At 40.6% G+C, this 58588-nt stretch overlaps 2 protein-coding genes and 1 long non-coding RNA gene across 3 annotated transcripts; 1 reads left to right on the top strand and 2 right to left on the bottom strand.

Moving 5' to 3' along the window:
• The first annotated feature begins 5238 nt into the window (after positions 1–5238).
• On the top strand, positions 5239–18292 carry LOC128477271 (uncharacterized). Its single transcript, XR_008348257.1, has 2 exons — positions 5239–5286; positions 18220–18292. It is a non-coding gene; the product is annotated as an uncharacterized LOC128477271 (long non-coding RNA).
• Positions 18293–28506: 10214 nt separating this feature from the next.
• Positions 28507–40162, bottom strand: LOC128467949 (vomeronasal type-2 receptor 26-like). Its single transcript, XM_053449704.1, has 6 exons — positions 39999–40162; positions 38675–38966; positions 35531–36349; positions 33697–33918; positions 31182–31305; positions 28507–29411 (listed from the first exon to the last, which is right to left on the bottom strand). Exons 1-6 carry the CDS (start codon positions 40160–40162, stop codon positions 28507–28509), a joined length of 2526 nt encoding a protein of 841 aa, XP_053305679.1.
• Positions 40163–44041: 3879 nt separating this feature from the next.
• Positions 44042–53397, bottom strand: LOC128467941 (vomeronasal type-2 receptor 26-like). The gene is made up of 6 exons (XM_053449692.1): positions 53132–53397; positions 51803–52094; positions 50413–51198; positions 48819–48923; positions 46957–47080; positions 44042–45733 (listed from the first exon to the last, which is right to left on the bottom strand). Exons 1-6 carry the CDS (start codon positions 53395–53397, stop codon positions 44808–44810), a joined length of 2499 nt encoding a protein of 832 aa, XP_053305667.1. The 3' UTR covers positions 44042–44807.
• Between the last annotated feature and the right edge of the window lie 5191 nt (positions 53398–58588).

Genomic DNA, 58588 nt, shown 5'->3' with positions numbered 1-58588 from the left:
TGCCTGATCGCTCCATAATTCCCATTTGTAGGGGGCTCTGCTGCTGGTGGACCAGCAACAGCAAAAACGACCCCCAGAAGTCCTCTGATCAGTCCTGTAGGACTGATCAAAGAGACTCCTCCCTCTACAAGTCTATTGAAGATTGTGTCCCAGCTGCCAGAGGCAGCTTCTGGGACAGGGAGACAGGGTTCTTTGGTCTCCACATGAGTGTGGAGAACAACCCCCCCACCCCCTCCCTTCCTCAGTTAACCCCTAACCCCCTCTTCCTCAATTAACCCCTTCAATGCTGCGATTGTGTATGACCCCCATCGCAGCATTGCAGGGGTTAATATTAGTCCCCACAAGCTTGTGGGGACTAAATATCAGTCAATGCTGTGCTTCAATGGAGCATCAGCATTGAAAGAGTTAAAAAAAGTAAAAAAATAATAAAAAAATTAAAAAATGAATAAATTAATTTTTTTTTTATAAAATAATAATAATAAAAAAAATAACAGCACTGACCTGAAAGTCCAGGGTGCTTCCAGGTCAAATGCTGGGCTGATCAGATCGCTCCTGGCCAATAGGAGTGATTGGATCATTATGGCAGCCCACGGATGACCCTGCTCTACAAAGAGAGAGGGGTCATCTAGGGTAATTATGAAAAAACACAAATTATTAATAAATGAAAAAATCATAATTATTACCTGATCACTTGTCGGTGACATTTTAAGTCGCTGATTATTGATCGGTCTCCCTGATTGATGTCAGCGGCCTAAACCAGTCACTTACAAGCAATCTGATAAAAAAAATATTTTAAAAAATGTAAATGCACATGTTCCAGTTTTGCCCTCATAGCTTCCTCAAAAAAATGCATGAACCATGCATGTGAGTCCTTGTTGGAACCGGGGGATGTTGGTGAACAAAATGTGGTGTTTTCTTCCAGTGTTACACATATGCTGTGCAAGAAATAAATTGCAACATTAAAATTTATGCGTTAAAAACGCAATAAAATAATTTCCCTGTGAAGTTTGGCAGACTTCAGTGAAGAAATGGCTGGCTGAAAACTGTCAAAACTACCCTAGTTGAACACCTTGACTCGTCTACTGTTCATAAATATGTACTTTTATGGGGTAATTTACAGTGGGGGGCTTCCAAAATGTCCCAAATGGGATATGGGCCCAGGAAACCAATTTCTGAAAATTCCAAATTTGAAAAGTAAAATGCGCATGTTCCAGTTTTACCCTCATAGCTTCCTCAAAAAATGCATGAACCATGCAAGTGAGGCCTTGTTGGAACCGGGGGATGTTCGTGAACACAATTTGGTGTTTTTTTCTGCAGTTGCACATATTCTATACAAAATATAATATAAAATCTAAAGCAACATTGCAACATATGCAAAAAAAAAAACAAAATATATAAAAATACCTCAAAATTTGGCAGCAATTGGCGATAAAATCCCTGTTTGATAAGTGTCAAAATGACCCTAGTTGTACACCTTGACTTATCTACTGTTCATAAACATATAATTTTGGGGGGATAATCAGTATCTGTGACAACTATTGCAGTTATTAGACTACCATGCCAAATTTGAAAAAAATTACATTTCAATAACGTGATGCATGCCTTGCAATATTTGCCCTATACTGGTCAAAAATAGATGAAAATCCTGGCCATGTTGGGTGGTTTCCAAATCAGGACAACTTAATGAATATATTTGGGATATTTTTTTCCCATTGGTTCAATGTGTGTACAATTTATATGTACACAAAACTGTAAAAAAAATTTGTTTTTTTCATTTTCCCCCCACAATGTACTACCCAGCTTAATATGGTTTCAAATGAAAGCCCTACTTGTGCTGAAAAAAACAATATATGATTTGTGTGGGGGGTGCACCACTTGATAAGAGAGAAATTACAGTTGAAGAAAGACATGGCAGAAACATAAAAACGGCTCCGGTCCTTTAGCGACACCCTAGTTTAAAAATCCCGGTCCTGAAGGGGTTAACAGAGATTATAAAAAGGTGGAACAGATAATAAAGAGACACTGGTATTTATTAAAACAGGACAAAGTGGTAGGAGGATCTGTACCATCTCGCCCAAGAATAATTTACACTAAAGCACCAAATCTAGGCATTATGGTGGCTCCATCTATTAAAAGGCCCCCACCGAACGAAGTAAGCCAGTCATGGCTCTCCACAAAGGGTTTTTTCGATGTGGGTCTTGTTCAAATTGCCTGTCTATTCAGGGTGAGAAAAAACAGTTATGGTTAAGACTACAGTCAATCATTTTAAGTGGGAAATTGGAGAATTTATCACTTGTAACACTAAAGGAGTATATATACTACAATGTAGTTGTCATAAACAATATGTAGGGGGTACAAAGAGATCGTTGAAGACAAGAGTGGCAGAACATGTCTATAATATCAAATTTAAAACATCCATTATCTGTTCATTTTGCTCACATCCACAATAAAAATCCGTTAAAACTGAGTTTTATAGGTCTAGAAAAAAAAAAAATCGAAAGAAACTGGCAAGGGGGCAGATACCTTATTCAGATGTCGAGGGCAAAAACCAAAAAGATATATGAATTCCAAAGTTTGGAACCATATGGCTTGAATTCAAGTATAGAACTTTTTGGTTTTATGTAGAAAGATGGGCTCCCTACCCGTGACCCACTCTGGAACAATTGGTAGAGTGGCCCCCGGGAGGGATCCTATCATCTACTGATATTTTCATGAAAGGTTTCTTGTATCTTATTTTCATTTTTTATTTTGTATTTTTTATTTTCTATTTTATTTATCATTTATATTTTTATTATTTATTTATTTATTATTTATTTATTTATTTTACTCTTTAGTTTCATGTAGATAAAGAGAACGAATGACCAAATAGCAATTAAATATGGAATCTCGAGTACTCTTTCCATGTTTTTTCTTTTTGTCTTTTAAGCATTTCCACCTTTTTTATATTGTTGTCATGTGACTTTTATGGTCAGTATAAAAGAGAGGTCAGATACCTCTAAACTTACAGCTACTGAGGAAGGGGACTGCTCTAATAGCTACTATACCCAAAACGCGTTTAGCTTGTGTTTAAACACACTACTACTATATTGGACACTGTTCAGACACTGTTCGCTAAGCCGGCGGCAATTGTGGAAGTTTGGGAGGCAGTATTTGCACTTTTTGCCTATATGCTGATTGACTGCGGAATCCATGCGAACACCCAGCGAATACCATTACTAAGTTGGTCTGTGTTTGCGATTTCGGCCGGAACGTCCTGCACACAGTTAACAACTGACTGATTATCTGACTGTTACGTCAGACGCCGGTGATTGCCAGTGCGCTCGCCTGTGTGAGAGGCTACTTTCCATCCAGAGCCATATCTCCCAGTTGGAGCATTGCACTGGGAAAAGATCTGCTAGCGACAAAAATCCAGTCTAACATCAGATGGTGAGCGGTACAGTGTACCATCTTTTTATGATCTGTTAAGAAAAAGAGCATCTGTTTTACCAAATAAGGCACCGGCCAGTGATTCTATAAAGACATAGTGCTTACTGCCTACCCCAAGGGATCCGCACCATACTGAATGTTTGAGGACATCTTTCTACAGATATTTTGTTATCATCACGAGTTTTTAAAGCATTCAGTGCTGAAACATTGTTGATACAAATTCATGTTGCAGGACAATTACTACAAATTCTTTTTTGTTAGATACATTTTTTTATAGGTTTTTCATTAAGCCTGAACCGTGTACCAATATTGATCAGGAGTGTTATATTATTATATGTTTTACTATATATTTTTTTGGTATTTTTTTCTGTCTATTATTTTTGTGGTAATCAAGCAACTGAGTCTAGCCACAAGGGCCCTGTGGTTTTTCAGACTGACAGTTGTGATTTTATTAAAAGTGGTTTTTATACGGTCACATATATTTTCCATATATTTCCCTAAACTGCTATTTCCAAATGTCATTGTGGTTTACTGAGGACTGATACAATTGTTTTAGTATTTTTCCATATGTTGATTCCACTTGACGTATAGGTGGCGTTTCAGTTAACCTCGTTATCTTGATGGTGAGCTGCACTGTGTTGTGTGTTTTTATTGGTTAATAAAAGAATACCACAGGACTTGGATGAATGATGAATCATGCTTCACTATCTGGAAGTCTGATGAATGAATCTGGGTTTATCGGATGTCAGGAGAACGTTACCTACTGGAATGCATAGTGCCTACTCGTTTGGTGGAGAAGGCATAATGATCTGAAGATATTTATTTCAGGATTTAGGGCCCTTAGTTCCAATAAAGAGTGACAGAAACCAATTTCCACAGACACACTTTAAAATCTTGTGGAAAGGCTTCTTAAAAGAGGATGGACAGGTGCCCACATACCTTTGGTCATATAATGTGTGTGAGTATATAATATATATATCTATATATACACACACAGTATCTCACAAAAGTGAGTACATCCCTAACATTTTTGTAAATATTTTATTATATTTTTTATGTGACAACACTGAGGAAAAGACTCTCTGTTACAATGTAAAGTAGTGAGTGGATTTTAAACTGTCTCTTTAACAGGAGCTTTACAGTATTAATGTCAGATACAGGGGACGGGGCATCAGATACCCACGAGTATTAATATCAGCAGCAGTAATAGGAATATCATATCTGACTACCCGACTATCCCAATACCCCTTCTAAACAACCCCCTCACCACACAGTTCCTGGAGAGCGGAGCTACACGTGGGCCCTTTTAGATAGCGCTGTCCCTTTAAATATCAGTCAAGTAGCACACAGGTACCTCACAGGCCCCTGCCTGTAGCACAAGTGGTGTATGGGTAATGGCCGCCTACTGGACCCTCTCTGTCAGACTCACCGGCAGCTTCATTCTCAGCAGACATGAGGAGCCTTCCCTCCAGCAGAGCTCAGCATGCGCAGGACACAGCACTCACTCTGCAGACACAGGGTACTCTGGGGTTTAAGGGACTGTGAAGCTGCAGTGGCCTCACCAGCTCCTCTGTGCTAAGGAGGACGCTCCAGCTTCCTCAATACAGTCTCTCACAGGGAAAGCACAAAAATCTAATCAGTCACTTTGGGCCTAGTCCTGAGCTCTGTCACCTTGGAGCTTCTTCCTTCCTGCTTCCCTCTCATACTCTGCCCTCCAGCCTCCCACATCCATCCATAAACACCCAGCAAATGCCTCACTGTCACCTGATTGGTGCAGCTGATCACAGGACCTGCATGTAGCTCCTCCATTTTGAGTTCTGGCAGTGGCTGAGGGGCCCATCAGCAGAAGCAGCAGTAAAAGTGAGTGAGAAAATGGCGGGAGCTGCATACATTGTACACAGCTGTGAGGGGTCTGAGATTTTACTTCAGGAAAAATAAATGCTGTTTAGGGCCCCAGATGTTTAAAACTCTCCCTAAGTTACCTGTATTCAGGGCACCAGCAATTGAAGTGCTGTGAGTACTTTATTAGTATATAACTCTATGTATCAGTATATAATTCTCTAATGTATATAACTCTATGTATCAGTATATAATTCTCTAATCTAGATATCAGTATATAATTATCTAATGTATATAACTCTAAATATTAGGAATATAACGATATAATGTATAGAACTATATATATAGTATAGTATATATATATCAGTAAGCTTTAGCAGTATTTAACTCTATATGTAAGTATATGAATCTCTTATGTATATAACTCTATATAACAGTGATATAATTCTATATCAGTATATAAATCAATATCTGAATATTACTATCTCAGGTATATAAAACTCTGATGTATATAACTCTATACCTGTATATTACTGTGGGAAGCACTATAATGTATATAAATCTATATCTGTATGTAAAGTAAATTTAGTATAGGTGATACCTTTATTGGCCGATAGCTTGTGAGGCTATCAGGGCCTCATATTATAGCTGATAAGATATAAATGCTATAATATTCCTGAATGCATTTATAGGGTAATATGTGAAGTGGGGATGTGACCCGTTTGAACGTATAAATAAATACTGTATTTGTTTGATTATCAGAGCAAATGCTCTGAAAAAAAAGTATCCAGAGGATGCTATTTCACTGGGTTCTGCCGCCGGCGGTGCGGTGCTCCCCACCTACTTCACCTCCAACATTGGTGTCATCCTGCGATGTCAGCGGGACCTCCTGCCCCCATGCCTCAAGAGAGGCACCAGGTAGCCGGAACTAGGAAGTTCCCAGAAATTGACAGGAAGTGGTACACCTTGGGAAAACATTTAAGTTTTTTTGTTATTGTGTCATAGTTATATATATATATATATATATATATCTATATATATATATATATATGTTACATACATGTAGTTAGGCTGAAAAAAGACATGCGTCCATCAAGTTCAGCCTTTCCTATATCTGAAATTTTTTTGCTGTTGATCCAAAAGAACCCAGTTTGGCTCCTTTCGATTTTGCACTAACCAGGGAAAAAATTCCTTCTTGACCCCAAAATGGCAGTCAGATTTCTCCTTGGATCAATACGCGGTTTCTCCATAATTAAAGATTTTATCCCCAAGTATTATGTTTTTCCAAGTATTCGTCCAGTTGCTGTTTAAACGTCTGTACAGACTCTGATAAAACTACCTCTGCAGGCAGAGAATTCCACATCCTTACTGTCCTTACTGTAAAAAACCCTTTCCTCTGCTTTAGACTAAATCTCCTTTCTTCCAGTCTAAACACGTGACCCAGCGTCTTAAGCATAGTCCTGTTTATGAACAGATTTCCACACAATGGTTTGTATTGGCCCTGAATATATTATCATATATATTATATATTATCATAATGCTATCATATCCCTTTCTTCATAACTATAGTGCTCCATTCCTTTTATTAATTTTGCAGCCCGCCTCTGAACCCTTTCTAGTGCTATGATATCCTGCTTTAGAAAAGGTGCCCAAAATTGCACAGCATATTTAAGGTGTGGCCTTACCATTGATTTATAAAGGGGCAAAATTATATTTTTATCCCGCAAATTGATGCCCCTTTTTATACACGACAATACCTTACAGGCCTTAGCAGCTGCTGACTGACATCGCACATTGTTGCCTAGTTTGTTGTCTATAACAATTCCCAAATCTTTCTCATTTGTCTTTATCCCTAATTCACTACCGTTTAGGATGTAGGTTGCTTGTGCATTCCCTACCCCGAAGTGCATAACTTTACATTTATCTACATTAAATTTCATCTGCCATTTGTGTGCCCAGTCCCCCAGTCTGTCTAAATCTCTCTGCAGCACAGTAATATTACTTTACCTAGTTCAGTGTCATCTGCAAACACAGAAACATGATTTTCAACGCCTATTGCCAGGTCATTTATCATGACTGTCTGGAATAAGGAAAGTGTTTCTGCAGTGTGAGAGCAGCACTACCTTTACCTTACCGAGGCTTTTTAGTAGCGCACGTTCCATACAACTTGTGACATTTCTACTATTTGTTAGTTTTATCAAGATTCACATGTTAGATATTCCCACACAAACTATGCATCACTTTTGTTCCGAAAAAATAGGGCTTTTGTTTGAAACCAACGAAACATGCAAAAAATAATAATTTTGAGAACTTCGTCACAGTAGGTGCCTCAATGCCTCAGCTAAACAATGACCGGATTAATGTTCAGGAACATTCCATTATTACACCCCACATAGATATTTTTTCATATTCTAGTGGGCTACATCCACCCTCAAATAGTACCCTATAGGGTAGCATTTTAAAATATCTGAATTGAGGGGTTTGAGAGTAATGAAAACTCAAGTCTTACAGGTATTTCCTAATCTTGCTTCACCTATTGTGTCTATACCTGTACATCTATAGGGTAACAAAACGGTCAATGTAGGAAAGAATGTGTGTACAAAATGGTTACAGAAAGGAAAAAAGTAACCATACCTACTGCAAGAAGTTACAAAGCAGGGTTTCAAGTCATTCTCAGTAGGATATATAGGTGAGAGCTTCGCCTATCCAGGTAGGACAAGAAATTACAAGCGTCCCAGAACCTCCCATTTATCTTAAGTGTTTTTTTCTGCCCTAACCTGGGTAGGTGAAGCTTCATCCCTTGTTTGTTTGTCTGAGGACTGTGTCTTATCTCAGTAGCTTCATCTCGTTAGCCTGCCATTGTTTGTTTCTTGGGGACCATTCCTTTCTTCCACATCAGAGTAGGATAGGATTCATGGGCAGATCCGTATTTACCTAACTCTAACAGTCAGAGGAAGGATCCATTACTTTGTTTCCGTGTAGCTCACTCGGCTGCCCTTGGACTGTGTTTTCTGTATATTGGAGATTCTGTAACACTATATGGCCATATTTTTCTTAGCGGAGCTTCACCCGGCAAACTTCCAGGCATGCCGGGCAGGTATGATTATACAGTAGGGTTGCCAATGTGGAAAAAGTACACTTTCCCCAGCAAGCTTTTCTTCTAATTGAGGTAGAAGCTAAGTATCAAATGATGTGACCCTTGACCTTGAATCTAAAAAAAAAAGTGTGTTTTTAATATTCTGGGTAAAAAATATGTTATACAGTTAAATGCATTGTTTCTTTGGTATTAGTTTGGGCTTTGGGAACAGGAGTAAAAAATCTCACACTCAATGAAATACCTTGCCACTTGTTAATGTAAATGATGGTATAATAAAATATGTGATGTCATATAACTTTGAGGACAAGTTAGTGTCTTCCCCTGTAGCTTTTCTTCTGAGATTTACTCCTCCGCAGAAGTTAATGTGTAATTTTTGTCCAGTAGTAATGAGTGGATGAACCTTAGTGAGAACTTGTTCAATATGTCTGGCTGGTGAGGGTACACATAGGATAGGGATGGGCCATTGGGAGGTAGGAAAGTGATTAAAACCTTCTGTGACCCTACATTCATGACACAACCTACCCACCGGTAATTTTCACAGATGCAAGTCACACAACCTTTTATTTCTTCCAAAGACAATATGTCAGGATCTGGGTCCATAAAGACGACTGTAATGACCCAGAGCGCCCAAAGATGGTTTTCAGGAGTTATTGCGCAGCAGCTGAGATGCAGCGCTTTAGGCTCGTCAGCCGTTTCTGTCTGGACTTTGTTTTTCCGTTATTCTGGTTACGGTGTTTTGTCAGCTCTTCCTGCCTGTTATGGAGCATGCCTGTTTCTGGACCTGAGTCTGTAGAAGCACAGCGAGACTGGGGGAACTCTAGCGAGACTGGAGGAACTCTAGCGAGACTGGGGGAACTCTAGCGAGACAGGGGGAACTAAAAGGAAGCAGCTCCACAGCCTGGTTGGAGCCTGACACAATGAATTAGTGTCAGGCTCCATCATAGAGGCCCCGGCGGAAGTGGAGTTCAGTAGCGGAGGTTGTCTGTGTGCATTGAACAGCCGTTCACCGGCTGCCAGAGAGGAGGATTCAGGTCCCCTGCAGTGAAGGGTTTTTCATTGCAGGTGGGGTACTTCACTACTGGTAGGTAGTTGGGATAAAGTTAAAATGTATATGCCAAGTGCATTATTCTTCTAATGTACTTTACTACCAGTGGTAGAGGCTGATACAGAGTAAACGAAGCATGCATACAAGGGACACAAAGCTATTGTTAAGCTAAGACAAGATCAAGAACTGATCAAGACCTAAATGATGCATCAGGAAAAAACAGACCAAATAGGTTTTATCTGCTGTCAGATTCTATGTTTCTATGAATAGACCCAAGAGTGGCAGAGTTAAGACGTACAGTAAGCATACCTACCAACATTTCAAAATGTGAAAGAGGGACACTTTTTATGTTTTTAAATCTCGCGGAACTCACTGATGCAAGCAATTGCACTTTACAATGTTGCGCTTGCATTGTCACATACACTTCCTTTACACACACATACTCGTACACTGCCCTTACACATATACATGTACACTGCCCTTACACACACACATACACACATACATACATACATGTACACTGCCCTTACACACACACATATACATGTACACTGCCTTTACACACATACACTCCCCTTACACACACACATAGGCACTGCCCTTACACACACATATATACACATACACTGGCTTTACACACCAGCTAACAAATACCAACACTGCTCTTACACACACTGGCCCATACACACACATACACAAACACATACATACACATACACTGCCATTACACCCCTTTCTCCCCATCTCTTACCTTTTCTTCCATCCGTCTTCCTTCATCCTTCTGCCTCCATCCTGTATCCTGCGGTGGGAGCGCGAGGTCTGCTCCCTCATCACTACGTGACGTCATATCCCCGCGCTCGGCATTGTTTGCCGGCACGTGGTGATTAGGGAGCAGTAAAGCGAGGTCTGAAGTGTCCCTAATGTTGAACCGACTAGAGGGAGATTGCGATCTCCCAGCTAGTCTGCAGGCTGCAGTCGCTGATCAGGTGGCTGTGCGCCCCCCGCAGCTGCACCTGAGGTGAGTACTGATCTTGCCTCACCCTTCTTCTGCTCCTGCAAAGCGGGACAGAGGAAGGGATAGGCGGTACAGCGGGACAGGGACCCAAAATCGGGACTGTCCCGCGTAAATTGGGAGAGTTGGGGGCATGTTGTAAGTAATTTTGCCTATCCTAGTGCTTTATCAGTGAAGTTACCATAAGAATCTGGCGGTTGACTCAGCATTAATTTGAATGGAGTTCTAGGTCATCAATGTGAGTAGGCACGAATGTCATCCCAAGTTGGCTTGAGCTCTGGTCATACTAGCAAATAACTTCATATTAGTATAGATGAGTTTATCAGGCGACTATGTTTGGAAGTGTTACAACCTTTAATGTCACAGTATTTATTCCATGAAATAAAGTGTAGTATCAGACGGGATTCACTGCCCAACCAAGCAATAATTAGATATTATTGTCCTTTAAAATATCTTCAACTATTGGTGTCATGGAGCTGTGTGGTCCGATCAACTACCTCCCCTGAATTGTGCTTCCTTAGCCTGTGACAACCCAATTTCCCCGGGTTCCCAGTCACTTGCCAAGACTCAGTGTAGGGTATAAGCAAAATGAAGACTGCTTTATTTTTCACACACAGTACTAGAAATAGCCAGCAAACCACATATTAACATAAATCAAGATATTGCGATACAAACCGCCCCTTAATCTGCCTCCCAGAGACAACAGGGGCAGTAATGGGATTAACAATACAATAGGGTCCCAACCTCCACTATCTATTACTGGCCGAAATCAGTTTCAAGGTTTGACTGGGGCTACAACATAGTAGTGCACCATGGGGGTGGGGGCTGACATGAAACTAAAACAATGGCGGTCACTCCCTGGCTGCAGATCCTGGCTGTCTGCCAGAGATAATCCCCTCAGCAAGTGATGAGATGATATACTTCTGGGGGTGACACAGAAGTCTTTACAAAGCCAGTCAGGCCTCTCCAGTGGCCCCAGTGATGGAGGGTTCCATCACAATCAGTATGCAAATGATCAAGTGCAGAAGGAAACAAAATAATTTAGGGATTTGTGTTCAGTTTACTTTAATGTCTGACATGAAGTCTGCATCATCTGAATTCCAATAAGGGAATCTTTTAATTGTTCTGAATGCAGTCATTAACTCATTTATACTGATACGATGGGCATAAACATTATATTTACACTATGTCTACAGAGGTTTATTTGGTTCCTGTCGTGTGTGTCTTGCTTTGTGTGGTGTTGAGTTTATCTCTGTGCTTTGCAACATGTGGACGCCTCACCTTTCTTGCAGGATAAAATAGTTGCCTGTTATAAATAAGATATATGCTTCTTAAAAGTATATAGGGTTTTGTGTGCAAAAATGTATTTTGATGTCCAGAAAACTAATTCAAGTTTCTAAAATTGACCATTGACAGTTATAAGATAATAATACATATAATTCAGAATATGGTTCTTATAACTATTTGGTTAAACCTTTAATTCTACTTCCAAGTAAATATGTTTTTGTATTCAATTCCTGTCTAAAAATAATTACATAGCATTTTGGAATAAATATACATCCTACAAGTCCTGCACTTGAAGCCACTATGGCAAAAATCTCCACGGTCACCATGTTCTTCCCTTTGGTGCTCAGATAGGCCGGGATCATCGCAATCCAAACGCTGCAGAACACCAGCATGCTGAAGGTGATGTACTTGGCCTCATTAAAACTGTCCGGTAATGTCCTGGCTAAAAAAGCTATAATAAAGCTAAGAGCTGCCAGAAGCCCCATATAACCCAGGACACAGTAGAAGGCAATAACCGAGCCTTCATTACACTGAACGATGATCTTTCCCTGATAAGAGTGCATGTCCAGCTCCTGGAATGGAGGGGAAATGGCCAACCAGGAAATATTAATGATAACTTGAATGGATGAGCAGAGCAGTACTATAGAATTGGAGACTTTCACACTGACCCAGTTTGCCCAGGAGCTGCCGGGTTTCGCGGCTCTGAAAACAATATAGATCATGATTGTTTTGCTTAAAATACAAGACACGGCTAATGAGAAGAGGACACCAAAAGCAGTTTGGCGCAGCATGCAGGTTACATCCTCAGGACGACCGAGGAACAGAAACACACAGAGAAAGCTCAGCATGATGGAGACCAAGAGGAGGAAGCTGAGGTTCTTGTTATTGGCTTTCACAATTGGGGTATCTCTGAAGACAATGAAGATCAGTAATATTACAACAGTTACAAGACAAAACAGAATTGATACAAAGGATAAAACAGCAGCAACTGCATCCAAATATGATAGAAACTCCACCGATTTTGGAATACATCGATCCCTTTTCTCATTAGACCATTTATCACTTGGGCAAACAATGCAGTTCTCACTGTCTGAAAAACAGCACAATTTAAATCAGAAATGCTGTCTATTAATTAATAGTATAATATATTCTTTGTTTAATTATCACATAAAATCTTTGTTTAATCTCAAAAGGTGCAACATGAGTCAAAAACATTGTTCTTTGAATGTTACTGGTTTCAATTCAGAATTAACTTTCTTTGTATCAAACATTCTCTTGGACAATATGAAGTATTCTCCATGACTTATGGTAGACTGGAGCTACTTCCATAGGTCCCTCCAACTAATGTGTATTCAGATTAACTGATGCTAAATTATTTCTCTGTTTTACAGAGATTTTGACTAAAGATTGCCCCTGGCATTGGGGAGGTGATGTCCAGCCCCAGCCAACCCATGCCTGTCTTGTCCATTATTTGCTCTTTTATAGGTACACCTGCCCCCTCCTTCTGGCTCTCAATACCCCCCGGCCAAACTCAACTCTCTACCCGACCAGGAGCAGGCGTTCATTCCCACACACATACTATGGGTATAAAATTTGTAAGTTTTATGTAATCTGTTTTACCAGATCTATTGGATATCTCTCCCTCTGAGCACCGGACACAGTCGTAGCAGCAGGTTTGTGTTCCTGGTCTCAGGGCTTTTCGAAATCCAAGCAAACAGTTCTCTGAACATTGAGACCTTGGAATCTACAAGCAGAAAAATATTACAAGATGACGATAGTTTAGATAACTTTGAAGTCCTGTAAACCTATACCTTTCATATTTGTCAAGCTCATGTGAGGGAATAGATTTCTTGACCCATAAGCCGTGCGCTGCTTATGAGTGTTGGAGCAGATATAACATCACAGTTCCTTAATTCTCTACAGAGCAACTACTATGCTAGTGTGCGCAACAAGCAAGGAGGAGAATGGTAATATTCTGGAATGTGAGTAAATTGTGTAATTTATACACAATTTATACACAATATATATATATATATATATATATATATATATATATATATATATATATGTGTGTATATATATATATATATATATATATATATATTAAGGATAAATAGGATTCCATTGGATAAAATCTTATATGTGTAGTTTAACTGTTATTATGAAAATAGGATACACAATTATAAGTAAAGCACCACTATTAAATTAGCAAAAACAAATTTAAAGTGTAATACTTAAGAACTTCTATAAATTTTTGGTAATTATAACTTACAATATGGCAGTGCTTTCAGTGAGGTATAGGATTGGGAGAGGACGTCACTGCAAGCACCACTATTTTGGCGGAAGTTATAGCACCGTTATGTTCGCATTTGGTTTGCTTGGTTTGTCACAGGAATATTAAACAAACAAAAAATAAATTAATTAAAAACTCAAATTGTATTTATTTTGACACTAAGTATTTCTCATTACTCACTCTAATCATACCTCATTCCCATTACACCCAGCCACCACAAATCACAACTCACTCCTATCACATCCAGCCAACACACATCACAACCCACTCCTATCATACCCAGCCACCACACATCACAACCCACTCCTATCATACCCAGCCACCACACATCACAACCCACTCCTATCATACCCAGCCACCACACATCACAACCCACTCCTATCACACCCAGCCACCACACATCACAACTCACTCCCATCACACCCAGCCACCGTACACCACAACTCACTCCTATCACACCCAGCCACCACACATCACAACTCACTACTATCACACCCAGCCACTACACATCACAACTCACTCTTATCACACCCAGGCATCACATATCAGGCCCATCATACCCAGCTATTACACATTACACCTCACTCCTATCACTCCCAGACAGCTTCTTTCTTCCTCCTCCATCTTGTTACCTTGAGCAGAGCTAGAAACTCCAGAAGATGCAAAAAGGGGCGGGCCAGACGAGTGGTAGCAGGCCAGGAATGGAAAGGAAGGGCCGTGTCAAGACAGAGACACTTGGGGGAGTGGCTGGGAGGATGAGAGAGATGGTAGATGGCAAGATAGTTTCTCCCCTGTCTCTATTGGTGCTGGCTGCTGCAGGACAAGCTCCGCCCTTTTGAGCAAGTCTGTTGCCGGTTCCCCGTCACAAATGGGCTGCACGTTGGATGCCCCTGACCTAAGCGCCAGGACAAAATTCTCAGTCACCATGGCGACCTGGCACCTGGAATTTGTCGAGCCCTGACTCACTGCCCTATAACTTGCAAAAAAACGTAAAACATTGGGTATTTCTAAACTCCGGTCAAATAATAGAATCTATTTAATGTTTTTTTTTTTCATTAGCTTTCAAACTTTTTTAAATAAAAGTCAGAAAGTGCTTTTTTCCATGTACATCATATTTTATAAGTATATATAAATATATATATATACATATATATGTATAGTAATATTAAACATTACAGTGAATCAGATGATATGATCAAAATGATTATATCCAAAGAAAGCCCTTGCCCTGGAAAAAAAACAATATTTAATTGTAGGGGTTTAGTAAATGAGAACATTACAACAAAACACAAACACTGCAGAAATGTTAAGACAGCCATTGTCATGAAGGATCCACAACCTTACCTGGTTGTCCTTGTTCCTCCATTTTACTGAATGTGAGTCAACGATGAGCTGCTCTGGAGCCCACTAAGTGAAGTTACCCACAATGTTTTTAAATGCAGACTTATTTTCTAACAACACCCAATTTATAATTAAACCAGAAATGTATGGGGCGCAGGTGCATATATAGGGGAAAAAAGACAAAAACAACACAATATAGTGTAGATGGTATGTTCAATGGTAGTTGCTAAGTGATATGTTGCACTCACAAGTGAAAGAGGCAAATCCAACCCATCAATATGGACTGTATGGACAGCAATCCTCCACTACAAGCCCAGATTCAGTCTGCCTCCTTTTGTGGCATAGATTCTGATCAGTGTCCCCTTGTGTGTTACTTTGAATGTCGATGTCACGAGCAGTCCCGGCATCAGCAGCCCACTCCGTCACACTTACCAAAAAGGAAAGGGCTCAGGTGAGTAGTGGGGCACCACTCCCTTTGGTCACATCTTTGTGTGTCACCTCTGTCCTCTATTTTGTCTCTCCCCACGTTCCCGTGAGGAGCATGATAGGGTAGGGGCAGTGACATCAAAGGAGGGGTGGAACCCTCCTTTGGTGCCACTGTATTGGGGGGCGGTGCCAGAGGTGTCTTGCACGAGGAGATGCCCAAGGGCTCCATAAAAGCTACTCATTCATGCTCTAATCCTGGAGCTCTCCTGATGACCCAGTGTCCCTCCTTGCTTCTGCCTGCTGACCTCTGGATTGTTTAAACAGACTTTTGCATTACTGCCTTCTGCCTGCCTGCTGACCCCTGGAATGTTATTGCAAACTTTGTTTATTGCTTTCTGCCATCTGCAAATCTGAAGGGCCATCTGAATCATTTGCAAGAATAGCATAAACTTTGAGAAAATTACAACGAAACACAAACACCGAAGAAATGTTAAGACAGAAATCTTGTCAAAAAAATAGCTCTGTTCTTAAGGGGTTAAAGTAGGAATCCCCCCCCCCTTACCTGGTTGTCCTTGTTCCTCCAGATTATAGATTGGGAGTCAATGATGAGCTGCTGACTCTCTGGAGCCCACTCAGTGAAGTTACCCACAATGTTTTTAAATGCAGACTTATTTGATACAAACACCCAATTTATAATTAAGTAATGGTATGCAAATTCTCCATATTCATCGTATAATGTGCGGTCCAATTGTGATGCAATTGTTATTCTTTTTATATAGCGATGCAACTATTAAAATGTATTTTCAAAAAAATAAAAGAACATTCAGTCACAATGTAGAGTTTTTTTTTATAAATCAAGAAAAGGAAAAAATACCTCCCATTTTAAAACAACCCACCAAACCACTCAACTAAAATAGACCTATACCTGTTCTATACCCTTCAATAAACTGCAACACATCATTAGAACCAAAACCACCATAGTCACTATGAAGGCACAATATAGGAGAAAATATAGTTATTTGTTGAATAATTTTAGATTATGCAATTAGTGTTAGAATGGTAATATAACTTAAGAGGTAGCAAGTAACAATTGGAAAACAGAATTATAAAATATACAATGATATACAACTGTCGCGTCTGTCCACACCTGTGAGGATTTAGGATGAGGAACCCGGTATGCAGGATACTCCACAGTCAATAAAGCAGGTAGGGGCGGATCCACTAAGTGCAGCGAGATCCAGGTATGAAGCCAAATCGGGACTACACAAACACAGTCCAGTAAACGAAGCCAGGGTGAAACTCAGTGCTAGTTTTTAAATCCACCACCAGAGGTATGTCGCCCTGTCCCTGTATCCCGCGTCATAGGTGCACGTTCCCCGCCATTCAGGATAGGTTAAATTGAGGTGGGGGCTGACCGAGCTGGAGCGGCAGCGTCACACCTGGCACTCGCGGGTGCTCCATTGAGTTACTTCGTCTGCGTCTTGGCTGTGGACTTACAGGGTAATTATTCTTCCCAGAATATGACCACCAAGGGACAGCTGCCCCTTGAGCCTGCAGTTCCGACTGGGCCCGCCAAGCAGGGGCCTGCTATAATAATATGTAGCTGTTTGAGGGCAGAGATGCTACAGGCACTAAAAGAGGGACTGGCTGGGTGTCAATGAATACACAATGTGGTGCTGGGTGGGTGCAAAACACAAGGGTGTGGGGGAATTAATTCATAAGGGGGTTCTGGCTGGTGGGATAAATATACAATGTGGGGCTGGCTGGGGACATAACTAAACAATGGGAAGCTCGGTGGAGTGCACAAATACAGGTGGCGACTGGACGCATCAATACATAAGGTGGGCAGCTGGGGCCATCATATAAACAATACCAAAGGCAGGCTAGGGGCATAAATACACATAGGGCTGGCAGGAGGCGATACACAAGGGAGAAAAAACACAAAAGACATAAGCAGTGTAAAAAAAATATATATAGTGTTTTTTAGCTGTGTGTGTCGGTGTGGCAGAGCCTGTCCTGGTGTGTGTATGTTTGGGTGTTGGTGTGGCAGAGCCTGTCCTTGTGTGTGTTTTGGCGTGTGTCGGTGTGGCAGAGCCACTTCTCTTCAGAGCTGCATATGTAATACCCTAAAACCTTATCATACCTACTTTTTGATGATCATGCCCCTTCCTATGTGAAATGGTAATAAATAATAATAAATAATGTCACAAGAAGTTTTTTTATTTAAAATAACCATTTTAAATATCCATTCTCTGCCCCAAGTTCAAAATTGTGTAACATTTACGATAGCATTTTACTCTTATGAGATTATCAAAATCTAACTTTGTGGGAGTTATATTCTCTGAACATAAATCAGATGTGATGGACTATACACATTAAAGTCATATCAAAAATGATTTTGTATATATACATAGAAAGGCCTTTGTCTATATAAATATATATATTTGTTCTAGGTAATGTTTGTGGAGAGGCGGACGGAGAAAGAAGATATCAGATTAAGAACTGAAGATTGAATGGATAAGAGAAGAGAGAAGATAGCAGCAAAAACATGAAGAAGATGCAGAAGAAGGTGAGGGAACGGAAGTGGTCGGCAGAAGTGAAAGAAGTCAGCAGAGAAAGTAGGGAAACTTTCAAAAAGTGTGAGAGAGTAAACGAGAATAAGAATGCGAGAGAAAATTCTGAGTTTTTGCTTCATTTTTTTAACAGTCATACGTACCTGGTGTTTATTGATGTTTTGAATTATATTTCCTTTTGCTTTCTGGTTATAAACTAAGTGCATGTCATGCAAAGCTTTAGCTAAAACACTCACTGAAATAAACACCCGGGAAGAAACACCAGCCGTCAGATGATTTTGAAGCAGTAATTTTTGTTTCCCGCTGCAGTTACACAGAGATATTTTATAGATCTCTTCATAAAGCCTATTTTTTTCAGAATTTTCCGATATACATTTATAATACAATATCCATATATCTTCGAGAAGCTTGTCTGCTGGACGGTTTGAAGGATGGATATTATCAAAGAAACTTCCGGTATCCGGCAGTGCTAGAGCACTCCTATATCTGCCCTCTTACTGCCCCCGTCCACTTTAACACTATTTAACACTCTCTATTACAGCTCTCACAACCTGCAATACCCACCTTCATGTTCCCCACAATCAACTGGTTTTTTGCCCGCCCTCCCTGCCCCTCTCCCACCCGCCCCAGTGCTGTTCTAATATATAGACAGTTAAGTACCGGATCTACTGGATCACGCCAGTAGGGGGCACCACACTGTGGATCCCTTTATTACCCACTACTCCCCATTAAAGCATTCCAGATCCTATCCCTCCCAACCTCTCTGCTGTCAAAGCTATCCCAGTACCTCTACACTCAACCTGTATATGTGAAACCTACCTGCATTTGCTCTACCACTCCTGTCCTATTCCTATCATTCTTAACCAGCAAACTCAATCAACATGCGCAACCTAACCAATCTTATTCCTATCATCTCCAACCAAAAACTCCCTCCCGTCTTTAACTGTGCCCTATGGAATGCCCGCTCGGTATGCAACAAACTCGCTGGTATACATGACCTTTTTCTATCTCATGCTTTTAACCTCCTAGCTCTTACTGAAACCTGGATCCCCTCCCAAGACACTACCGCTTCTGCCGCACTCTCCTTCGGAGGACTACACTTCAGCCACACTCCTAGGCCTGATGGCAGAAAGGGTGGTGGTGTAGGCATCCTTCTCTCACCTCACTGCACCTTCCAGAATATACCAAGCCCTCCCTCCCTCTCATTCGGTTCCTTTGAAGCTCACACAATCCGTCTTTTCTCTCCACTCTCTCTTCAAATTGCTGTCATATATCGCCCTCCAGGCCCTACCTCGCAGTTCTTTGACCACCTTTCTGCCTGGCTCCCTTTCTTCCTCTCTACTAATATTCCCTGTCTTATTCTGGGTGACTTTAACATCCCTTTAGATATATCTAACAACTCTGCAAGCTCCAAACTCCTCTCCCTGACATCTTCCTCTGGTCTCTCTCAATGGACTAATTCCCCTACGCACACCGAGGGACACTCACTTGATCTGGTTTTCTCCAGATCATGCTCCCTTTCAGACTTCTCCATCTACCCCTTCCCTCTGTCTGACCACCACCTCCTATCTTTTTCTCCAGTGCTAACCCCTAACAAGACAAACTTACAGCGCTCACCTCATACTTGTAGGCCATTACCAGAAAATACCATTACCCAACTGTCAGCCTCACTCGAACCTCTCTTACCTTCCATGTTAACTCTTTCCTGCCCAGACACAGCAGCCTCTTTTTACAACAACACACTTGCTTCATCCCTCGACACCATAGCTCCAATCACTACAAGCTACCCCCGACAATTTAAACGCCAACCATGGCATACCAAAACCACACGGTATCTTCAGAAGTGCTGCCGCACAGCTGAGCGCTACTTCAGAAAATCAAAATCCAGCGAAGACTTTACTCATTATAAATTCATGCTTCACACCTACAACTCTGCCCTCTCTCTCGCCAAACAGCTCTACTTCTCCACTCTCATATCCTCTCTTTCTTCCAACCCACGACGCCTTTTTTCTACTTTCAACTCCCTTCTCTGTCCCTCCACACCCACACCACAAACCTCTCTCACTGCCCAAGATCTTGCTACCTACTTCAAAGAGAAGATCGAGACTATTAGAAAAGACCTCTCTTCCTTACAACTCCCTCCTACACCACTCACCACCACCCTCTCTACTCCTACTATACTAACTGCCTTTTCCCCTACAACCGAAGAAGAGATAGCCACTCTTCTTTCTTCCTCTCACCCAACAACCTGTCCTCTTGACCCCATCCCTTCACACCTCACAAAGTCTCTATGTCCATCCCTTGGTCCATCACTTACCCACCTATTTAATCTTTCTCTATCATCTGGATCGGTACCATCTGCCTTCAAGCATGCGCTAATCACACCAATTCTAAAGAATCCTTCCTCAGACCCCATCTGTTTGACTAACTACCGCCCTATCTCTCTGCTTCCTTTTACCTCTAAGCTGCTTGAACGGATTGTGTACAATCGCCTCACTAACTTCCTCTCCTCTAATTCCCTCCTTGACCCTCTACAGTCTGGTTTCAAACCCCTTCACTCTACTGAAACAGCTCTAACAAAAGTCTCCAATGACTTGCTCTCTGCCAAAGCTAAAGGTCACTACTCTATTCTAATTCTACTGGATCTCTCTGCTGCTTTCGATACTGTTGATCACCACCTTCTTCTTGACCTACTTGCTTCTATGGGCATTCGAGATACAGCTCTCTCCTGGATCTCCTCATATCTGTCTAACCGTTCCTTCTCTGTCAACTTCTCAGGCAACACATCATCGCCCCTTCCACTTTCGGTTGGTGTCCCCCAAGGTTCAGTCCTTGGTCCTCTGCTGTTCTCTCTTTATACTTCCTCTCTTGGCAAACTAATCAACTCATTTGGCCTCCAGTATCATCTATATGCAGATGATACCCAAATCTACCTGTCTTCTCCTGATCTCTCTCCATCTCTCATGTCCCGGATCACCAGCTGCTTGTCTGCTATTTCTTCATGGATGTCACAACACTACCTGAAACTTAATCTTTCTAAAACTGAACTCATTATCTTCCCTCCCTCCATCTCCACTCCACTACCTGAATTCTCTATCACCATTAACAACACAACTATCTCTCCTACTAACCAGGCCCGATGCCTTGGGGTCATCCTTGACTCAAACCTCTCCTTCATCCCTCACATTCAGTCCCTCGCCAGATCCTGCCGCCTGCACCTAAAAAACATCTCTCGTATCCGCCCATTCCTCACCCAAGAATCCACAAAAACTCTGGTTCATTCACTTATCATTTCCCGTCTTGACTACTGCAACACTCTTCTGGTTGGCATTCCACTGTCTCGACTCTCTCCACTACAGTCTATCCTTAATGCCGCTGCTAGGCTCATCTTCCTTGCACGTCGCTCCTCTTCTGCTTCCCCCCTCTGTGAATCCCTCCACTGGCTCCCAATTACCTTTAGAATTAAATTTAAGATCCTGGTACTGACATATAAGGCCATCCACAATACTGCTCCTCCGTACATTTCTGACCTCATTAGCAAATATTCTCCTACTCGATCCCTACGTTCCTCCCATGGGCTAAGGCTCTCCTCCTCACTCATCACCTCTTCCTTTTCCCGTCTACAAGATTTCACTCGAGCTGCCCCATATCTCTGGAATCTGCTCCCAAGGAACCTTCAGAATTCACCCTCCCTCCCGACATTCAAGAAACATCTAAAAACCCACTTCTTCAGAGAAGCATACCATCTTAGCTGCTAGAACATCCTTGTCATTGATACAACCACCACACTACCTCTCACCCGTCACTGATACCCCCCACAATACCTCTCACCCTTTCTCTATGCCTTATGTTTATCACCCCATTTTCCCTCTAGATTGTAAGCTTGCGAGCAGGGATCTCTCCACCAAATGTATCGGTTTGTCTTAGTCTGTCAATTCTTGTCTTGTCATATCCCTTGAATTTATGTATTGTATTAAGCGCTGCGTAAACTGTTGGCGCTATATAAATAAAAGATAATAATAATAATAATAATAGAGCATGCGGTTCTACGGCCAGACTGCCATTCAGGGGTTCTACAAAGAAATCTGTGAGATATTCATTGGAAGCCCAGGCAGGAGGAAGGATTAATGTTATATCTTTATGTTTGAGACACAGAGTTAAAATGTCAGTAATTCTGGTGCTGAAAGAACCGCAGAGTATAATAATTCGAGCCGATGACATTAAAACAGTTTCTGACATCATTTTCATATTTTCAGATAGTTCTTGTGATAAAGTAATTTTTACAGTAAAGGAAATACAAATTCCATAACTTGTCAGATACGCTCTCAGAGCCTGACTCTCTGTCTCTCCGGTGTCATCATCAACCGCGAGTATTCCCACCCAGGTCCATCCGAAATGTTTTAGAATCTTCAATATAATTTTATTATAGACAAGATAATTTTGAACAGAGCGGAAGAAATGCGGATAAACGCGTCTATCACGCAGCGCATAGTCTGTCGCTCCATAACTGATCTACAAAACGGAAGAGAAAAGTGTAAACATTCTGCTGTAAAGGTTTCTAATAACAGCTTGGAGTCAGACATGGTTGTGATCTCACCATGAAACTGAATGCTAATGTCAGACAATACATGGAAGACCATTCAGGTTACTCACCTGTGCGTATCCATACACCCCTAGTAACTGTGCTATGGGAATGGTAGTAGTAGAATGGTGATCGCCAATAAATCCAGCCACGTTGTTAGAATTCGCACAAGAGTAATTAGGGACGGTCATGCGGGGGCCAGACAAAATCTGAAGAATGCTTTTCACAGCTTTTCTTTCATCTAAACAGGAGTCATATATATGACAACCCAGGGTAATATTTGGTAAAATGTTTGGGTCGTTGTTCAATGTTTCAATGGTGAAAAGAAAGACCAGTAAATTGATGTAATCCATGGGGCTTGGGCTGTAAAGGTAGAAGAATTAGATTAAAGCAGAAGAACATAGTCAGAGAGCTGAAAGATAAAAACAATTATTGAGACTTTATTGCAGTACCATGTTACCATTAACTGGGGAAGGTTCTAGATCATGGGTCGGTGTAGAGTACTAGCAGTGTGCCCTAAACAGGATCCTTACCCACCTCATATGAGTATGATATCTGTCTTCAGTCCATTCTTAGCCCTGTCTGAGATGGTTGCACATGTCTGAATACAGTGGACAGTGGTAGTCATGTCCATGGACTCTAGTCCAACCCAGTACATCATGTGGCTCCTCTTTACAGATTGACATTTTAGGTTTAATTTTTTTTCAAAACATTCAGTAGAGAATTCATCTTATACAACTTTTTGAAAAAGAAAACTCATTTGATATCTAGGAACCACATAGTATAGTCCCTGTCTTTCTGTCTTTTCCCTCCTCAGCATCTCAAGCTCTTTTTCTTTTGTGCATCCTAAAATGTTTTTTGCCATTTCTGCATATTGCCAGTCAATGTTTTATGTTCTTTGGAATAAATGCAAAATATAGAATGAATGACAAAATAGGTTTGCACAAAAGAACTTCCACTCCTCATTCTATTAATAAAATATACAAAAAAACTGTAGTCAACATATGGGTTAACTCTTGGAGCATTTACCAAGCTTTTATCATGGTCTCAAAATGAGGTTTCAGTTCCTTAGTGTAAACCTGCTTTATTTTATTTCTATACACATTTTATAGAAGAAAATATATTGTCTTCTATATTTTCCTTCGTCCTTTACACCCCCCCCATAAATCATAAATGATTTAAGCCTCACAATTACCTCTGTTTTACAGATACTTATTTTCTTTAATATCTTGATAATATATTTTTAAATCTATGTGGGTAGAAGGAATGATCTTTCAGTAAAACAAAATCTTAAACACCCCAAATAAGTCAATGGAATAAAATGTATAGTAATGCAAAAAAAAAAAAACATTGTATAAAGTTAATTTCATGAAACAGCCTAATAAAGAGTAATTAATATACATATATTGACCTCGACAGTAAAATGTGTGTGCGAGTTATATCTCTGAGAAAACTCAGCTGAAACTTTAAGTTCCAAAATAATCTGTTTTGCAGATATTATTTCCTTCCTTTATGGTTTGTTGAGGGAACTTACATGACACAGACTATTTGGGGGGAAAAATGATCCTGTCCAGAAAAAAAAAAATTCCTCATTTGATTATTCACCGTGAGAACTCCTCCAATTATAAGGTCCCCATCTTTAAAATACTCAAAGTCTTCAAATGGTTTGATGACTTGCAGATGACAGGCCGGTGCTGGGCTCTGGATCTCAGATCTGCAGGGCGTCACACACAGGAGCAACAAACAAACGAGACGTTTCAATGGAAGAGACCCAGCGATCAGCATCATGCAGCCCAGTAACCTGCCGAGTGCCAGAGAGTGTCTGCCGGGTTCGGTGGAATCGAGCACCGTGTGGGTCAGTGGCATCTGCTGCATCTGATATCATTGTAATGAACCTGAACATCTCGGCTCTTTTTATACAGTGCGGTCTCATTCATTGCAATGGAGTCTCAATATAGATGCAGGACTTTGTGTTTTGGGATCGCAATTCTATGTTGGTTTTAAATTATAAGAAAACCGCAGAGCGCCGGTAATTGTCTGCATGGACAGAAATATACAAACGCAGACTTTAATCAAATGTCTTTAGAGTATTAGTTAGTTTTAGAAGGAAGTTTCACTCATCGGCAGTTTTGTGCCCTTTAATAATATTTATACAGTTCTCTCAGATCTAAATGTTATTCAGCACTTTTTAATTTAGCATTTTTTTATTAAATATAATTCATGGAGGTCTTCTTATTGGATATGATTATTATTATTATTATTATTATTATTATTATTATCTTTTATTTATATAGCGCCAACAGTTTACGCAGCGCTTAATACAATCCATATATTTAAGGGGATTGACAGACTGAGACAAACCGATACATTAGGTGGAGAGAGCCCTGATCGCAAGCTTACTATCTTGAGATGGTAAAGTCTATAACTTATGACATTTCCATAAAAGGTAAACCCTTCATATAGACAATTTTAGAAAAAGGGTATAAAAACTTTGAGAGGACATAGAAAGGGAGACCTCTACCTCTACAACTTTTAAATGTAAATGCAGGGCACTCAGGGCTGGGGAGGACTGTGAAGCTGCAGCAGTCTCAGTGGCTCCTCTCTGCTAAGGAGGAGGCTGAAGCTTCTCCAAGACACTCTATCTAACAGTGAGAGCACACAAATCTAATTAGGACTCACTTGGGGCCTAGGCATGAGTTCTGACAGTCTGGGTCTCCATTTTTTACCTTTTGGGTCTCCATCCTGCAAGTTTCCATGTTCTGCCCTCCAGCCACCCACATCCTCTTCCAAAACCAACAGAAAGTCTCATTATCTTTAAATGTGTGAAACGTAATCCTTTAGGTATTTTAAAACCCTTTTACATTTTACTTGCTTTACCTGCATGATGTTACTCACAACTTGAGTGGTGTAGACATTCCGGGTAGAACAACTCAATTGGCGAGTGATTTATGTTTAAGTTAAAAGAATGCTTAAGAGTGTGACAGCTGCAGTGTTAATGTTGATAAATGTAAAATAACGCACTTGGGACATAGAAATTGCAAGACAGAATATAGCATTAGGGGCTGGTCTGTCAGTGACAACGGAAGAGGGATTTTGTAGTTATTATTTCTGATGACTTCAAGGTAAGCAAACAATGCAATAAAGCATGCTGAATGTATAGCGAGGGGCATTAGTGTCAGGAAGAGGGAGTGGGTTCTGCCATTTTACAGATCTCTAGTCATGCCTCACCTAGAGTAGTGGAGACCCCATCTCCAGAAGGATATTGAAAGATTGGAGAGAGCTCAGAGAGCTACAAAAATGGTAAGTGGTTAGCGGGACAGAAACTTTTCAAACAGCTGTTTTTATATCACTCTGATTCAAGTCGTGTGCAGTTTTAGTGGAGCGTAAATGCAGTTGGCAGCAACACTTCATCCAATGTGTGCTAATCTACTTAAACGGTTAACGTAACAGTGGCACCTTTTTTTTAGTCTCAGATGTCTCGATAGAAGAAGCGTGTGTTGGGCTCGTGACACAGATGCCTTTAAAAACAAAGGCAATAAAAGGGCATTAACACAGATTAGCGTTCTAAGATCTGGATTTCTAGACTGACGAGACAGGGAAGAGCGGGACAGAGAACCAATTATAATATTCAGACAAACAAGGGAACCAAAAGGAACCAATGGCATTAAGGGGTATACTAGAGAAGGGACCAGTGAGGGTGGATTATGCGTAGTGACCACTGGCCCTCTAACTCTCAGAGTCTCTGCAGGAATGTACACAGGTGCCTTGATTAACCTCTTAGGTTCTGTGGTTGCCTCATGCTTTGCTACAGGACTTATTGGTCATTATTATTCCAGCAGCAACCCAGGTATCTGAATTTTTATGCTTTTCAAGTTGTGCGCTCACCCGTTTTGTATAATTTTTTTAATGCTATGCATATTTGCGGATTTTGACTAAAACTTATAGTTGAGCGTCCACTCCTGCCACACAGGTGGCTAATTACTGGTATCAAGAGAAGGCTTTACACTGCTTGAGCTTCTCATTTGGGTTTAAACACAGTGCAGTCCCACGGATTCAGCTCCTTGGTAAGCAATATATTGGGCATTATTATTCTAGCAGCAACCCAGGAATCTGGATTTGTATGCCTTTTATCTGTTTTAGGTTGTGCACTTCTACACCAGCACTTTGAAAGGCTCTGGTTATCAGTAGTTTTACAATTATTTCCTCTTTCAGTTATGTTATTGGAAAGAAAAACCCAAACCTTTCTCATCAACATCCAAACCCAGCAAGACTAATTCTTTTCAATTCATTATTATTTCACATACAAATGAATTCATGCAGTACTTTTTTTGTCCAAGACAGTTGTACATCAAAAAATTAATTTTCTGCAAGCTGTGCAAATAAATAAACAGTTTTTAGTAGTTTTCTTCTTCGTATCTCTTATAATTAAAATATAAAATATATTAACTCAGTGAAAAACGTATTTTTAGTACAATAGAACTGAAGGCCACCTCAGAGCCAGAGAAAGATACTATACTGCCTGAGTGCAAAGATGAATTGCTGCCCCTCCCCAAACACATGCGCCATTCATTCTTATACCGTGCTGCCATCACTTATTACAGTTGTAAGGAGCCTTGCTGTCTGCCTTAATTTTTTCTAAAAGAAAAAAAGCTTGGCTTCAGGCCCCCCAGGCGTTGCTAATCTCCCACAGCAGCAAGGTGGTTGAAAAATGCTGCAACAGCTTGTCTGTCTTTCTCTCTGAACAGCTTTTACTTTCCAGCTTTCTCCCAAACAGCTTCTATGTGCCCTCTATTCCCCCAAGCAGCTTCCGTTTGCCACCTTAGTTCCCAACTTGTCAGTGTCCCCAAACACAGTGTCACACACTCACACTTCGTATCTTCTCCACCCACTTCCTCTGTGTCTGTGTCCTTTCCCACAGCACTGTTTCTTCTCTTGCCTCTTCTTGTTCTTCTAATGTTTTGACCATTTCTCCAATATCTTCTTTCTTCTGTCTTTTTCCAGTTCTCTGTGTACCTGGCCTCTCTGTACTCTCCCGCAATAGGAGAAACGGGGGAAGAGACTGTCCACATGGTTCTTTCTCTTTTGCGGAAGTGCACTGAGAGGCAAAAATATTTCATATATAGATTCACTTTGAAAGAGAGGTGCAGAAATGCTTCTCTTTCTCCAGAAATCTATTCTGGAAGAACATACCTGGCACTGGCAAATTGCCAGTGTTGCTTGGGTCCCACATAGGGGCCGACTATATGTGAAATATAAACTATAAACTGATAAAATGAATCGTGTATTAAAACATTTTTCTTTTTTTGCTGATTGTTTGGCTTAGGTCAGCTTGGAAATGTAGACAGGGTACAGGAAGTCCTCATCTCATACTTTCTTTGCTCACTCAATGAGTTGATATAGTCTCCAAATGGAAGCGAGAGCGGAACAGGCCGTTATATCAAGATCTATGTGCCAAATATACCGTAATTTTAGCCAATAGTGTTCTGGAGATGTTCTCTTGGATGAATATTGCCTACCCTTCCTTTAATATTTATAATTTTACCTGGGCTAAAAAGTATATTCTGTATGAAATCATAATACAGTTTTTAACATTCCAATCTTAGCAGGTGTTTCTTTGAATTCATATCTGGCCTTAGAAGAATAATGCAGCATTTAGGAAAAAATAAACAACCAAGAATCCCAGCGCTAGAAGTTAATATAGCAAAAATCTCTACAATCACTGTGTTTTTGCCCATAACGCTCATATAAGCCGGGATAAAAGAGATCCAGACGTTACAGAAGATCAGCATGCTGAAGGTGATGTATTTGGCTTCATTAAAACTGTCCGGCAATTTCCTGGCCAGGAAAGCGACAACGAAACTCACAGCGGCCAGGAATCCCATGTACCCCAGAACAGTGTAAAAGGCAACCACTGACCCCTCATTACACTGAATAATGATCTTTCCAGGGTAGGAGTGAATGTTCATTTCTTGGTATGGAGGGGAAATAGACAACCAGCAGATGCAAATGACAACCTGAATAAATGAACAGATAAACACAACAAAATTGGGTATTTTGACTCCAATATATTTTCTCCACTTGCTGCCGGGTTTGGTGGCCTTGAACGCGATGCAGACCATGAGAGTTTTGGCCAACAGAGAAGACACAGCTACTGAGAAGATGACCCCAAAAGCAGTTTGTCGCAGCATGCAGGTTACATCCTCAGGACGACCGAGGAACAGAAACACACAGAGGAAGCTCAGGATGAGGGAAACCAGGAGGACGAAACTCAGATTACGGTTATTGGCTTTAACAATGGGAGTGTCCTGGTATAAAATAAATATACCTAAAATAATGCAGGTTATGACAGATGAGGTAACAGAGATTATACAAAGAACCATGGCAACTGCATCCTGATCATATGATAAAAACTCAGTGGGCTTCTTAACGCATTTGTCCTTCTTCTCATTTGGCCACTGGTCATCTGCACATTTTTGACAAGAGTCTTTGTCTATCAAACACAGTAAAAAAAAATGTTTAAAAATGTATCTATGGTAACATGAACATTCCACATTCTCAGAGATTCCATTATCAGAATTGTCTCCCTTCTCTGGGTTCCTCTTGTTTCTATGTTCACTTAATTCTACTATCTCTTTTTGCTTCTATCAGTTTTTAACAGTTTTATCCATCCCCTATCACGTAGATCTATTCGTTAACATGTTGAGTGGTGTATAGGGAGGGTTAATCGCACTGACCAAATATATATATATATATGTTTCTAAATCCCCGTGTACCCCCAAGTAGGGTGGGAAAATGTTGATTCAAGCACTCTTTAAGATGGTGGCCAGTGAAAATCACCTTGAAATTAAACATTACAACATTGGGGAAAATAAATGTTTAGACTTCTTTTTTTAGCTACATCCAGCATTGTAAAAGGAAGCACCAATTCGGATTTTCTGCCAAGAAAAAAAATCATTTAATACACTAAACACTTTCACACAATCTGTGCCCAGTGTCAGCAGATTCTGAAATAGTTGCATGGGAGAATTTATATACTACATATCGACCAAAAACATTTGACAAATTTTTCATTTCATTTTTGGTCAATTTTTTTCTGGCAAACAACAAATTTTGTTTCCTGCCCTTTCAGTTCACATAAACTTTTAACATTTGGAAACAAAATCAGTTGTTGCTCACCCTCATTTGCTCTTTCACACACTAACTCGTTCTCACTCTCATTCACTCTCACATGCTTTTTTCTCAATGTCTTCCTGCTTTCTCCACTGTCCATTTCTGTGTTCCAGTCTAATTTTTTTTTTTTTTCTGCTTCTATGTGAACCTTTGGAGGATTGGGGGAGAAGCCGTCCCTGTATACTCTGAGAGGGCAAAATAATGAAGAATGTTTCACAGAAGAGCAGACAAAGACAAAAGATGAGACAAGGCAAGAACCAGAGCTGTGGGAAATTAGACAGAGATACCTGGTTGGTGGAGGAAGGTAGAGAGGCACTGAGAGAGAGTGTGAATGTGAGTGTGAGTGTGTGTGAAAGAGCTTTTCTGTTTACTTTTTGTTTGTTAAAAAATTTAAATTTGCATTAATCTGAATGCACAAGCCTAATATATACACAGCAGCAGCAGGGGAGTTGTTGGGGGGTGCAATAAAGGAAGGATAAGACTATTTCTTAGGTATTTCAAGACTTACTGTAATAATTCATAATTTTCTGACCACAAAATACTATTTATATTATTGGCCTCTATTTCTTGAAATGCCTTTCTCTTTGTAGAATATTCCCCCAGAGGAGCATGTTTTTGGAAAATATTATACTAAGAATTACCGTATTGGCTCAAATATAGGCCACCCCCGATTATAGGCCGCACCCTTATAGTTTGGTGCTATTTTAAAGAATTTTTTTTTTTAATTATTATTATTATTTTTTTTACATTTAATGTATGGTAGAAGGCTCCCACCCTCCTTACCTAAACTTTCATTTTGCAACGTTGTTGTGGATGCAGCAGACGTAACCTCCGCTTCCTGCACCAGTCTGCCTCATCTACATCAACGTTGGGAATAAAAAATCAGGGCGGAACTAAAGTTTCTGCTCGTGTTGCCGAGGGACCACATTTTTGCCGGACCGCACTACAGAAAATGCTATGCAGTCTTCTGATCCGGTCTTCCAGACACCCTGGAGAAGGTAAATAGGCCACACCCCCACTTTAAAGATTTAAATTATGGGAAAACAGTGTGGCCTATATTGGAGCCAATAAGGTATATACACATTTTTACCTATTTTATTGGAGATCTCTCCCTCTGAGCACTGGACGCAGTCGAAGCAGCAGGTGTGCTTTCCCCTTTGTAAAACCCTTCTATATCCAGAAAGACAGTCTTTGGAACAACGAGAATAAGGAACCTGAAGAGCCAAAAATTACATGGGCAGAAACAATGTCAGGAATAAGGCCCATTTCAACCTGTTTTCATTCTGTCGCGATCCTGTAGTGCACGGCACAACTTGTAGCCAAGCCATCAGACTATACCTAAATCACCCGTGTGCCATTGTGTTTGTTTTTGTGACAGAAGCTGGAAAATGGTGGGGTGTCTTACAATAATTGTGCGATGTTGCTAACTATTGTGGATGTAACTGGTGCTGTGCTCCATAGGCACTCGTTCTACTACTCTGTGTATGTTGTCACTGGTTGTACATCATCATTTGGCAATTAGCTGGTGTATGTTGTGAATGGTGTATGTTGTGAATATATATATATAGACATTAGACATGCATTTTTAACTACATAATATGTACATATGTCTTTGAAGTAAAGACTAAGATTTAAATATGACATCAAAATAACAACTGAACTGTGCAGTTTCTTTAATATTAGCCCCTGCTGTCAATACATTTTATAGTGAAAGAATTGGACCCTATGCAAGCATTTCCTTGGGCCCCGCTTCACGCTCCTTAGCATGGAATCACTCCCTCCGCTCCAGCACCACAAAATAAATATAGATCAAATAAACAACACATAAAACAGCACATTCATGTATAGATCAATTGAATAAGACACAAACCTACATAACTACATACATACATACAACGTATGGAAACATTGCATAGCAGGGATAGATCAACACATTAACACACAAACCCAGCATTGCATGTACAGATCGATTCACATGTGAACTCAGCACTGAAGGCATAGAATCAGACAAACAAATCCTGTGTTTGCAGGCATACAATAATAATGTATGAAAACATAGCATAACTCAGCACTAAAGGTATAGATAAACCCCCCTAAATTACAGATCACATGATGCACACCCCAAAGCCAGCCCCGGTGTCCATACTGCCCACATAGAACCTGATCAGCACCCATATAACATTAACAAATTACAGTCCAGAGTAAGCCAACTTTGTCCCCAAACAGCCCAGTGTGAGCCAGTTTTGTCCCCAAACAGCCCGCCCTGACACCAGTACAGGCTCTGCAACACTGACACCCAAACACACACACCAGGACAGGCTCTGCCACACCAACACCCAAACACACACACACCAGGACAGGCTCTGCCACATCGACACCAAACACACACACCAGGACAGGCTCTGTCACACTGACATCCACATCAGTACAGGTTGATCTACACCAGGCATGTCCAAACTTGTTTCGAAGAGTGCCAGATTTATGAAGTGAACATGTGCGAGGGCCGACCATTTTGCCTGACATTCTTTGAACCATTAGAATTAAATGCAAATTAACTATTTTATGCAAAGTTTATTGAAAACGGCATACTTCATTTTGTGACTTGGATGACAAATCTAAACAGGTGTTAAATCACTCTGCCTTTAATGTCAAAAAAACAGATTCATATTTGCGCAACTTGTCTATGGGGCCTTATCAGTCCGCAATTGGCCCTTGGGCTGGACTTTGGAGATGCCTGATCTACACAAAGCATCAAAAATGCTTTCCACACTGGCTTGCTGTTTGTTTGTTTTCCCCCTTGTGTATTGATGCCCCAGCCACCCCTTTGGTTTTAATGTATTCCCCCCCATACCCTGGTTCCTGGGTCCTCGCGATGGAGCAAGAGGCGCTGCTGAGCAACACAGAGAGAAGCGGCAGAGCCCCAGTGGATGATTATTTTTGGTGTTTTTTTGTTTTTGTTTCAGCATTTTACCGATAATGCTATTTTCGGCTGATACGTTTCGGTCACCGATATATCGGTGCATCCCTAGTTTTTTGCATCTTTTTGCGTTTTTTTTTCACATGCCTTTTAAACTTTTTTTTTTATTTATTTTGTTTGGCCCTTTTGGTTGGGCTGAAATTGAGGACTAATCTTTGATGATCTCCACCGGACCGACATTGAAAAGGTAAGTGGAATTATTTTTCTTTCCAAATGCTTTGACCCGTGAAGTGTTAGAGAGGTGGACTGCATGCCCCCTTACTCACCAGGATGGAGGTATGGTTTGGGGTTCAGGCCTCTCAGGTTTTGTTCTAATAATAATAATAACAAATAACCACCCACGCACAGAGGGAAGCAGTGGGACCCTACGGAAGTCTGCAAGCAGCACAGAGAGATCTGCGGTTCAGGTAAGGGTGTGGAAGATGGTGTATGAATGAGTATCTGAATAAGGGAATATTTGTGAATGAGTATCTGTGAATGAGTGAATTAATATTTGTGAGTGAGTGAACAACTGTATGGCCCGCAAATGATGTTATAAATATCCAAATGGACGGAAAAAAGTTCCCCACCCCTGAGTTAGAGGGTCGTTGTCTTAGGACAGCATACCTACATCCTCAATGCTACTGACCTCCTTGGTATTATATTTCCAAGTTATTAGCCTCTGGCGAATGTTGAGCTGTTTCCCTTCCGGAGCCGATAGATCAATGATTGCAACATGTTTTTCTATGTTGTTTCCATTTGGTAAAAAAATCTGATTCTTTACATGATACACTGAGGGCATCTCTCCATTTTCTTTAAAGTAGACCTCTTCTCCGGTAGGATCTCTGAAGTGAACTTTCCTTAAAAACTGCTGCAACATTTAATATTTTCAGAATATTATATATCATGTTTTATATACTTTGTATCAAAATAACTAGGTTTCTGTTCATGCTATTTTACATTATTGGTAGACTTGTATAAGTAGACCAAAATCAAAACCAAACATTTCTCCAAATCATTTTTAACTCACATGCAAGTGGAGACTCCTTGCCACCAGGTGCTCTGATGCAATTGCCTGTTGCACCCCCAGTGTTAGTCTTCCCCTGCTAACCAGACCTGGATGACATTGCATGCCTTCAGATGTTAACACTTGCAAAACAAACTACCTAATTATTAGGATACTCTAAAAGAAAGCTTGCATGTCCTTATCTGAAACTAGCAACATCATCTCCTTACTTTAAATGTTGAGTTTTAAACAGGGGTCCTTAGGACCCACAATTAACTGTTGGTAGGTTGGGATCAATTAACCTACCTACACCCACACACCAGAACTGAAATCCTGCCATTAAAACTTAATGTTTAATGTTGTTGATATTAAAACATATACTGTATCTAAACGATCTGTAAGCCACAAACAGGCTATCGATGGCAGGTGAAATGTAAAACTCCTCCTCCATAGACTGCAAGTCTGTATCAGATCTAGTCTAAATTAAACATATTCCCCCAAAACGGGGACTAACCAGCAGCCTTTCAAGTACTGTTTTTTTTTAAACTAATTAACTTAGCGGGATGTGGGGTTAAAATCTATAATACATTCCTTAGAGGACGTGTGACTCCATCCCATGCCTCACTCCTACCCTACCGAGATGAGATGGAAATGAGGAAAAAGCACAGGATGTTGCATGAAATGCTCTCCCTATATGTCCAAAAAAGGTACCATATGCATATCAATTGATTAACCATTTCAGAGCACCCACAATATACCTCATATATTTGGTTTCACATGCAATACAGTTCACTGTTAACTTAGACTAGGCGTCATAGCAAGATGTTCAATGCTGATTAAAATCGTTTTGTTACACTGGGAACATGACATGCAGTTTATTGAAATAAAAGTACAGCTTATTCAATGATTAATAAACTAAACTTGCTGTTAAACTTTATTTTTTGGGTTAAGAACATTTCAGCTATACGTGAGAACATGAGAGGAGAAAAAGAAAATAATTTATTGGTCAAATTATAGGTAAACATTGCACTGTGATGGGGGAGATCATTAAAAGAAGTCATTTAGATAAAAGTATTAAAGATAACCTCAATTGTCAGATAAATTTAACCTCTTACAGAGTCCAGCCACAAACTGAAATATTTTTTCCTGCAGCGCCCCTAGAGTTAGAAATGCAGATTGCTTTTATTTGAGAGCTTACAATTTTTTGAGACTTTATATAAAGTCTTACACGTCTTTCATGAAGGTCTTCATGCTTTATTATTGTAAAAGAACATGTTCTACATGACTTTTTTTTTTTTAAATTTCCCCCCAAAAATGGCTTTGGAAATAAACAGAAAAAAATAATTGTTTCCCATTTTTTTCTGATATTTTGTTTTTCAGGCCTTCCCATCGCTAATGCTGATCATTTGGCAATATTCACTCACTGTATAATAAGATGAAAACTAAATGCAAACTGTTTTTATTTATGGTTTACTACCTGATACGTAGGTAAAGGGTTCTCTGGATTCCTGATAATGTATAATTGCATTTCATGCAAAGAAGAAGCCATGGCATAAACTGCTTTGTATACGTGATACGTGGTTCCAAATCTAACAGTGTCATAGTACTGTCGGCCAAGTTTAATGATTCCCTCCGTCGCGCTACAATTTCTGTAACCGGTTTTGAAGTAGTATTGTATTACTCCATTCCAGACTGGATTTGATGTTAAGCAGTTAAAGTAATATGCCCGTATATCTTCAAGTAGAATGTCATTGGGTCGATTTGATGGCCTGACATTTTCTAGAAAATTCTGAAGACTAGGAATCATTTTATCAGGACGTGTAAATACCAGACTACCATTAAATGGAAAGGAAGACTCATTTCTATTGTAAATGATAACATTCCAGCTGGCAGGGATTATAAAAGTCTTTTGGTGAATGTCTCCACTTTCATCCGTGAACAAATACATGGAGCGGTACGATGCTGTGCCGCAGAGTATCACAATCTGCGAGGTTGCTCTGTTAATAATACGTCTGTTTCTATTTATAACCTCTATACGTTTATAGTATTTATTGGGAGGTAACTGTAAGGAGAACTCGATACATATTCCATGGATGGCAGCCATTTTCTCCAGCTCCCGACGCTGCGTTTCTCCGCTGTCATCATCCGAGGCAATGATACCCACCCAGTTCCAACCAAAATATCTGAGTAACTTTACAATGGCATCAAACTGGGCCTGGTCATTCTGAAGGGTCTGATAGAAATTTGGATACAAACGTTTGTTGGATAGAACAGGATCTGTTGCTCCGTAGCTGATCTAAAAATATAGATAAACAGGCAAAATGAAACAAGATGAAAAGGACAAAAGACATCTCATTGCAATATAATCAAATGATGAATGGAAAACCACCTGTTAAGAAATAGTTATCTTACAAAACAGTGTAAAGAAGAAGACCCACTTCTTTAAGGATGCTTATAATATTGCACATTAACACCCCCAATATTCTCTTAGCTCACCTCTCCTAGTCTCTCTAATGCAATACTTACACTAGTGTGGCTGGTCCATTGTTTACTATGGCACTTTTACCTATTGTGTAATATACCCTAAATCAAGGCTCGACAAATCGAATTTTGTCCTGGCGCCTAGGTGTTTGTCAGCCTGTTAAATCCCCCCAAAATGCCCCCACGTCGCCACAATCGGCGATCGCGGGCAGGGCCGGCCGAAGACTTAACGCCGCCTGGGGCGGCTTGTAATGCTGAGCGCCGGAAATTGACGTCACTTCCGGCGCTCTGCATTACAAGCCGGCACCGAGACCGAACAGGGAGACTCGCCGCAGAGGAGAGAGAGAGAGAGGGGCGCCGAGCGGGTAAGCGAAAACCACTCGGTGCCCCTCTCTCTCTCTCCTCCGCTTCAAAAAAAAACAAAAAAAAAGCGCTTGGGGCGGCAAAGTGCCGCCCCTTCTAAAGTGCCGCCTGGGGCAATTGCCCCAGTCGGCTCCATTGTAGGGCCGACCCTGATCGCGGGGCCGCTGATGCTGTCTGCCCAGGTGTCTGGGCAGACCAGCACAGCCAGCCCGAGCCCGCCCCTAAGATCACTCCCACGGAGTGATTCTATAGGCTGAAAACACGATTGACGGCAAACCAGCAATTGTGTTTTCAGCTGCCACAGACAGCTTCAGGGGAGGGGGTTGTGTGTTGATTGGGTCCCCACACAAGTGTAGGGACCTGACACAACACCCCCCTGCTGCCTGATCACTCCATGAGAGCGAAAGTGCAGCTTTAACCCCATTCATGCGGTGGCATTTTAGGGGTTAATTCCCATTTTGTACAGAGCTCTGCTGCTGCAACAGCAAAAACGAGCCCCCACAAGCCCTTTGATGACCCCTGTAGGCATGGAAGCCTACAGGAGTCATCAAAGAGACTCCTCCCTGCAGTGGCTGGTCTATAGACCAGCAATTGCGTCCCAGCTGCCAGAGGTAGCTTCAGGGACAGGGGAGAGGGTTCTTCTGGAGACCAGCCCCAACTCTCCCCTGCTGCCTGACCGCTCCATGAGAGTGACAGTGCAGCGTTAACCCCTTCAATGCCACAATTGTGTATGACACATTCGTGGCATTGCAGGGGTTAACATTTGTCCCCGCAAGCTTGTGGGGAATAAATATCAGTCGATGCTGTGCTCCAATGGAAGATCAGCATTGAAAGAGTTAAAAGAGTATCAGTCTTTCGATTTAGGAAAACTGGACAAAAAGATAACGTTTTATCGGAGGTAAAGCACAGATAAGGAGTTTTATAGATGTCCCAGACCCTATTAAAAAGTGATACCAAAACTTTTGCTGCCAATGCCTTCATAATTCTTCTCAGCAGATCTGGATTGTTTAGAAAAACAAGAACAGGGATGGACACAAAGAGTTGGGATCTCTCTGACAAAACTCATCAGAAGCATCAACCTCAAGAACGAATAGTCTCAAGGGATCAGGATATCTCAGAAGTGATGCAGAACTAAGTCATTTCTACAGGTTTCTACCTTTCTTAGGGAAGGCTGTAACCAGTATGACCATCAGAAAAATCAGAAATCTATAACTGCCTCACAATCATCAAATTGTAATGAAGAGGTCTGTAAATGCACAAAAACCTCTTTATACGGTGATCGTGGGGGCTTTAAAAACCAAGACGCAGTACCCAAGGGCAGGCAGAACAATTATAACTGAGGAACAAAGACGATTAACACTAAGCGCACCCAAAGAATTGTTTCACAGCCAAACAATGGCAAGTAATGTTTAAACACAGAGGAGTTCAACTGGACTTAAATCAAATTTTTTTAAAATGGGTTTCACAGAAGGAGCCAAGCAAATGGAATGATTAAAGGCTAAAAAGAAGAGAGTGATGAGCCGATCTAGTCAACCGGAAATCCCTTGCGTGGACCTTCACCCCCAGGCTGTGGGGTTTCCGCTGGTACATTTAGGCTCTCATATACCCTGCCTGGGTTTCTTGGGGATGAAACACACTGAGAAACACAAAAAATACCTCCATTTCCCAGGGAAAAGCTGTAGTGTGTTTTGTATGAACGCACAATCCTAAAGTTATATACGCAGGGCAAGGCTTAACAAACGAGCAGATGATCACATTCTGTAGAAATATCTCCTACCTGAGGGAATCCGTATAAATTCATTATGTTCGCAATGTGTAAGGATGTTTGTGAAGACAGGTCGCCAATAACTCCAACCACTTTGCTATATTTCCTACACGAGTAATTAGGGACGGTTTTAACGGGTCCAGATAGTATGTGCAACACATTCTCTACAGCCTTGTTCACATGTCCACAGGAATCAAGGACATGGTATCCCAGAGTCACATTGGGCAAAATATATGGATTACTGTTTATCTCATCAACGGCGAAAACGAAAGCCAAGAGATGTCTGTAGAACTGAGGATTAGGTCTGTGAAAAGTCAGAATGTTAAATTATATTTACGATGTCAGGAGGTCACTTTCTCTGTGCTCCGCTTTCCATCTAAGTGCCACTAATAAAGAGGTTAACAAGTCAGTTCAGCAAGGAGGCTACAAGGAAGGAGAAAGAGAAACTTGGATGGACGGCTTCAATCTATACTCCACCATCCTTTACATATCGCTGCCATCCGCTTATGCTTATTTTTTCAAGAACCCCTGCTCGCTTCTTCACTTCAGTTTCTCTCTCACTCCCATCTCCATCATTCTCCTGGCACCATGCTGACTATCCTACCTTTCAAGGTTTCACCTTAAGCATCATCCCTCTACACCCAATTCATAGCAGACAAATCTGTTCTTTTATATAGATACTGCTCAATCTCTGCTCCGTCCATATACTCCCTACTACCCCTTAGTCTGTAAGCTATGCAGGGAAGAGACCTCTTTTCTTAAGATATTCATATGTATTCCGTTATCCTGTTGTTATTAATCTGTAAATTCTGAGCACACCTGTTAGCACCTAATAAAACTAATACAAAAATGTAGCTGTGATGTACAGCAAAAAGTTGTTGAGCTTCACAAAATAAGAAGTGACTAAAAGAAAATGGCAAAAGCATTGAAAATGCTCATTCCCACCATCAGGTAAATAATTAAGAAGTTCTCATCATCTTTAAATGTTGTGAATCAACCTGGAGCAGGACATGTCTATATTGGATCAATGCACTGTGAAGAGGATGGTTCGAGTGGCCAAAAAATCTCCAAAGATCAATGCTGGAGAATTGCATAAGTTAGTTGCATCTTGGGGTCAGAAAGTCTCCAAAACTGCGATCTGATGCCAGCATCATCACAAGTTATTTGGAAGGATTTCAAGAAAAAAATCCTTGATTCTCATCCAGAATAAAACCTCAACAGATATTAAGTGAACACCCGACTGCTTCTACCAGCAAGCTATAACTAGGCTGTGGTTGGATCTTCCAGCAGGATAATTATCCAAAACATACATCAAAATCAACACAACATGGTTTACTGACCATCTTGGCCATCCCAGTTCCCTGACTTAAACGCAAGCGAAAACCTGTGGGGTGAAGAGGAGAGTCCACCAGTGTCGACCTCGAAATTTGATGAGGTCTGGAGAGATTCTGTATGCAGGAATGGACTCTGGTTCCTTGCTATGTATTTCTGCAATCTCATCAGGCATTATAGGAGACGAGTCAGAGCTGTTATCTTGGCAAAGGGAGGTAGCACAAAGTATTGACTAAACGGGTGACAATAACTGCGCCACATATATTTAACAATGCTGTTTTTTTTGTTTTGTTTTTTTTTTTAAACCAGTGTTGGCAATTGTTTGATATCCACGAAAGCTTTGTATTTTTTGAAGGAAAATGGTTTCACACTAAAGACAATTTTCACATAATTATTTGCACATATTTACCAAGGGTGCTAATATTAATGGAGGGCACTGTATGTTTAGAGGAAGTAACCGACCTTTATACATAAACCTTAATAACAGAGAACACAATAATATCTGATATAAACAGGAAAATGACTTACAAAAAGCAAAAGTAAATCGATCCCGGTATAATCCTGTCATATATCTCCATCATCTCGTATCTCACTGTTAAAATGCCGCCGATGATGAACTGTCCGTCCTGGACATATTTGGGTTGAAATAAAGTTCTTCTGTAAGTAAGATGACATCCAGCTCCTTGAGAACTTGGTGCCACCGGGATAGACAGGCAGGAGATCACTGCAAATAGGGCAGATCTGGTAGCCATCAGAAAGCCTTTCATTTGCCCCATTAAATGAACCTCTAACAAGCTCGGAGTTCTGCAGCTGGCCGTGTGAGGTCATGGATTCAGACGTCTTGTATTTACCAAGTGTTTCTGATGGCTGAACGAGTTACACATTTTATATTTTCTGCAAGGAGTTAGAGAGGCCCTGGAGATATGAGTTCCCAGCAAATATAAACCATACGCTGTGGAATTGTTTGGTATGAAATAGAAATTAAATGGCTTTTGCCTTTGTTTAGATTCTGGTCCCCGAGAGCAGGAGTTCATAATGACAAGTAAAATAATAATGGTTTTAATTAAAATATAACTATTGCTCTAAACCCCATTTTATACTTTAAAAAACTGACCAGAATGAAGAACAGAACTTGTGAAAGTTCTGTAAAGTCATTCTAAAGCATGTTTTCACAATTATAGCAACCAACAGAATATTCTCTTAATGTAACCATACGGTATAACCGGAATGAATGAATGTATGAATGAATGAATGAATATGAATGTTAGGTTTAAGAATTGGTTTCGGGGCTCAGTGATATTTAGTGGGCATCCATCTTTAATCCATGTTTAATTTACCCTACATTTTTATGGACTCTCAGTGGCATCATGTAAGAGTTGTTTATATTAATAGAAATTGACACGTTTGGGGTGTTATTGGTTTACCCATAATTTATTAAGATTTAAACACAGGGAATATGTCATTTCTGTTAGTTGCTTGATTAAAGGAAGAATTTCCCTCATAATAAATTAATATTTCTTAAAAGATTTACAGATAACAGGATCAGTTTTTATATTACTTTAAGCAATCAGTGGTCCAGAACGTCAGGACACAGACTAGGTGTAGAGTTTTTCCTTAAGGTGGTTACCATCCCCCTCAGTCTTGACAATACATATGTAAGTATTTATAAAGTGTCTCTTAATGTTGGATTTACATTTACGTTTGTAAATGTGAGGTAATTAAAATGTAGGTAATCTCATGTGCCTGATGCAGAGATGGCGCATAAGGGCAATGGCCGCTTACTAGTCCCTCTCTCTCATACTCGCCAGAATCTTCCCTCTGAGCAGACATCAGGAGCCTTCCCTCCAGCAGCCACAGGGTACCCGAGCGAGGACTGTGACGCTGCAGCAGTCCTACTGGCTCCCCTCTACTAGGGAAGACACTACAGCTTCCCCAAAAGAGTCTTAGGGAGAGCACAAAAGTATAATGTGGTGCACTGGAGCTCCTTACTTCAGGGAACTGGTACAACAATTAACTATTTGCTTGAACTGTTCCTCTGGCCTTAGGGCTGGGAAAGCAATGGAGCCTGAGGTGCTGATTTCCCCCGGCAGAAATGCTGGAGTCACCGTGTGCCATATTGCACGCTGCTGCACACGGGGAGCGCACAATCTCACTGGCAGTCTTCCTGCACTTCCTTTTCCCCTCGTGCCATCAGGTCCTGGGGTTAAGATGATTTATTTTTGAACCTGGCTAGGCCAGCAATGGTCTGCCCCTAAATAATTTTTCTTTAATTTATATAATCACATCGTTTCACGAGTGCCTATTAATTTCCCCTTTATTGATTTCACGGCTTTTTGAATTCACGGCGAGGCCCTCACTATGATTTGGCACACGTTTTTGTAACCGTTGTTTTAGACACTGTTTTCTTTTTAGAGGCAGTGAAGCCTGGACTTTGCTGGAGGAGGATTGGGAGCCTTCCGGTCCTTTCCTCTCTTCAAAGAAGGCCAGCAAAGGAGCCTCACCTTTCGGAGTGAGACTCAAGATCCGACCCTCCCATTGGGGGGGAAGGAATTTGACTGGGTTCCCCTTGAGGGAACTTGGTATCGTATTCTGGCTTCTGCTGCCCACGGCACAGTTGCAGCACCCAGGAGCAAGCACCTCGGGCTCCAAAAAAAAATGCAGGAGGGGGGTATTTTAAACTTTGCCCCAGGCAGCATTATGTCTTGGGCCGGCCCTGTTTCTGTGGTTGCTGAATTCTTTGTGGTTGGTAGATGCATGCGTGGCTACTCTGGACATTCATTATGAAGCAGTCTTCTGTTCAATGGTGCAGAAGAACATAAACAACAGCTTTCTCTCCATAGATGGGTACTTGTGTGTGTTTCAGCATGGATATGTGCCTGTGTGAGACCAGCTGTTGAAGGTGGGGGCCTTGTGGTTTCTAGTTAAGACCCCCGGGCTGAGATGTACATCTGTGGTTACTGTATTCCTTGTACAGTCAAGGCTTGCCACGTATTTTGCGTCTGCACTCCTGATGAATGGGACCAGTCTGATATGCTAATTGCAAGTATTTGTCTGTAATAATGCAAGACAATGGAAAAAGGGCTGATGCTCTTTCTGTGTAGGCACCTACCTATAGGACAGGCTATTTCAACACTGTCAGTCATCGATCTGAGAAGAGGCGCCCATGTTGTTTTTCTCGCCTTAGATTAACAACTTCTCTCCAGGAAAACATCAGGGACAGATTGATATTCTGTAAAAGATACAGGGATTGGACTGCAGGGGACTGGGGTAAAGTCATTTTCTCTGATGAATCCCCTTTCCAAATGTTTGGGGTATCCAGATAAGAGTTTACTATTTATGTATATATATATGAAACAATGAATTCTGGCTGACTCCATTGAGCTGAATCATTCAACTGTGCTACAAACTCTGGATTTAGTGAATACACCCCATACAGGCTATACAATCATACATGTACTCAGCATAACATGCCATGTACAAATAGGGAAAAGAAAAAATGTCGGTGCGCTAAGCTAGTCTCAGGCTTAAATAATACAAATGTATAATATGAGGCCTACCAAACAGTGTGAGCCGCAGCAAATACAGTGTGTTGGCTGTACAATGTATACAAAAAACAAAATACTGTCTGCTCTTCTCACCCTAATAAAGTTGGCAGCAAATATATAAAAAATAGTATTTTGTTTTTTGTATACATTGTACAGCCAACACACTGTATTTGCAGCGGCTCACACTGTTTGTTAGCGCACCGACATTTTTTCTTTTCCCTGTTTGCACATATTTGAGGTTGTTGGCTCCTCACCAGTCTGGTTGTAGCTTGCTGTCCAGGGGTTAAATTGCACCTCCCCAACACATTAAACTGGTTTTGGTAGCATAGTGGGCACACAAAACATATAAACTGCTTTGTGTGCCCACTATGTAGGAGGTGAGAGTCGGTTCTCACCCTATTGAGAGTGTGCCTTGACGTGGCGGGTGAGCTTAATTATGCTTTGGCCAATTCATAGAACCAAAACCTCGCATTTATATGATGTTTATATATTTGTTGCCAACTTTATTAGGGTGAGAAGCGCAGACAGTATTTTGTTTTTTGTAACATGCCATGTATACTAGGCTTTCCTACTATTTTACATTTAATGAATGTAATGAACTCGGGGGAGGGGAATTATATTTTATTTGGAACAGTTGAAACAGACTGGGGTATATATATAGAATTTAAGGGGTAGTTGAAGTATTATTATTAAACACTACAGACACCAGACAGGCCAGAAGGCTTGTTTTTCCCTCAGAAATCTCATGGTGCTGCCACAACCACAAGGGATTCTGGGTAGACGCATGCAAATAAGGTTAACAATGATCACCTTTTGCCTCTATATCCACTTTATACCCGGATCCTTTGAAAGTAACTTCCTGCTGTACAAGACAAACTTTAGACAAAACCCGGGCAGAGGTGCAATAGCACAGCGGGCAATTACTTTCAATAAATAAAGATGGCTTTATTTATTTATTTATTTTTGCGATAGCCCATTTCTTTAGTGGCTCTGAATTGCCCCAAAACTGTAAATTATTAGTTTTTACCCCATGTTCCTATGTGTACTCTAGTATGTATACTGCACCCCTGCACAGGAGAAAGGTCTACACCCCAGCAATACTGATATAACCTGCTTAAAATCCGTTAACCATAGCCATCATCACAGCATATCCCAATTTATGCTTGGCACATTAAGGATTTTCTAGTTGCTGGCATAGGTAATGGTGGCATAAAAGTGCAATGGCTAACATACTGTATACTAATAACATGGTGATAGAGACCAAAATGTCATGTTACCAGCTGAACATTTTTAGTTTTGCTCCCTAGCAAGTGTAGTTTAGTATTCTTCTTAGGTCGAAACAGAATTATGTAACATTTGGGGAAAAATATACACATCAAAAGTCCAGCACTGGAGGCCAATATGGCAAAAATCTCTACGGCCACCATGTTCTTCCCTTTGGTGCTCAGATAGGCCGGGATCATCGCAATCCAAACGCTGCAGAACACCAGCATGCTGAAGGTGATGTACTTGGCCTCATTAAAACTATCCGGTAATGTCCTGGCTAAAAAAGCTATAATAAAACTAACAGCTGCCAGAAGCCCCATATAACCCAGGACACAGTAGAAGGCGATAACCGAGCCCTCATTACACTGAATGATGATCTTTCCCTGATAAGAGCGCATGTCCAGCTCCTGGAATGGGGGGGAAATGGACAACCAGGAAATATTAATGATAACTTGAATGGATGAGCACAACAGTACTATGGAATTAGAGACCTTGGTGCTGACCCAGTTTGCCCAGGAGCTGCCAGGTTTGGTGGCTTTGAAAACAATATAGATCATGATTGTTTTGCCCAGAACAGAAGACACGGCTAATGAGAAGAGGACTCCAAAAGCTGTTTGGCGCAGCATGCAGGTTACATCCTCAGGACGACCGAGGAACAGAAACACACAGAGAAAGCTCAGCATGAGGGACACCAGGAGAAGGAAGCTGAGGTTCTTGTTATTGGCCTTTACAACAGGTGTGTCTCTGTAGACGGTGAAGATTATTAGTATAACAAGTGTTAACACGCAAAGAAGAACCGAGGAACATGATAAAACAATAGAAATAGCATCATTGGTGTACGACAGAAACTCCACCAGTTTTGGAATGCACTTTTCTTTCATCTCATTGGACCACTCAGTATCTGGACATTTCATGCAGTTTTCACTATCTGAAAAATAACAAAAAATTACATTTTAGAGAAAAAAGGCATCTATTTCAGATGATATATAAATACACACATACATATATATATATATATATATACACACATACAAAGATTCAAAATGTACTTAATATTGTGCGTTCTCATTTAAAAAATAAAAAGGAATTTCACAAGGTTTTGTGGATTGAGGAGGCAATAAGATCATTAGATCAAATAAAAGGTGGAGAAAATGGAATTGTCAAAAAAGAAACTTGCGGTGGGTATTGAGTGTCTCAGTATGTGACGCAGGGTCTGTGAGAGAGTTTGTACATGGTAATAAAAATGGCTAGGATTCAACCAGTGCACCATTTAAGTTACGGCACTTTATTCTGGGATCAGTATCCTTGGGTTCTTGGGGCAGGCAGCCTAATGTGGCTGCTTGCTACCAAGCAAACAAATAGGAAAAGTAAAGGACAGATCATGCTGTCAGCTAATCTTACATCATGCAGTGATTGTGACATCACAGGTAACCCCTCACTTTCAATAAAATCATTGAAGAAACAATATAAAACACACATGGCTTTCAATTAGTGACAAGGTGCATTTTACACGTTTTGCAGGGTTTGCCCTAAACTAGATATCTATGAATAGCTTAACCCTTTGATGCCCCTTGATGAGGTAATGATATATCTACAAAAGAGATGACAAGAATTGTACATTTACAGAATTGTGGTAAATTCGGCGATTCATATGAAGCCACAAAACCGATGACAGATCCCCCACAAATTTTGAATGACTTCATAATTTTTTGCTGCATTTTATCTGTTTCGTGGGAGCCTGGCTTTGTATGAATCGACAAAATCTGCAAATTAAATTATGAATTTGAGTCCAAAAAACTGCTGAATATAATTAATTGATAACCAGAGTCACGCCAATTTTACTGACGTACCAACAAAGATTGTTAAGTTGCAAGTACATCCTGTGCCCGGCGATATTGTCATTTAAGTAGCATAGATAGCATGTTGATTTGGCACCCTTAGGTTTCACTTTGAAACAAAGGCTAATTTCTGGTATGTTTAAGTAAAACACTTGATGTGGTAGAATTATTATCGAGTCCACTGTCCCTGTGGTACCACGGGCTTTATTTTCTAGTGAATGTATAAGTAGCAATTGGTATTGGGGGCTTCCCCAATGAAGTTTACCTAAAACATTCCAAGGATTTTACTGATATAGAATGGGTTGTGCGTTACCAGATCTGTTGGATATCTCTCCCTCTGAACACTGGACACAGTCGTAGCAGCAGATTTGTGTTCCTGGTCTTAAGACTTTTCTGTATCCTGGCAAACAGTTCTCTGAACACTGAGACCTTGGTTTCTATGAAAAGGGAAAATGAAAAAATGATTATTCAAATTATTTACATTAAAAACTCTAATACCACTTTTCTAGTAGTTCACATATAATATATGTTCATGGTACAACTAAACATTCTGTTGCCACTGTAGTTGTTATGGAAATTGGGACCTACCAGTACTGAGGAAACAAATTTCTATGTCCCAACCCCATGGCTAAACTGCTGAAACCCAGTTGGGAAAAAGAGCTGAGTGGATAACGAGAGCTTGGTGAGACAGCGTGAGGGAAGGGCCCCTCTGCCGAGTTCAATACACCTGAACTAAGGATGTTTTTAGACAACTAATTTGTTTCCTGCCTTTTCGTTTCTCTCACATTTTCATTCTCATTCATGCACTCTGAATGTCCCCATACCGTCTCTACTGACAATCTTGCAGCTCAGCTTCTTCACCAGCATTGTCTTTCTCTTCTTCCTTCAGCTGTCTTTATCTCCACAGACATGTCCTCCAATTAGGGGAGAGGATATCACCGATCCACCATTTTTGCGTATATTCACTTTGAGATCATGTCCACAGAGAAGCAGATGGAGAAAGAAGAAAGTAGGGAGACATTGAGAGAGCGTGAAAGAGAACGAAAGAACGTGAATACTAATGTGAAAGAGAACGTGAATGAGCTTATGAAATTCGAACTAAAATTTAAGCTTTTTGCTTTGTTTTCGTTCATTTTATGAGGGGTTTTGGCTTGACATTCGTTTGAATTAGGAAAATATGCAAATTTTGTTAAATTTGCAATTAGTAGGAATCCTAATGCACGAATCTACTATAACCTTCCTTAACAAATACCAAAATAGCCTCTACGTTCCATAGTGTCTGACATCCTGTTTGGGTTCCAACGTTCAAGATGCTGACTGCTGCCAAGGAGCAGAGAAGAGGCCCGAGAGGTCAGCTGACACTGAAGGTCCCCACTGTGTCAAAGGAGATGCAGATATTAGACACAGACATCTTACCCTTCAGTCCCACTGGCAGGGCCACTACACCTGAACTCCAACAGGCATCATCTCAGTCCTATATAATATCCTAATAAATAAAGGGGCAGCTCTTTATGCAGATGAATTACAGTCATGTCTGCTGCCATTTCCCCTTAGCACTGTGAGGGAGGTTCTGATCACACATTGCCAGGGAGAATGTAGCTGTCTGTTGCGTGTTATTTCATTGTATCGTAACTTATTTTGTAGTAAAATTACTTGTGCATTATAATGAAATTTGTATATTAATAGTGCCGGGTAAAGAAGGGTAGAAAGGCTCTTGTTGGCACTTGAGATGCTGTCTTCTATCTATGATAGATGGACATGTAAACTAGGGCACAAAGTCATGTGGCTACACACGCACAAACATATTCATATTATTATTCACGCTAATGTCATGACATATTTCAGATTATGAAGGAGGAAGTTGCAGTTCTGGCACTTCATTCCTTCTACTATTCTCCTGCTTTGGTCATTCGGAACATCACAGCTTAAAATAAAATGATTTATTTATGGTTTAATATTGCTTTATTAGTTCATTATATTTCTTAAATTAGTATTAGTTATCTTTTTAGATAAGTGTTTTGACTATTATTTATTTTATTAAATTGTTCTCACCTGATTATTATTATTCCTCCACGTTATTGATTCTGTATTTATAATCAGCTGCTGACCGTCCGGTGCAAACTCTCTGAAGCTCCCCACGTTTCTGATAAGGGTGGAGATGTTAGGTAGTCTTACCCAGTTAACAATAGAAAAGCAAAACCCAAACTCTTTAAGCTTCTCGTTGAAAAATGAACCACCAGATTCCAAAAAAGATTTGACCTTTTTTATATGGTGAAATATCTGTAAATTAAAACAAATTATAAACAAAGAGAGCGAGAAAGAAGGCAAAATAAAATAACTCCAATATGGGCCACTGATATCACAAAAGTGAACATTCTCTGGAGCATAAAATAGCATATATATATATATAAAAATAGGAACCCATCTAACAAAAGGTAAAGAAGCAGAGAGTAAATCCCGTGTGAACCGTGCTATGTGTATAGGGTTACTGTTAAATGTGTCTACATCACCTTTATTTCACTTACTGTACGAGGAAGGGCTTTTGGTACTTTTTTATTCAGCATAAGTATACCAACAGAGATATAACGCAAATTTCTATTGTTATTGTTATAGATTGTTTGTATATGCATGTGTATTTTAAAAACCTGATACATGACATGACCAAAAGTAGGTGGACAACTATTCATCACACTTGTATGAGCTTGTAGGACATCCCAATACAAAACAGTATTGTAGACTTTATAAGACTGAAAGTTTTTGGGGAGGTTTTCTACAAGATTTTGGAGTGTGTCTGGGGGAGTTTGTGCGAATTCAGTCAAAAGAACCCATGTTGAATGGGAAGGCCACGTTGGGGTGAAGGTCAGGGCTCTGCGTAGGCCAAGCCAAAAATATGAAAAATAAACCCCAGACCACTTACCCTCTTCCACCAAACTTTACATTGTGCGTTCTCCTAGAATCCACCAAATCAACCACTCAAGAGAACTCTGGAGCTTTATACCACTCTTGGCAATGGCAACCAATTTAGTGATGTTCCCAACACACCATGCTCTTGCTGATGTTGCTTCCACAGGCCATTTGAATTTTGAGGACAGTGCCACACACTTCAGCCCTCGACATCCCAGTTCTGTTAGTGTGCGTGGTCTATAGCTTTGTAGCTGAGCTGCTGTTACACCTAGATGCATCCACTCCACAACAATAACATTTACAGAAGGCTGGAGCAGATATGGCAGGGCAGGAATTTCACAAACCGATTGTGGAAAAGATGGCACCCTATGGCAGTGCCATGTTTAAAGTCGCTGTACAATCCATTCAACTACCAATGCTTGTCTATGGATACAGCCGCCTATGGGCTTGATTTTATACATCTGTTAGTAACGAGTGTGGCTGAAACACCTAAACTCAATAATAAGGGGGGTGTCTACATACAATATACAACCAAAACCACGTGGAGATCAATTCTTATTGAGTTTAGTACAGTTTCTAGAGCATTGATGGATGGGTGAAATTGGTAAGAGGTGTAAGAGGGTTAAAAAAATAAATTAAAAAAAGCATGAAATAGAAAAATGTAATTGATGTTTTGAGCTAATGGAGAAAAGGTATGTAAAAATGTTAGGGAAGTCATTGGATTACATTGAGATTGTTAGTCTCACCAATTTCAAGTGTTAAATGTGTATTTTAGCTTCACCAGTTACTTTAGTATACATTCAATGGGCTCCATATTTTTTTCCGTTTAGGGGCTGAGTCTGAGCATCCATCATGTCGTACTCACCTGATGGTTATAACTATACTCCTTGAGATTTAAGTGCAAATAATGTAAGGCGTTAGCCATAGCGAGTACGGAATAAAACACATGAGATGATACCGCTGTATACACATAATTCTTAATAAATGCATATTTTTCTCCAGTGCAGTTATGCAGAGAGATCTTATAGAGCTTTGAATACATTTTATTCTTTTGTGAATTTTCTGACAAACAGTTAAAATCTGTTATCCAGATATCTTCAAGGAGTTTGTCCTTTGGGTTGTTTGAAGGATGGATATCAGGAAAGAAATCTCCGGTATCTGGTAACGGTGCCGGGCGCAGGTCTACGGCCAAGGTGCCGTTCAGGGCTTCAATATAGTAATCTGTGAGATAAAAGTTGGAGGCCCAGGATGGAGGAAGGATCATTGTTTTATCAGTAAACATATTAGCAAAACCAATGATAACATCAAGAATCGCCAGACTGAAAGATCCACAAAGTATAATAACTTCAGCAGATGACTTTTGGACAATTTCTATTTTCCTCTTAATAATATGACGCATGCCATCTGATAAATTTATTTTTACGGTGTAAGCCACACAGATCCCGTGACCGGCCATATATTTTACGAGCTCCTGTGTCTCTTTTTCCCCGTTGTCATCATCTGAAGTCAGAATTCCCACCCAAGTCCATCCAAAGTACTTCAGAAGCTGACATATAACTTTGAGGTGGATATGGTTGTTCTTCCATGTCTGGAAGAAGTGTGAATGAACACGTCTGTTATCGAGCTCGTAGTCTGATGCTCCATAACTAATCTACAAAACGTGAGTAATTACTGCGTTAGAAGACTTAAGTGCGTTCAAAAAAATCTTAAATGAGAAGGCAAACTATGAGTTATGGAGGATTCTTCTCATGTTTTGTTCTGTCCTAATTTCTTACCAGTTAAAATGAAATAGATATAGGAAAAATGTATATTTTGTTTTTAAACAAATTTGAAATATATATACTTAGAAAATAGAGAGAGACATCGTAGGGAGAGAGGATCACAGTTACATAAGAGAGAAAAAGGACTAAGAACGGGCCATACCACTGGGAAACACTGATTAAAAAAAAAATGCCTTCACCGTATTGGCCGACTGTACAAGTTTTAAAGCAGATATTATTTTTTTTACTAAAAAGGTCTTAATATACTTTAACAGCTTGGTGCCTCTCCTGTCTCCCTTCTGTTCCTTTGACGAATGACTATCGTATGGTGGTAAATTGGCAAGAGTCCCCCCGAGAAATCTGTTGTCCCACCATTTTTAGAGACCTGCTGTTTAGCATTCTTTGCTCCCAATGCATCATATATCCTTGAGCATGGTTCTGGAATGTGTTTTTTTTTGAGTGTTTATTTTAAGGTTTTTTCTTTCTCTGACTCACCTGAGCGTATCCGTACACCCCCAGTACCTGCGCTATGGGGACTGTTGTTATCGCATGCTGATCCCCGATAAATCCGGCCACCCTGTTAGAGTCCATACAGGAATAATTAGGGATTGTTTTCTTTGGTCCTGATAATATCTGAATGATGCTTTTCACAGCTTTACGGGCGTCTAAACACGAGTCGTATAAATGGTATCCCAGCGTGATATTTGGTAAAATATTTGGGTCTAGGTTCACATGCTCAATGGAGAAAAGAAAAAGTAGAATATTTATATAATCACGGGGATTAGGCCTGCAAAAAAAAGTAAAAAAACCCAAAAAACAGTTAATACAATCTGAGAATGCATATTTGCAGCAATAGATTGTATAATATATATAATATATAGTTATATATATATATTTTGTAACATATATTTTATGTAACTGTATATATTTTTCCATGTTGGTCGAAACAAAAAGGCCAGCTACAGACTTTTATATTTAATTAGCTGGAAAATGTGGGTTAAAAGCCACGTTGGTAAAACTTACTGCTATTCTCTAGTCTTATTTCATCATTAATGCTTTAGTGATAGCAAATAAAACAATGTATTTTGATGTTGGATATTTGTCATTTTTTGCTTCTCTCTGTGACTTGAGCCTAGTATGGGGCCAACCTCATCATGAGGTGGGGGGGGACTTATTGAAAAGGTAATTAGATTATGATATAAATCTAGCTATAAAATTGGATGAAAATGGATGGGCCGCTAGTTGTCCTGGACACCCAGTTCCTCTTCCTTTCATTTAATATTTTCCCGAGATATATCATGAAAAAGGAGTCCACTGACCATACAGGAGCCCAGCCAAGCAACGATGTACAGATGGCACCAAGCTCCGGGCCTAGACAGAATATTTCATACCCTACACACTGTAGCATGTAACTGATAACCCGGATAATAATTATAATAACAACAATAATCTTCAGATTATGATGCATTTAGAATAATAGTAATACAATTAATAAAGATAGAAAGAAAATAGAAAACGTCTGCAAAACAAATGGAGAAATTTTATTCAGAAATGCGTGAAACGGTGTTTCTGTAAAACAATTCTATCATCAAATACATGAAGGAAGCGAAGTATTGAAATGTATTAATAAATATAATATATAAAAATATTTAATGTAATAAAACTCTGGTCTGAAAGTGACTTCTTACTACTTTTATTTTATGATAATAATACTACCATATACCACATACATCCCCATGTCGTTATTTTGTATAAACAGAACAACATAATCGATAGCTGAATAGAAAACTAAACTAATTTTCCTTTCAACCAAAACTGACCTACCTGACACAGAAGAGTATTTTCTGAGGTCTCTTTTCATAATCAATATTTACCACGTATGAATTTACCGTAAACACTGCCCCAATGATGATGTCTCCATCCTGGAAATAGTCGTAGTCCTCATATGATTGCACCAGTTGGAGGCTACAGGCCGGAGCGGGACTCTGGAACACAATTCTAGAGAAATACAGGAGGATCACGCAGAGAGGCGCAACAGATTTCACTGCAGCTATAGACACGGTGCTCCTCCATAACGCGGTAAAGAGCATCGCCATAGGAATTAGAGGACGAGGCACCACAATGAATAACAAAACCCTCCGCACGTGCGTCAATGTAAAGAAAGTGAGCCATCTCCTCTTCTTTTATACAGTTCTGTGTGATACATTTTGCTGGCTCCTGATATAGTAGCCTCTGTGGGTTGGGAAAACGATTCTGTCCTATTCCTCCTGCGTATTTCACAGATAAATGCAGTAACCTTACATTTCTCAGTCCCTAGCCGGGTTCAGCTGAACAGCACTTATTGAAGCATGTTTGTAACTTGGAAAATAAGAGATAATGTCTGGATACTTTTTACAAAAGATTATCAAGCTAAATAGATGATAGATGGACATCGATAGGTATAGAGACATTTCCTGTAGTAATATATACTTATGGTTTTGGAAGAATCTGGTACATTCTAGAAAAATTAAGTATAACAATTTCATATATAGTTGATATTGATTAAAAGGACAGTTTAATGTAACTGACACCCTACTGAGAGAGGAAGAATGAATGTGTAAGTACCCTGTGAGTAACCGTAAACCTCTGTGAGAACTTTAATGTGCAATCTTCCTAAAATAAAAAATAAAGCCACAGCAGCTGCAACTGGCCTCCTCCTCTGGTGATTCTGGCCACTGATGAATGGTGAATAACTTCTCAGTTATAAGTTAAGATCGTTACGTTTAGTTACATTTTTGGGGAGTTTAATCCCCAGGTAAGAGATAAAGTATATCCTCCAGTCAAAGTTATATGAAGAATGAGGAGAATTATAAAGAGGTAAATGTAATGACATCGCTTGAGTTTTACTGATGTTTAGTTTGTGATAGGAGACTTGGGCATAAAGGTCAAATTGTGACAGCAATGCCGGTAGAGAAGATGCGGGGTTCTTGATTGCAGACAGTATATCGTCTGCGAACAGACCCAAGACAGAAGAGTGTCCACTCCGGCGCAGAAAACTTGTTATGAGTGGATCGGACCGTATCCTTTGGGCCAAAGGTATAATAAAAGGGAGAGAGGACAGCCCTGTGTCTTTCCATTAGAAATAAAGAAAGGAGAAGAAAGAAAGCCAGAGAAGCTAACGGAGGCAGATGGTGTGGAATAAAGTGCCATAATGGTGCAAATCAAGGAAGGGGGAAAGCAAATTTTTGGAGGACGGACGACAGAAAAAGCCAATGTAGCCTGTCAAAGGATTTCTCTGCGTCAAAGGAGATTAGGAGACTGGGGGTGCAATTACAAGCGGCATCCCAGGTGAGAGTGATAAATCTGCGCTGTGATCCTGCACCCACACAGGGTACCAAACAGCACGGTCCTCTAGGGTATTAACGCCACATCTCAGTTAGGTAATCACCCACGATTTATTTGTAGACCACGTATGAAGATATTTACAGGATTACATAGAACACAAATTCCCTACAAACAAAAGCCTAGCTCGTCTGAGCGCTTACTAACATATAACTCCCCTCACTACACAGGGTCTAAACTAAAACAAAACATAATCCCACCAACCTCTTTGATGGTCTCTTTTGTGCATAGCAAGCTCTGCTGCTTCCAAACAAACTCTCTCCTCTCCTCCCTCTGTCCAACAGGTCAGGTTATATTGCAGTCATTGCAGCTCATTACACGCAGCTGACCAGTGCATTGGAGTCAGCTTAAACTCCTGGCCTGGATCCTGGGTCAGTCCAGGTGCATGTAAACTGCGGGGTGGAGCACCAGCCTGCCCTATATGTCGTATAAAACCCTGCAAAATTGAGGGGGAATGTATACCCTTCCACGACAACACCCCGCACCTTGTTACAGCGCGTATAGTCAACCTATTGTCTGTTCCTAACGAAGCCCACTTGATCAATGTGTAAGAGAGAGGGGGGTAACAAGGAAAGTCTGTTAGCAATTATCTTAGCATATAGCTTAACATCAGTGTTGAGGAGAGAAATTGGCATAAAGCGTGCACAATTATCTGGGGTTTTACCCGGTTTAGGTAGTGTGATGATGTGAGCCTGAAGGTTTTCTTGTGGGATAGTTCCTTTGGACATAAAGGATTGAAAAAGTGTTACAATATGAGGGCCTAAGACTGGAAAGAAAACCTTATAGTAGTGACTAGATAAACCATCTGGGCCAGGGGCAGAGGTTTTCTAATTTAATTGTGATACAGTGGCTCGGATTTCATCTGAATCTAGAGGGGCTTCTAAAGTGTGTAGCATGTCATCTGTGAGTGTGGGAAGAGCGACGGAAGCAGGGTACTTGTTAATGGCATCACTGGTGGGCTGAGGGGTATCTCTGAAATCAATAAAGAAGAAGGGGCCTGCTTATCGAGTCTTTGCAAATCATATAATTGAAGGAGAAGGGCATCTTTATTGGCTTCCTTGTCTCTTTCGTGTTTGAGATGAGACGCTATGCTAATGAATCTGCCTCTGATCACGGCGTTATGAGCATTCCATAGTGTTTCTAGCGACGTGACCGAGGGTTGATTTTCCTGAAAATAAAGATCTAAATGTGAGTGAATTTGTGTAGCAATGGCCGAATTTGAGAGTAAGGAATTGTTGAGGCGCCAGGAACCCCTGACCTTGAAAGGATGAGGAGAACGGAAAGATAAATACAAAGGGGCGTGATCAGACCAGTTGATAACGCCAATAGAGCAGTCCCGAATCGATTGCAACAAAAATGTATCAACTAAAATAACATCAATTCTAGTGTATGTTTTGTGGTGTGCTGAAAAGAAAGAGTAATCCCTTTCCATGGGATGGTGCAGACACCATACGTTGTATAGCTGATGTGAGTGTAGAGTCGAGGTAAGGGAAGTGGCCAAGGATCGCAATTGCTTGCCGTAACCACCTGATGGAACCGCAGGGGTATCCATTGTAGAATCAAGCAGAGCATTTAAATCACCACAAAGTATAAGGTTGCCCTTTTTAAACGAAGCAATTTTTTGATGAAATATAGTTGTTATGTGTTCAGTGTGTAAAAAGATACAAAGGTATACTAAGGTGTAGTTGACCGTATTAATGACAAAGTTGAGGATTAAAAACCTTCCCTGAAAAGATAAGTGTCATGAAATGAGAATAGAGACCCCTGCTTTGCAAGAGGAAGCCATGGCGTGGAATTGCCAAGGGAAGTCCTCACGGGCAGCTTCATTCTCAGCAGACATGAGGAGCCTTCCCTCCAGCAGAGCTCAGCATGCGCAGGTGTTTTACCAGCTCAAAGTATGTTAGCTGTCCCGCCCTGATTGACATCCAAGTCAAGCACACTGAAACAGTTTTGCGGTAAAACGTATTCTTTATCTTATTTATTCAATTAAAGCATGCAATACATGGTCGATTAATCAATAAAGAGTAAACATCAATACATCACCGGATATTGTAGCATCACTCCTCAATCGGGGGACTTTCACAAGCGATTGTCTTCAGGAGGAATCCGGGAAATCACTGCAAGGTCGACCGATAACGCAGGCTCGAAGCCTCAGTAAGTCCCGGATTCTCCTGCAAATCCCCGTTCGTTTATACACTAGCTTGTTGACAAAATTGTTTCCAATCTGGCGCAGTGAATGAATAAAAACACCTGTATCCTATGAGTATCACGCGCATACATGCGTAGTATAACATTCTAGAAGATTTGAGTGCATGATCAACGTATGCTGATCATGCGCATTTAAGTTGTTTTCTACTTAGGAAATCATGAGATTATGAGTCAGAATTCTGGTTCTGCACAACAAGTTCTGAACTATATTAACCTCTATATTTCTGACTATAACAGCGGGGAATCATATTAGTTACTATCCTTTTGGCTGACTGAATATACTAACTTATTCAATCGCACCCCATACTCGTCACATTTGTATCACAGCAGGACACAGCACTCACTCTGCAGACACAGGGTACTCTGGGATTTAAGGGACTGTGAAGCTGCAGCGGCCTCACCGGCTCCTATCTGCTAAGGAGGACTGTCCAGCTTCCTCAACACAATCTCTCACAGGGAGAGCACAAAAATCTAATCAGTCACTTTGGGCCTAGTCCTGAGCTCTGTCACCATGGAGCTTCTTCCTTCCTGCTTCCCTCTCATTCTCTGCCCTCCAGCCTCCCACATCCATCCATAAACACCCAGCCAATGCCTCACTCTCACCTGATTGGTGCAGCTGATCACAGGACCTGCATGTAGGTCCTCCATTTTGAGTCCTGGCAGTGGCTGAGGGGGTAAAAGTGAGTGAGAAAATGGCGGGAGCTGCTTACATAATACACAGCTGTGAGGGGTCTGAGATTTTACTTCAGGAAAAATAAATGCTGTTTAGGGCCCCAGATGTTTAAAACTCTTCCTAAGTGATGCATTTTACATCCCCCCCCGACTTACCAGAGCAGACTCCCGGGTGTCTTGCAGGGCCGGCGGAAGACATCTATGCACATCGCGTATACAACTTCCGGTGCCAGCACTTCCGCTGAGTGCTGGCACCGGGAGTTGTATACACAATGTACATAGATGTCCCCCTCCGGCCCCGCAAGACACCCGGGAGTCTGCTCTGGTAAGTCGGGGGTGGGAGAGAGTGGCAGCATATCTCGGGGGGGGGGGAGGACAGAGTGGCAGCATAGGTTGGGGGGGAGACAGAGTGGCAGCATATCTCGGGGGGGGAGGGACAGAGTGGCAGCATATCTCGGGGGGGGGAGGGACAGAGTGGCAGCATATCTCGGGGGGGGAGGACAGAGTGGCAGGATGTTTTCTTGGTGCTTTTTTAAAGAAAAAAACTTTTTCTTTAAAAGAGCACCAAACTTTTAGGGTGCGGCCTATATATGGGGGCGGCCTATATCCGAGCCAATACGGTATATAATGTATAGAACTATATATATATATATATATGTATATATATATATATATATATATATATCAGTAAGCTTTAGCAGTATTTAACTCTATATGTAAGTATGTATATAACTCTATATAACAGTGATATAATTCTATATCAGTATATAAATCAATATCTGAATATTACTATCTCTGGTATATAAAACTCTGATGTATATAACTCTATACCTGTATATTACTGTGGGAAGCACTATAATGTATATAAATCTATATCTGTATGTAAAGTAAATTTAGTATAGGTGATACCTTTATTGGCCGATAGCTTGTGAGGCTATCAGGGCCTCATATTATAGCTGATAATATATAAATGCTATAATTTTCCTGAATGCATTTATAGGGTAATATGTGAAGTGGGGA

Source organism: Spea bombifrons, chromosome 1, assembly GCF_027358695.1.
Source record: "Spea bombifrons isolate aSpeBom1 chromosome 1, aSpeBom1.2.pri, whole genome shotgun sequence".
NCBI classification, from domain to species: domain Eukaryota; kingdom Metazoa; phylum Chordata; class Amphibia; order Anura; family Pelobatidae; genus Spea; species Spea bombifrons.
This window is presented reverse-complemented; position numbering and strand designations above follow the sequence as displayed.

Bases quoted from the DNA above. Each gene is read 5' to 3' on its own strand.
- LOC128467949 (XM_053449704.1), bottom strand. From the start codon at position 40,162: ATGAGATTGCAGAAATACATAGCAAGGAACCAGAGTCCATTCCTGCAT. The intron at 38,967-39,998 runs GTAAACCATGTT...GACTTTTCACAG, and splicing joins TGGGATGGCCAAGATGGTCA to ACCTAATCCTCAGTTCTACA. The intron at 29,412-31,181 runs GTAAAAATGTGT...TGTGTTTGATAG, and splicing joins AGAGATCTCCAATAAAATAG to ACAAAGACTCTTGTCAAAAA.
- LOC128467941 (XM_053449692.1), bottom strand. From the start codon at position 53,397: ATGCTCTTTACCGCGTTATGGAGGAGCACCGTGTCTATAGCTGCAGTG. The intron at 51,199-51,802 runs GTGAGTCAGAGA...CACGTTTTGTAG, and splicing joins GGGTGTACGGATACGCTCAG to ATTAGTTATGGAGCATCAGA. The intron at 47,081-48,818 runs GTAAGACTACCT...CCCTTTTCATAG, and splicing joins GCTTTTCTATTGTTAACTGG to AAACCAAGGTCTCAGTGTTC.